Raw genomic sequence first — 72,089 nt, 5'->3', positions numbered from 1 at the left:
AGGACAGGGCTGGAGAAGTGACCCAAGCCCTTGGAGGATCCAGAAGATCGTGAGTTGGATCCCAGACATTGGACAGTTGGAGATTGATTTTTGCTTTTGATTGTGACTGTGCCCTGATATTTTTCCCTCTTGAAGGAAGAAAGTATTTTAGTGGATCCCACAGTTAAGAGACTTTGAATTTTAAAAGATATTGGACATTTTAAAGGTACTGGACTGTAATATACAAGACTGTGGGACTTTTAAAATTATTTACATCTTGGGGTTGAATAAGAAACTAAGGGTTGAGGTTTACTAGTGATGTGTTTGTGTGTCAAGTTGACAAGAGGTCAATTGTACTGGCTAGTTTTCTGTCAACTTGACACAGCTGGAGTTATCACAGAGAAAGGAGTTTCAGTTGGGGAAATGCCTCTATGAGATCCAGCTGTAAGGCATTTTCTCAATTAGTGATCAAGTGGGGAGGTCCCCTTGTGGGTGGTGCCATCTCTGGGCTGGTAGTCTTGGTTCTATAAGAGAGCAGGCTGAGCAAGCCAGGGGAAGCAAGCCAGTATCATCTATAAGATGGAACAAAGGGCCCCCAATGGAGAAGCTAGAGAAAGCACCCAAGGAGCTGAAGGGGTCTGCAAGCCTATAGGTGGAACAACAATATGAACCAATCAGTACCCCCCAGAGCATGTGTCTCTAGCTGCATATGTGGCAGAAGATGGCCTAGTTGGCCATCACTGGGAAGAGAGACCCCTTGGTATTGCAAACATTATATGCCCCAATACAGGGCCAGGGCCAAGAAGCAGGAGTGGGTGGTTTGGGGATCAGGGTAGGGGGAGGGTATAGGGAACTTTTGGGATAGCATTTGAAATGTATATAAAGAAAATATCTAATAAATAAAACAAAACAAAACAAAATAAAATAAAATAAATAACATCCCTCCATGGCCTCTGCATCAGTTCCTGCTCTCTGACCTGCTTGAGTTCCAGTCTTCAGTGATGAACAGCAATCTGGAAATGTAAGCTGAATAAACCCTTCCCCCCCCCAAAAAAAAAGAAAGATACTATAACACTATAACATTTTTATGTAAGTGGATAGAGCCAAAACATCCATCGTGAATGAGGTAACCCAGAAATAGAAAATAACATACATTTTCTCTCATTTCTTGACATTAGCTTTAAGCCTTCAGATATGAATACCATTTGGACTACCCATAGACATAAGGGATATACTAAGGGGATATTGTGAGGGAACGGTTTTCAAAGGGTGTAAAATAAAGCAGGAATAAAGGGGAAATTTTCTAGAACTAATAAACAGTTTCAGCAAAGTGGCAGGATACAAAATCAACATACAAAATCAATAGTCTTTTACAAACCGATAATAGCAAACGGTGAGTGTCAGAGTAAAGTCAACCAAGTTTGTGTTTGTCTCAGTGCTAAGCTTTATATATCTCATTAGGCATGGGAACCTTCATTTCCTAAGATCTTAAGTTCTGTTCCTTCCTTCAGCGTGTCAATGATCTTCTCATTTTCACTACAAAGTCCTTCACCTTGGCTTCTTAAAAAATATCTTCAAGGGTGCCTCATTTCTAATTAGGAAAAAAAAAAGATTTGTGCTACATCTGAGACACATTTCTCTGTCCTGGCTGAAGTATTATGTAACTTAGTAATATGAATTCTTCGCTTCCTCATTTCCATATGTCCTTACTGCTTGGTTGAGGTAATCCCTCCTTGCATGTTTTGTTGTTGTTGTTGTTTTGTTTTTTGTTTGTTTGATTTTTGCTTAACCATATTTGTTTTTATCCCCCACTTCCTCTCCCTTAATCTTCTCTCCCCTCTCTCAGTTCCTCCTTCCACCCTCTGTCCTCCTCTCACCTACCTCCCATTCTTTGCTCCAGCAAGTAATTAACTCAAAATGTGCACATGTGTTTTATTCATGACTCTGGAACCTTTAAAACCCTCAGTGCTCATAAAGTATTCATGGAATCAGAATATGGGAGGTTATAGAAATCACCTTATCATAATTTAAATCTTTCCTCTCTGTCTTATCTTTGTCGTTATGGACACCTAGATTCTATAAGATCTTTACTTAACGTTTTAAAATATTGGTACATCTAAGAAAGAATACAAACTTCTGCTTTTCTTTAGCTATAAAAAGTAGACAGGATCTGAAAAACATAATCAAAGATGAATGTTTTCTGATTTTTCCCACCTACATATCATCACTTGCCTTACTTTCTGCAAATATCCAATTGTATAATTCTTTACTAAGGGAATTTTGATAAGCCATGAACAATAGAAGAATCAAAGTTCCTTCTAGTCCCCAGTAAAAATGACTCTAAAGACTTTTTTTTTCAAAACTCACATTTTAAAATAGTAAAATATAGTGAATATAATTCTTCCAGTTGACTTACTAAATATGAAGCCCAGGTTTCTCTCTAATTTGGATCATAGCAAGGAAAATATCACCAAAGGAAAGGAGTGCACACTTCAGGGTGCTAGAACACCATTTGTACGGACACTAAAATTGCCCAATGTATTCATGTGGGTTCTTAGAGAGACAGAACCACATGAAATCTTAATTCAAACCCCCACTATTCCCTAACCTAAATTTCCCAAGAAACACATTATTATAATGTGTTTTTTTGAATATGCTTGGCCCAGGGTGTGGCACTATTAGGATGTATGGCCTTGTTGGAGGAAGTGTGTCACAGTTGGGGTGAGCTTTGAAATCCTTCTCCCAGCTGCCTGGAAACCAGTCTTCTCCTGTATGGCTTTGAATCCAGATGTAGTACTTTCTGCTCCTCCAGTCCCATGTCTACCTTGATGCTGCCATGATGATAATGGACTGAACCTCTGAACCTGTAAGCCAGCCTCAATTAAATATTGTCCTTTATAAGAGTTGCCTTGGTCATGGTGTCTGTTCACAGCAGTAAAACCCTAATACAGATAATAATCTGTTTGTTAGGAGCTGACATAATCTAACAGCAGCAACAAAAGCTGCATTACCATCTGTTCCATTACAATAGTGTGTTCCATCAGAATTTCACTACTCATACTATTACCCGTATCAGCAAATCCCTTATTTGACTACCCATCTTTGCAAATTGTAACATGAATTCATGATTAGAAGACAGAGAAGCAATGCCATGTGCATTGTTGTCTGTGCATGATCTGAGCACCAGGTCCAGGGTAATCAGTCACCTGTTGACTTGGAAACAACCCCTATGATTGGTCATTCATCATGAGTACCATGTTATTTATGCAGTGACTTGTAGCCTGTAGAACTAACAGTGAACTTTGTATTCAATAATTCACAACTAATATATTGTGATAATAGCTTGAACTGTATTGTTTGGTCTTTCTTTAAAAATTTAAATGTGGTGACTAAAATCAGTGATTAAATGGATTATAAAATTCTAATTAAACATAACATCGTATATGTAACAATAATAGAAAATAGGGAATCATGAATATGAAAGGTAATATATAAGTCATAGGAAGCAGATGATGCATATAACTACTTAAGATAGAAACTGGAGTCTGAATTTAATCATTGCTTGGTTTTGGTCACTGACCTTGTTGAGGAATTCAGGCGATTTTGGACCCACTTTCTTTCACTAAATTCTCTGGGTTTCTGAACCCAAGCTAATTGTTGCCTGAGTTACCAATGTGGTGCTTAGCTTAGCGCCATTCCCTTTCCACTATGCCTGTGCATCAGATGAAGAGAGCACAACACTGTGTGAATAACTGGGAAAACACAGAGTTGGAAGGGAGAAAGGGGAAGAAATTCTGAAAATAGAGTATGAAAGTCTCAAACCATTTGAAAGAAAGAGAATACATTCTGTAGAGATCCAGATTCTAATGCTAATGTAAGCATTCCAATGTGGCCGCTAAAATGATTGACTCTTCTGGGCATCAGAAGTAATGTGCACTTGGGCAGAAAGGAAGGATCTAAAAGAAGATTTCTGTTTTGTTTTGACTGTGTTATCTTTTCCTTATTTAAGTTTCCTTTTCACATGCCATCTAAAACTTCCCACTATTAACTTTGAATACTTGCATTTATCTCTAAAATGCTTTTTTTCTATGACCATACACAGACTATTTATGTTCCTCTGAAACTCACATATTGCTATTGTAATACCCATTATCATGGTATTAACAAGAAAAGAATCCCTACATTGTTGTCAATAAATGTCCCTATAAGAAGAGGAAAATGTCAATACCCTCCATTTTCACTTCCCAACCTCTATTGTTGTAACAGACAAATAATTGTTTTTTGATCCACAAGCTATAGTACTTTGTCCCAGCCATGTTGTATACAGGAATCTATTGTAAAGGATGCAATTTCCTTTAATAACAAATTTAAGTAAATATGACAACTTTTGAGACTTGCCGTAATAACCTAAATTATTATTTGCAAAGGCTACTATCTAAATCTAGTCTACCACAATCTATTTTATTTCCAGACAAATCAAATATATAAGTTAGTAAATGACAATACTCATATGACTAGACAGTGGTACATAGTAAAGTTTCACATGCTGCCATTGAGCTCAGTGACCGGCACTCTACTCTGGCTATTTTAACAGGTAAACCTGTATTGTAAATCAGAATGAGTCTTCCAGATTTATCTGTCAAAAGTCTTCTCTCATAAGGCATAGTTGAAATTATGGTGGAGACTTAGAATCACTGGCTTCTTTCTTAGCCATGAACTGGATTTTTATTTTTCTGCTTTTCCTCTATGCTGAATGTAGCTAATTCTCATAGGAGGTGATTCTCTAGCCTTCCATGCTGTGTTCTCTCCAGCTGATGTACAGGCAGAGTGGAGGGAGAGTCAGAGAGCATGGGAAGCTTGGCCAGTAATTAGCTTCTGTCCAGAAACCCAGAGATATTAGTGAAAGATATTAGTGAAAGAAACGGCCTGAATTCCTAAACAACTTCAGTAACCAAAACCAAGCAATGACTAAATTCTGATTCCAGCTTCTGTCTTAAGTAGTTATATGTATCACCAACTCCCCCATGACTTACGTTTACATCATATCTTAGTATTGTTTAGTATTCTTTGACATAGATCATCCCATCTAACTTTATAGTGTCACCTCAAATCACTGAGCAGTCACACAGCCTTGGCTCCAGAGTGGATGCTATTCCTCCTGAGGGGCCTTTACTCACCCCCCCCCCCCGCCCCGCGCTCTGTCCCATCCACCCACTGATCTGTAGAAGAACTTGCTGAGAGTGGCAGCTCTCTGTACACTGCCTAGGAACCTAGCACACTAGAGATACATGCAGGGAGCTGTGAGACACAGAGAATTATGCCAATTTTCTTTGGGAGCAATGTTGATATGAAGGGCAAGAAGTGTTGGTACCAACTCAAGAAGTCCATTTAACTCCTTTAAGTCCTTTCTACGCTGACTACAACTCCTATTGGTGATATTAATTAATGTGTCGTTTAGCTTGAGTTCCTTAGTATTAATACTGCTTTGCTTCATTGTTTAATGATCTTGTATGCAGTTGTGACATTTTTGTAGAATTCTAGAAGGAAAAAATTAAGGGCAATGTACAAAATTCTACAAACAGAGTTTTCAACCACCAAGATCAAACAGTCTAAGTATAAAGGATGCCCCCCAAAGAGAAGATGAAGTGGTGAGTGATTTGCTTCCAGAAGTGTTTCCATAGAAGTAGGGAGATGACCCATATCAGGAACATTATAGACATTGCAGAGAGTGGAAACAACTCACATCAGGGACATTAAAGACCATTGCATACATGAGCAAGATTTTGCTGAAAGGACCCTGATATAGCTGTCTCTTGTGAGACTATGCCGGGGCCTAGCAAACACAGAAGTGGATGCTCACAGTCAGCTATTGGATGGTTCACAGGGCCCCCAATGGAGAAGCTAGAGAAAGTACCCAAGGAGCTAAAGGGAACTGCAACCCTATAGGTGGAACAACATTATGAACTAACCAGTACCCCAGAGCTCTTGACTTTAGCTGCATATGTATCAAAAGATGGCCTAGTCGGCCATCACTGGAAAGAGAGGCCCATTGGACTTGCAAACTTTATATGCCCCAGTACAGGGGAACGCCAGGGCCAAAAAGTGGGAGTGAGTGGGTAGGGGAGTGGGGGGGAGGGTATGGGGGACTTTTGGGATAGCATTGGAAATGTAAATGAGGAAAATATCTAATAAAAATATTAAATAAAAAGACAATGCAGGGAGTTCAAGGCTGGGCTTGCTAAACCCTCTGACTATGTTAGACACAAATTACAAAAACGTGTAAAATATGACAACATAGTGTATATGAGGTTTTTGTCTTTTCATATTCAAAATACATAAAAGTAAAAAATGTTAGGGTTTTGGTTGTTTAGTGATGATGTGTCGCTCTCTTTATCAAATCTTATATCGCCTTGTGAGAATTATGAAAGCATTGGCAGTGCTTACATTTTATGAAATCTCTAACATGTTCCAGGATCGATGCTAAAAGTGCCTGGCAAATGAGATCTTTAACCTCAACAAAAGTGCTGCAAGGTAGTAGGCACTTTGGAAAGTGTAACAATTAAAATGCCTCGGTAATTTATCCAATGTCACACAGTGAATGAAAGGGGTAACTTCTACCCTGATCTGACTATGAATTCTGAACCATTTCACAATATTGTATAAGTCTTACCTTTAGATATTAACTTAAGAAAATGAGTCATCAAATATTTATTTCATTCTTGTTTCTAGAATAATGGTTAAAAAGTACAACAAGAAGTTGAAAGCCATCTATTAATAAAATTGCAGTTCCCACCTTCGAGGACTGAACCATTTTATGAGGGAAAAAAGCACATATTGAAATGCTAACTTTATAATGAAGGACCAATAATGAACATGCAAGGTAAAACTTACTGTGACCTCAGAAACAGAGTACAAATTTTACATTTTAGTTCCGTTAAACAATTAAAATCTTTATTTTTAAGTGTGTTTGTAAGTGAATTCACAAGTCCGTCTAAAATATTACCTTATGGCTATAGGGCTGTATAGACAGTTTTTATTGAAAGGATCAATAACCATGCCGCCAACTCAGGAACTACTGATTACAAAATTCGCCCTTTGTTTCTACAAGTCCAGCTACTATTTACCCAACATGAAATTATCCACACTGCCTTACTGTAGACTGGTAACCTGCTTGAATTCTTTGTTCAAGAATAACCCCGCCATACAGCCTGCTGTTCACCCAGCTGCTTTACTGTCTGCTGCCGCTATTGTTACAGTCTCTCCAGGGCTGGATTGCTTCAAGTGGTCTCTCCACTTTTTATATAGATAATGAAATTTAGATCCAAGTTCTTTCACCATACACAGATGCCATATGGACTCTATTATCTAAACTGTGTGAGCAACTGAAGCAATGTTTTATCTGATCAGTAATAAAAGTGGAATGCCTAAGATATGAAGTGCATTGATTTCCAAAGGATGGGTACTATGATTATTAGGATAAAGAATTATTACTACTAGCTCCCTCACTCATATTTAAGATTAGGTTAAATAGGTCATATGTAATAAAATACATGCACTGCTATTCCATGTGTGTATGACTAAAAAAATACAAGTGTATTTGGATCATTATTGAATATGGATAGCTACTTATCATATAACATTTGTTATATTAATAATTGTTTGAAATCTCATAGAGGATTGTATGCATTGTTATCAAATCCATCCCTATTCTTGGCCTTCCAAGTCCTCACCTCCCTCTCCCACCACTGTTCCCTCCCAAATTCTTGCATTCATCATAAAAAAACAACCAAGTCCACTTGGTTTTGCTAAGATGGCCAGGTTGTGAGCATGTGGCACAGCCACTGAGATTGGGGAGCAGGGGGAGGGGGGAAAGGGATAGGGGATTTTCAGAGGGGAAACTAGGAAAGGGGATAACATTTGAAATGGAAATAAAGAAAATATATTATAAAAATTAAAACAAAATTAAGACAAAAAACAAAACAAAACAAAACGAAAGAAAGCTCTGACCCTCTTGGCTTCTGTCAGGGGTTTAGCCATTGCACTTTAACTGATTTCATTCCTTTGGATATGACTGGCCAAGAACTCATTCACCAACACCCAATAGCTGCATGCTGTTGTACAAAATTTACTTTTTAGTTCCGTTAACCAATTAGAATCTTTATTTTTCTCAACACAAGAGAAACAAGCCTTACCACATACAGGATGATGTCAGGATCACTCCAGCGACAAAGTGGCTGTGCATTACATCTTACATGGGAAAGTTTCCTTAAACCATGAAGAGTACAGCTCTTCACGCTGTTGTACAAAATTTACTTTTTTTTTTTACAGGTGCAGCTGCATGCTGTGTACCTGGTATCAAAATGGATGCAAGGGAATATGTCCTGGCGATTGTGGGAATAAAGTCTGAGGTGGAGTATGAGCTTTCAGGAAAGTGTTTAATCTTAAAGAACAAGAGTATAAGTAAATGAGGTCAACATTGCTGTGGGGAAACTCAGGCTGCACCCTGCAGACAAAAGAGTAGGCAGGAATGCTGGGCCTTTGCAAAGACATAGGCTCTACTAGTCTTTTTTTTTTTTAATTAGGTATTTTTTTTCATTTAGATTTCCAATGCTACCCCAAAAGTCCCCCAAACCTTCAACCCCCCCACTCCCCTACCTCCCCACTCCCACTTCTTGGCCCTGGCGATCCCCAGTACAGAGGCATATAAAGTTTGCAAGACCAATGGGCCTCTCTTTCCACTGATGGCCAACTAGGCCATCTTCTGATACATATGCAGCTAGAGACACAAGCTCCGGGGGGTACTGGTTAGTTCATATTGTTGTTCCACCTATAGGGTTGCAGACCCCTTCAGCTCTTTGGGTACTTTCTCTAGCTCCTCCATTGGGGGCTCTGTGATCCATCCAATACCTGACTGTGAGCATCCACTTATGTGTTTGCTAGGCCCCGGCATAGTCTCACAAGAGACAGCTATATCAGTGTCCATTTAGCAAAATCTTGCTGGTGTATGCAATGGTGTCTGCGTTTGGAGGCTGATTATTGGATGGATCCCCGGGTATGGCAGTCTCTAGATGGTCCATCCTTTCATCTCAGCTCCAAACTTTGTCTCTGTAACTCCTTCCATGGGTGTTTTGTTTCCAATTCTAAGAAGGAACAAAGTGTCCACACTTTGGTCTTCATTCTTCTTGAGTTTCATGTGTTTTGCAAATTGTATCTTGTATCTTGGGTATCCTAAGTTTCTGGGCTAATATCCACTTATCAGTGAGTACATATCATGTGAGTTCTTTTGTGATTACAGCAGCTGGTTGGTCTAGGGGTATGATTCTCACTTAGGGTCTACTAGTCTTAATGATCTCTCCCTCTCCTTCCCCCTCTTTCTTTCTTTCTTTCTTTCTTTCTTTCTTTCTTTCTTTCTTTCTTTCTTTCTTTCTGTCTGTCTGTCTGTCTGTCTTTCTTTCTCTCTTTCTTTCTTCCTTCCTTCCTTCCTTCCTTCCTTCCTTCCTTCCTTCCTTCCTTCCTTCCTTCCTTCCTTCCTTCCTTCCTTTCTTTCTTTCTTTCTTTCTTTCTTTCTTTCTTTCTTTCTTTCTTTCTTTCTTTCTTTCTCTTCTGTGTTTTTTTTTGTCTTTTTAAAAAATATTTTATTTGTTTATAGCCTAAATGTTTCCCCCTCCTGGTCCCTGCTTCCTTAGTTCTTTACCCTATCACCCCTCTTCTTCACGTCTGAGGTGGTGAACCTCCCAGACATCCCTCTTTTCTGGGGCATCAAATCTCTACAGGATTAGGCACACCCTCTCCTCACTGGGGCCAGACATCCCTGACTCAAGCTGTACTCTTCATGGTTTAAGGAAACTTTCCCATGTAAGATGTAATACACAGCCACTTTGTCGCTGGAGTGATCCTGACATCATCCTGTATGGTGAGGCTTGTTTCTCTTGTGTTGAAGGGCACATTTTGTACATTGTTAATTATGGAAAGAACCAGGTTGCTGGCAGATTTCACAAACTCAAGGGCTTTAAGGACAATTTCTTGTCAATGTGAGTGTTCCTGTTATGATTTTAAAACCAAGGCCATATTAACCTCTTCTGGAAGAATTAGAGCACATTCTGTTGAGGAGATACAATAGGGGTGTCTATTTTGTTAATTGGTGGTTGTCATTTTTGTAGATCCTTCATTTTGTAGTTTTGAAGAATAAACTGAAAAATTAAATGGAAGTATGATAGAATCCACCACCTTTGAACTCCTTAGCTATGTAAGAGTTTGTCTTCCTTATGAGTAAAATGCTAGTCTTCATTTTATCATCTATATAGAGACAGATTCTAGAGTTTTTTTGAGAGCTTTTTTAAATGTGGTAAAATGTAACACACACACACACACACACACACCATAATGTTAGTGTTTTTCTAAGTACCAATTATTTATTTTCTAAGTGTATCTTACAGAATCTTGAATAATCTTTGTATAAGTTCACATACCTCATGGAACTATTATTACTGGATCTTGATGATGACCATACTTCAAACCTACAATACATGGACCACTGTGATCAGGGACCCTTGCTTATGCTTTGGGCACTGGGTATGAGTGATAACTCAAGTGTTTTTTGTTTGTTTGTTTGTCTGCTTTTTTTTTTTTACTACTAGATCTTAAAATATCTGTGTTCACCTTTTTTTTAGTGAAAAATTATACTTAAAATATCCACAGTTCTTGGAGATAAATAGGATTTTCTCTATGGATAGGTGGAATTTTCTGTTTAACTAAGTATGCTTGCCATGTCACTTTTCAGAGGTTTCACACTTCATGAATCATTATACAGAAGAGATCTAGGCTAAAAAACAAAACAAAACAAAACAAAACAACCAAACAAACAAACCGAACATGCTGAAATATAGTAATTGCGGCAAAGAAGATAATTTTGGAGAAATTACTATCAAACTCAAAATCATCTCCAAATAGTTTTTCTTGATCCTGAAAATTGAGTAGGATCTTTGCCATTCAATATAAAAATTGATCCAAGTATGTAACTGAACACTGACGGCTAACCCCACTAAGTAGCCTCTATTACTTCAGGATCCTCCATCTTTATCTCTACGAGTGCACACAATCCCCTTATATTTGCTCACATTGTCATCCATGTTACATAGAAAGAGTCAGTGGCTCTAATAATAGTAATTTGAGTGCCAGCAGTACATTTCATAGGCTTCATAAATGCTGTATGTTATCTGTCTTCATACAGCTCATAATTATCTGGCACACCTCTAGTCTTATATGCATGTCTCCTTCAGCACACTCAGTTCTGTGCACCTTTAATACGTTTATCTTATGACATCAGCATCTGCTACTTCAGCCTCAATTAGCTTAAGCCATTCGTTAGTTCTCACTTCTAGATATCACCCTAATGGGAAATGTGCACTGTCTTCTAGGGCCCTTTGCAAGAGTATTAAACCTAGTATTCTGGAAGTGTGATCTCAAGATAGGAATCTTTACGTTATTCAACATATACCCCTTGAATGCCAATTTTTAAAGATCCATCTCACACATGCATACTTCTGTGACTTCTGTTAGCTCCTGCTGACATAGTATAGAATTGTTTGAGGATGATTGCCACATTCATAATTGAAATTTTCTTTCATTTTACTGTGCACATATGCCTAGGCATTTAATGAGAAATAGGAAAGATCTTTAAAAAAATGCATGGACTATCTTGCTTTTTTTGGGGGGGGGTGTATTTATTTCATTTACATTTCCAATGCTATCCCAAAAGTCCCCCACACACTCCCCCACCCACTCCCCCACACACCCACTCCCACTTCTTGGCCCTGGCGATCCCCTGTACTGAGGCATATAAAGTTTGCATGACCAATGGGCCTCTCTTTCCACTGATGGCCTACTAGGCCATCTTCTGATTCATATGTAGCTAGAGACACGAGCTCAGGGGGTGAGGGAGAACTGGTTAGTTGTTCCACGTATAGGATTGCAGATCCCTTTAGCTCCTTGGGTACTTTCTCTAGCTCCTCCATTGGGGGCCCTGTGAACCATCCAATAGCTGACTGTGAGCATCCACTTCTGTGTTTGCTAGGCCCCGGCATAGTCTCACAAGAGACAGCTCTATCTGGGTCTTTTCAGAAAAATCTTGCTAGTGTATGTAATGGTGTCAGCATTTGGAAGCTGATTATGGGATGGATCCCCGGATATGGCAGTCTCTAGATGGTCCATCCTTTCATCTCAGATCCAAACTTTGTCTCTGTAACTCCTTCCATGGGTGTTTTGTTCCCAGTTCTAAGAAGGGGCAAAGTGTCCACACTTTGGTCTTCATTCTTCTTGAGTTTCATGCATTTAGCAAATTGTATCTTATATCTTGGGTATCCTAAGTTCACACAATATGTACTCACTGATAAGTGGATATTAGACTATCTTGCTTTTTAAAAGCATTTTTGTTCATACTAGGAAAAGGAAATTTCAAAAGAAAGAACTGGGCTATTTTTACACAGTTTAACTTAGATTACTCTTCCCTTCATTTTCTCAGATTTATAAATCACAACAAGAATAACATCACAGCTTCCCATTAATATATTTTACCAGAATTAGAAGGGTGTTGATACTGGAAACTGGAGAAGAATGAAACATACATGAGCTCTCATTCTTTTAGCAATATTTTAACAAATATTTATTGATATAAGATCTAGCAATAGCAGGTTATACTATGTGCTAAATCACATTTTGAATACAATGAACAATACAGGAAAATATCCGTACAGGAAATTAAGAAAACAATATCATAAGGAACATGCCATGAATACTAAAATGGTGAACAAGAAACAAACAAAAACATTTCTTGCAGGGGATCCAGATTCAGTACCCAGTACCCATAGAGAAGCACCTATTCATCTGGTGATTTATTGCCCTCTTCTGGCCTCCATGGACTCTGCACTACTTGTGTGTAGATTCACATGCAGTGAGACACTCATACTTCTAAACTAAAAATGAATGAATGAATGAATGAATGAATGAATGAATGAATGAATAAATAAATAAATATTTTAAAACTGAACAAAATTTGGAGATGGCACTGTAAACATTTGAGAATTTTAAATTTGAGTAAAAGTGTGATGGAGAAATTAGCCAGGAGAAGAGGTAATGATAGAATGTGTAAGGGCGTATTTGGTTGACAATAGCATTTGATTTGGTAGACCAAAGAAATCAGTACCAGGACCAATTTGAGTGGACTTCTTCCAATTCATTGAAGGCGTGAATCTAAAAAAACTAAAAACAAAAACAAACAAACAAAAAAATTGGATAAGGAGAAAACGAGCTATCTGTCCACTAGCTAAGAGGATATCAGTCTTTTCCTGTTTGTTTGTTTTCTTTTTTTACCAAACTACTTAGGCTTTTTGCTCTCCTGAGTTTCTTTCAAGCTTGCCAACTGCTGTGCTCAGAACTTTTCAGCCTTCATACATGTGTAAGCTAATTTCACATATACATACATTTTACATAAGGAAGTGTGGCCTAAGGCAGACAGGCATGCTGCTGAAGCAGTAGCTCAGAGATTACATTCTTATCCTCAGGCAGGAGACAAAATGAGACAGACCTGGTTTAGGCTTTAAACCTCAAAGTCCATCCCCATCGACACATCTCCTCCAACAAGGTCACACCTCCTAATCCTTCCTAAAGATGATACCAATTGAGAACTAAACATCCAAATATATGAGCCTGTGGGGTCTATTCTAATTCAAACCACTACAGACAAGGAGTGTGTGCAACAAAGTAAGTTATTGTGGTTTCCTTTATTCCTAATCTTAGCATGAAATAGAATAAATAAATTTGAAAATGCAAGGCGCTAACAGCCAGAGAAGCACATAGGCAGATCTTCACATACGACTCTTCAGTTAAGTAACAGGTGACCTGTTGAGGACTCCCTTCTCTCCTGGCCCCATTTCCAGTGGATCACACAGATCTTTCCTCCAAACTTCCCAGTACCCAACTCCAGCAGGCGTTCCCTGAGAACACACAGACCACTACAACCAGGGAAGCAGGTAGGCTAACTGCTGATCTTCATCTGTCCATTTTCTCATTCAAATCCAAGCCCCCAAGTCTGGAGCCTATCACATGCTGCAGTCTCCCCCTCCTCTCTGCTCTCATCCAATCAATCAGGCAAATATGCTCCAAACTTCCTGCCATCTCACCCTGTTATCCTAGCTCCTAACTGCAACAGACATTCCCTGGGAACCCATTAGCCAAGCCTGCCAGAGTGACAAGTAGTTCAGTAGATGATGTAGGTGAACTTCAGATCTTAACTCTCCTTTCTTTCCTTCATATCCAATTCCCAGGTCTCACACCCAGTTCTGTAGCAGATCTTGTGCTGTGAACTCTTACCTTCTGCTCTCATTCCCAGGGGAGAGTCTAAGCGGATTCTGTTGGAATACCTGCTTTCCTTATTCTTTTGGACTACCCCAACTTCAGCCTATCTTCTTTCCTAAGGGTCAGATCCCCGAAACTAGAAATATATTTTACTCAGAACCACAAGTCACAGAACTTTGTCAGCATCTTGGAAATTTCTACTAGGCAATACACAGCTACTATATTCTGTTAAGAACCAGACTGGGCAATAGAAACCAAGAACAGAACACCCACACAACAAAGACAAGAGCAGATATTAGCACCTAAAATTACAAATTTTCCAAACCTAGATACCTAGACACCAGTGTAAAAATATAATTAATGTTAACCAGAATATGTTTCTACTAGAGCCCAACAACCCTATCATAGTAGGCACTGAGATTTGTAGCATAGCTGAAATACAAGACAAAAACCATAAAATGACCTTTATGAATTGAATATAGGTCCTTAAAGAGGAAATGAATAAATCTCTCAAAGAAGCCCATGAAAACACAAACAATGAAAGGAAATGAGTAAAACAGTTCAAGATATGAAAGTGGAAATAGAATCAGTAAGTACATCTGGAAATGCAAAATTTAGGAACTTAAGCCATAACCAAGACAACATTCAGCAGCAGAACACAGAATATGTAAGAGAGTATCAGTGTTGAAAACACAGTAGAAGGTCAGGATAACTTGGCCAAAGACAATGTTAAATCTTTAAAAAGTCCTGGTATTAAATATCCAGGAAATCTGGGACACTATGAAAAGATTAAATCTAACAATAATAGGAACGGAGGAAGAAGAAAACACCCAGATCAAATGCACAGGATATGTTTTCAATAAAGTCATAGAAGAAAAATTCTCTAAGTTAAAAAAGGAAATACTTATCAAGGAACTAGAAGCTTACAGAACACCAACTATATTGGCTCAGAAAAGAAAATCACCTTGGCACATAATCAAAACAGTAAAGGTTCTGAACAAAGAAAGAATATTAAAAGCTTCAGGGGAAAAGATCAAGTAACATATAAAGGCAGACTTATTAAAATAAAACTCAACTTCCCAATGGAGACCTTAAAAACTTGACCCGAAGAGATAGATGTTCTACAGACCCTAAGAAACCACATATACCAGCATAGATTACTATATATATAGCAAACTTTGAATCACAATAGGTGTAGGAAATAAGACATTCCATAATAAAACCAAATTTCAGCAATATTTATCTGCAAATCCAGCCCTACAGATAGTGTTAAAAGGAAATCTCCAACCTGAAGTTTAACTACCCCCAAGAAAATACAAGGAATAAATAATCCAGTCAAGGAGACACACACACACACACTCACACACACACACACACACACACACACACACACACACACACACACACACACACACACACACACAAACACACACACCACCACCAGCAGCAGCAACAGTAGTGACAACAAGAACAACAACAAAAACAACAAAATAACAGGAATCAACAAATACTACTTATTGATATTTCACTTCAATGATCTCAATTCCCCAATAAGAATATACAAACAAGCATATTGAGTCAAAAACCAATATTTATTGTATCTGAGAAACACACGTTGACATCAAGGATAGACCACATTTCTTGGTAAACGGAAGAAAAATATTTCGAGCAAACAGACACAAGAAGAAAGCTGGTATAGCCATTTTAGTATCTGATGAAATGGCTTCAAACCAAAACAAATCACAAGAGATGGGGGAAAACATCAGAAGACAATATGGAAAAAGGCTCCATATCATTAAAGAAAACATCCATCAAAAGGACATTCCAGTTCTTAACATCTGTTCCTCAAGTACGAGGTTCATAAAAGAAAGACTATTGCAGCGTAAATCACAGACTGATCCTCACACACTGATAGTGGCAGATTTCAGTACCAAACTCTCACCAGTAGAAAGATCATCCAGACAAAACATTGAAATGCTGGGGCTAACCAACACTATAAACAAAATGGATCTAACAGATATTTATAGAACGTTTCTCCTAAACACATACCTTCTACTCTATGTCTCATGGAACCCACATCCTGAAGAACAGTATTAAGGGTAGATGTGGTAATTTATTACAAATTCACCAGAGTTCTTAGAAGAGGAGGAAATACATCTACACAGAGACACCAGGGGTGCCACTCAGAGGGTGGTAGTCACCAGTAAACAAGGGGGAAATGCTGTTTGAATCACCCAGTTGTCAAAGTCTGATAGGACTATTTTAAAAGACTATGACAATTCAAGTGTAGCATCTATTCTTAAAACTTTGTCAGGGTTGTTTACTGATCTCTGCAGCATTATGGACTGTAATTGCAAATGAGAACAGAAAGAAGGCACTTAAGGGAGAGAAAAAAATACAATAACACAAGGAAGTAATTTAACATCATTCATCTAAAATTACTTGATGGTTTATAGGAAATCAACATATCTGTATGCACAGAGATTTCTCACTATATTTAAGCTTACATAGTATTAATGTTAAAAGTAGGGTTCATTTTTCAAGCTAGTTATTTTTTAAGGGATATTTTATTTATTTACATTTTAAATGTTATCCACTTCCCCAGTTTCCCTTCTGAAAACCTCTTATCCTATTCCCCCTTTCCTGCTTCTTTGAGGGTGCTCCCCTACCCACCCACCCACCCACCCACCCACTCAATTGCAAGGAATATGTATAGCATTAAAATATGTTTACAGGGAGAGTTTGGTATTACGTTACAAGTAGGGTTTCTTTATCATCGAAACGTTTTTAAAAGGGAGAAAGAGTGACAATAATCTCATAGACCACTGGATTAAGATGTTTGTAGTTTTTGATCAATGGAACTGAAAATTCTAAGTATGGAGCACATATAGAATAAAATTCTTTATAACTAACATTTTTAAAATATAAGTGTACTTGCCAAACCCTCTATATCTTGGAAAGACTAGCAATGTAGATACCATGTTCCTTAGAAAATGTTTTTCTCATGAATTAAAAATAGCATGTTATAGTCAGCAAACAAATCCACTGAACTATACAAAAATTTAAGGCTTACTAGAGCACAGAGTAATGAGAGATGGTGTACCTGATGAGTGATTGCATTTATTTTGTGGGAACTATTGTGTTTGCTTTATTCCAGTCACTATTCACACTGAATTAGACATTACTGCTTTTTAAAGAATCTTTAAATGGAACATTTTCTTAAGATCTTGAAACCTACTCGAATAATACAATTATATAAGCCATCCCTTGGGTACAGCCAGCACTTTGTTGTGTTAAAAAAAAATCAAAACAAAACACTTTATTCAGAGTGAGATTTCTAAGCAGGAGAAAACAAGTATGTAGGAATAATTTTATAGATATCTTTGAACACCTGATATACAGAAAGCCCCCCCCCCCCAAATCTCATTATGTTGTTAAAATTCTGGATGTCATATTCTGTTCAGCTCTAAATGCACATCATTCTGAGTTATCCTTGTTAGAACAATCCAATTAGAAAGGAGTATATTCCGAATCACTTAACTCTATCCCGAGATGAGAATTAATGCAACTGTGTCAACCAGACTATCAGAGTTCATACATTCCATTAATGCTAATTGCATTTATAAAATGCAAATTAGCTACTTCCCTTTAGTCTGTGTATTTATGTTAATGTGCACAATTTAAAATAAAATGAAAACATGAGCCAATAATCTACATATAAAATGAAAATGATCAGTTTTGTTAATTGCTACTGTAATGGTATAGGGCCCCCAATACTCTAAAGCCCCAATTTTCTAGTGTCTTTATTTATATATTTTTTTCTTTTAACTCTATAAAAATGGATTTATCTATGCAGGGTTAAACAGCTTCAGATCTCAACGTTTATCTAAGGGAATTTAAAAGAAAAATCTCATTTTGGAATTGTGGCTAAGAGACTGAGAGATAAACAGAAAACCGACAGATGGAAAGAATAATGTTGTTGCTAATTAAGCGAAGCAAGAGATGACTCTACTTAAAAACATTCTCAGATGCTGCCTTCAGTGTGGAAGCCACATACAGAGGGTGCAGGGAAATAGAAAAATGTCAACACTCTCCCTGGGGCAGGCTGATTCTCATGTCAGTTTAGCCATTTGCTGGTTCAATAACTTCAGGCAACCTGCTCAAATCTAGGTTCATCTGAGAAGTGGTTAATAGTGATGTGTGCCTCCTAAGAAGGCTGTAACATGGGGTCATTTAAACCTTCAGCCCAGTACATAGTAAAAATAGTAATTGTTCAATAAAATTAGTGATTATTGTGTCTATGGTTTGAATGTGTTTTCTCTCCACCTACATCAGCGTTGAGGCCCAGGACTCCGTCTGGCTATTTTGGTAGCTTAGAATTTGAGGGAAGAGTTTAGATCATGCAGGCAGAGGAGCCCTCAGAAATAGATGCATGCTGTATCTTTGATAATGAGTTCTTCCTCTGGTTGGATTGCATCAGTTACATATGCACACAGTGCTGTAAAATAGAGCGGTGCAAACTAAAAGTTTGGCTAGCACCTTGTTCTGACACTTCTTAGTCTCAGGGAACATAAGCTAAAATAAATCTCCCTTTAAAAGTTTAAAAATCCAATCCTTGAGGATTACATAATAGCAACAGAAAATAGGAGATTAAAAAAATGTGCAATACAGTCACACTGCTCAGCCAAATTAGCAATTGCTGTCAATATAGTATCAGATAAATTAGAGCAAGTGATAATTATCAAAACATTGTTAATAAATTAAAGCAATGTAAGTTGATAGAACTGAACCTGGGTCACAGAGGGAACATGTCTGCAAGACGGATGGAAATTTCTCTTGCCAGCAGAATGATCTCAACACCATAATAAAAGGTGATTAGGTAACATGAAGTTTTTATCCTATGACAAAAATACAGAGTTAAATGTTAAAATTATCATCTCAAAGCTCTCGGTTATAAAATGAAACACTATATTCCATGGATTTTCTCCACAATGAAGCATGAAGAGCTTCCTACACCTGTTTGGCACTCCTGGTGAGAGTCAGTTAATGCATTAATATAACTAGGTCATGTCACTGAGCAAAACTGGATTTTTACATTTATTTTATGAACCTTCAATTTCAAGGCAGTGCTGAGCCTACAGGCCAACAAGACTTCAAATGGACACACAAGTTTAGGCAAAGCCATCTTTTCTCAGTGGTAATTTCATGTGAAAATGGCATTTACTCTTAGGTGAGATGAAGTATTGGATCAGACATCTATTTTCAGCTGAACTCAACAGAAATCACTTTTGCACTTGCAATACAAACACAAGGACCTGAGTTCAAATTCCTAACCCCCACCCAAAAAGCTGGGCACAGGGCATGCATTTGTAGTTGTAGTACGGGAGAAGTAGAGAAAGGGCAGTCTCTGGAGTGCTACAAAATGACCATCTACTCTAATCCACGAGCAAGCACCAGGTTAAATGAAAGACTGCCTCAAAAACAAATGTGGAGAGTGACCAACTATTTTTGTCCTCTGGCCTCCGCACACCTGTTCACATAAACACAAGCACCTACACAGAAATATACCATACATCGACATCTAAAAGTGAAATTGCTTTTGTAATGATACCATAAACAACCAAGGATGTACATTTTATGGTCTTCATCAAATGTTTTAGTCAAACATTTAGAAGATAACTTAGAACAGTACAAAAATACCATGTGTCCTAAATTTAAAATTAGCAACCTTAACCTATGTTGAAAATGAATGATAACTCAGGGAAGAGTCAGCTTGCATTTACTGAGATTCTATGGAATGAAGTTTTATTTGATGTAAAGTAAGAAGGCTGAGAAGGAGGAGAAGGAGTTCAGGGCCAGAGTTGTCTCTTCCAATGCCATGGGATACATGCACCCCAAAACTCCCAAGTCTGGCCTTTGGTTTAAAGCCAAGGATTTAGGGTAAGTAATCATGGGCTTAAATCTCATTTTGTTTATTTTTCTGGTCAGATAACACTAAACTGGGACATGATCTAACAGAAATTCTATTTAGTAATCTGTAAAATGACAAAAATAACCCTATACTTATATAGATCTGCTGAGATAATTTTATGAAAAGTCCCATGTGGGAAGCCTTGTATACAAGAGTCCCCTACCTATAAAGATCACGCCAGGCATTGTCCCTTCATGTGAGGGCTTCTTTATGACTCCAGTCGCAGAGATCACAATCTCCATTTCCATTTTCATCAGGATTCCTAATCTGCACAACTCAGTTTATCTCTCATGATGGTGTTGGGAGTGATTTTTCTTCTTTTGATTCTCTGAAAGGAGGTATGAGGTCTTCATTGTTGCACTTCCATTTTCTCCAATAGGGGAAAAAATTAAAGAAAGAAACAAAATACCATCCAACTCTCACTACTGTTTTTCTTCAAGAATAATTAAATCCATGCAAGGATAAAGATTCTAAGTTTCAACCTTGTGTAAAGAAAAAAATCTGTAAACTACATATGTGACGAAGATACCTTGAAATACTTAAAATGTGGAATTTTTAAGTATATGTGATTTAAAGTCATTGCAGAACTGAAATTCAATAAGGCAAGGGCTGGACTACCTTTATACTTTCTATGTCTATGTTTAAATAAACAATTACTGTACTTATTTTTGCATTTGACTAATTCCCTCTCCTCTCTGTTGCCCTCTACTCTTAAAAGATATAGAGAATTAATTAAAACATAAGTAAAAACTTGTAATTCAGATCTTTAATAGTATTACTTAGGTAATAGAAAATGTTGGCGTGAGTGAAAGGAAGGCAATTTTTGTTATTATTCTGCTACCCAAGGGGAATTTTAATTTTGACAATTTCTTTTAAAAAAAATCTCAATGTTCTAAAAAGGAACAAGTATAATTTGACTTGTATGAGTTTGTGTGTATATACACATGCATATATAAAGACATGTATAGATATGTAATATGTGAATCATATATGTTTACTGTCTCTGGATTTTTAAAAATAATTTAAAAAATTGTATTTTATGTGCATTGGTGTGAGGATGTCAGATCCCCTATAAGTGAAGTTACAGACCTTTGTGAGCCAACATGCCGGTGCTGGGGATTGAACCTGGGTCCTCTGGAAGAGCATTCAGTGCTTTTAACCACTGAGTCATCTCTATAGCCCTATTCTCTGTGTATTTTAAATGACCCAAAATAAAATAAGTTACCCAAAAGAATAGTATATTTCTAATAATAATATATTTAAATAAATAATAGTATATTCATTTTTTATTTTGTTAGAAAGCATCAAAGCCTAGTAATATTTCACTCTCTGAAGAGTGATGTTTTTGATAAAAATACTTGATTATTTCTTTCAGTCACCAGTAATCCGAACATGAAAATATAAAGACAAAGGGGAGACAGGCAAATTGTAGCTTCTATCCTGTTTCTTGACTTATAATTTGTTTTGGCTGTGCCCATAAATGTTTTATTTTTTTTTGTACTTGAGTCTGTCAAAACAAATAGTTTTAGCCTTAAAAACTGGCTACTGAGAATAACATTTTGATTATAACTTTTGACTGCATAAGTTGAGTAATTGAGTGCACATTTGTGCTCAATGTTTGGGACTCTCTAAGTGCTCTTCTCGTGTCTGAGAAAACTTCCAACCTGTGAACCTTATTTTTTAACAAATGGCTGAATTCTCCTCAATAAAACCTCAGTCTCTTTGAAGGTTGGAATTTGTGTATGAGCTAAGTAATGTTCCTCATGTGTACTTAGCCTAGACTTTTACGCACAGATTCTGAGGCAATAGACAATCCATTAGAAGGTTCATATGGGAGGGAGGGACCTGAGTGGGAAGGGGAATAGGGATTGGAAGAGGGGAACATGATCAGGTATTTTGTTGGGGGGTGGTGCAGGGAGGGGGGATAGGACTGAAGCCCTGAGGTCCAGCAGAAAGAATGGAAACAGGCAACCTCGGGAGGTAGGAGTTGGGGGGACCCTCTAGAATGTACCAGAGACCTGGGAGGGAGAGACTCTCAGGTCTCAAATAGAGGGACCTTAGATAAAATTTCCTACAATGGGGAGAGGGAACTTGTAGAGTCCACCTCTAGTAGAAAGACAGGGTATCACCTGGAGGGATGGGGTTGCCATCCCACAGTCAAAAACTCTGACCGAGAATTGTTCCTGTCTGAAAGAACTGCAGGCTCAAAAATGGAAAAGAGCCTGAGGGAAAGGAGGTCTAGTTACAGGCCCAAATTGGGATCCTGACAAACAGAAGCCTAGCATGACTGCCCTCTGAAAGGCCTAACAAGCAGCTGAAAGAGTCAGATACAGATATTTACACCCAACTAATGGATAGAAGCTGGTGACCCTTGTGGTTGAATTAGAGAAAGTATGGAAGACCCTGAAGAGGAAGGTGACCCTAGAAGAATATCAGCAGTGTCATCTAACCTGGACTCCCTAGACTGCTCAAACACTGAGCTACCAACCAGGCAGCAAACACCAGCTGATATGAGGGCCCCAACACATATACATTAGAGGACTGCCGGGTCTAGACTCAGTCAGAAAGATTTACCTAACCCTCAAGAGACTGGAGGCCCCAGGAAGTGGGGAAGTCTCTTGGGGGTGGGGTTGGGGGTTGGGGTGGGGACATCCTCTTGGATATAAGGGGGAGGAAGTATAGGATGTGGAATAGTCAGAGGACAGACTGGGAGGGGGATAAAGAATAGATTATAAAAAATTTAATAATAATAACAATAACAATAATAATAATAATAATAATAATAATAATAATAATAATAATAATAATAGAAGGCTCATGAGTCAGATCTGGCAGTTAAGCTAAATTCCAAAAACAGACAATGCATGGTTGATTACCACATAGCTTAATACCAATGATGTTTAGAATGGTCTATAATCATGATATAAACTCCAGGTTTATTGCTAGTGATTTCTGTATCCTCACAGTAGTTGTGATATTTTTATTTCTATCAATCTATTATCTACCTACTTATCTATCTAATATATAATTCCTGTGTGTTTTTTTTATAATTTGTTCCTTTCTCTAGTAGTTACTTTTAAAACAACAAAACAAAACAAAACAAAACAAAACAACAACAACAACAACAACAACAACAACAAAACCACCGTGACCAGAAAAAACTTATAGAAGGAAGGGTTCATTTGGGTTTATAGAACAGAGGGATGAGTTTATCAAGTTAGGAAGATATGGCAGACTGAGTGTCAGGAAGCAGAGAGCAAACCTCCTCAGCTGAAAGCAAGAAATAGGGAACGCAAACAGAAAATTGGTGAAGCTTCTTCCTCTCAAAGCCCACTCCCAGTGATAAGTTTCCTCCACTGCTATCTACCCCTCATCAGTGCCAACAACTGGAGACCAGATGTTCTAATGCCTGAGCATTGGGGATATTTCTTATTAAAGTAACCAAATATTCTCCCTACTCTCCCTCCCTCCTGCCCTCCCATCTTTATGTCTTTCCTTCCTTTTCGCCTTCCTTCCTTCCGTCTCTTCTTCCCTCCACTTTTCCTTCTATTTCTCATTTTCTGATAACCAAAAGATGATTGACTTTTAGAAATATCAAAAAGTGTTTAAGTCTGACGTAGAAGCTCTTGTTTTTATATAGTTTTTTAATAAGATATTTGAAATATATTAATTCCAGTATGGAAATTGCTCTTAAATATTTTCTTTAAATATATATCTATATATCTATATCTATATCTATCTATCTATCTATCTATCTATCTATCTATCTATCTATCTATATATATATATATATATATACACACACACACATATATTTTTGGTCAAAGATATGTAGTAATTTATGTATGTGTGTTGATTCATTTCATGTCAAATTGACACATGTTTGGGAAGAGGGACTCACAATTAAGACTCACCATACAATTGGCAAGTTTTTTGGACATTTTCTTGATCAATGATTGGTCCGGGAGGACTCAGTCCACTGAGGGTGGTACCCTAGTCTGGTGGTCCTGGGTGCTATAAAAAAAGCAGCTTGAACAAGCCATGAGAAGCAAGCCAGTAATCAGAGTTCTTCTGTAGCCTCTTCTTCAGTTCTTTCCTTCATGCTCCTACCTACCCTGGCCTTTTTCAGTGATGAGTGTAACCTAAAGTTTATATGCTGAAATAAGCTTTTTCTTCCCCATGGCTAAGGTGTTTACCATAGGAACATATATTCTGAATAAGAAAGTGTATCACATAAATTACTAAAAAATAAGATTTTACTATGATTCTTGCCTGTTCATAGATCCAGAAAATGAACTGAGGTTTACAAATTATGCTATTCAATTCTGAGATCAGTGAAAATGAAATAGATTTCATTAATAGAAATTGCTATGTACAAGTTTACACTCCTACCAGTTATGGGGGAGTGTTCCTCTTGATCCACATCCTCATCAGCATGTGCTTGAGTTTTTGATCTTAGCCATTCTGGTGAGTGTAAGGTGGAATCTCAGAATGGTTTTGATGTGCATTATCCTGATGACTAAGGATGCTGAATATTTCTTTAAGTGTTTCTCAGCCATTAGATTTTCCTCTGTTGAGAATGTTCTGTTTAGTTCTACCCCATTTTTTTTTAATTGGGTTATTTGGGTTGTTGGTGGTTAACTTTTGAGTTCTTTATATATTTTCAATATTAACCCTGTGTCAGATATAGGATCTTATGTAAGTCTTCTTCCTTTCTGTTAGCTGTGGATTTGTCCTATTGATGTTGCCCTTTGCCTTACAGAAGCTTTTCAAGTCCATGAGGTCCCTTTCACTAAGTGTTGACTTTAGTGCCTGAGCTATGGTTGTTCTGTTCCTGTACCAATGAGTTCAGGGCTATTTCCTACTTTTTCTCCTATTAGATTTAGTGTATCTGGGTTTCCATTGAGGTCTTTGATCCACTTGGACTTGAGTTTTGTATAGGATAATAAATATGGGTCTATTTGCATTCTTCTACATGCAGACATCCAGTTAGACCAGCATAATTTGTTGAAGATGCTATTTTAAAACCACTGTATGTTTTTGGCTTCTTTGTCAAAAATCAAGTGTCTATAGGTATGTGCATTTATTTCTGGGTCTTCAATTTGATTCCACTGACCCATCTGCTTCTATACCAATACTATGCAATTTTTATTACTATTGCTCTGTACTACAGCTCAAAGTCAGGAATGATGATACTTCCAGAAGTTCTTTTATATTACAAGATTGTTTTAGTTATGCTGGGTTTTTTGTTTTTGTTTTCTTTTCTGTTTTTTATTTTCATATGAAGTTGAGAATTGTTCTTCCAAGGTATATAAAGAATTGTATTGGAATTTTGATGGGGATTGCATTGACTCTATAGATTGCTTTTGGTAAGATGGCCATTTTCCTTGTGTTAATCCTATTGATCCATGAGCATGGGAGCTCTTTCTATCTTCTGATGTCTTCTTCAATTTCTTTTCTTCCGTGGTTTTGTCATACAAGCCTTTCACATGTTTGGTGAGAGTTACAGAATGATATTTTATATTATTTGTGGCTATGAAAGGTGTTGTTCCCCTAACTGGGAGTGACAACTTGTACAACCACTTTGAAAATGAATTTGGCAGGTTCTCAGAAAACTGGAAATAGTTCTACCTCAAGACCCACCTATATCACTTCTGTGGATATGCCCAAAAGATGTTCCATCATCTCACACGAACACTTGCTCAACTAATATCCATAGCAGCTATATTCATAATAGCCAGATACTGGAAACAACTCAGATGTCCCTCAAGTGAATAATGGATAAAGAAAATGTAGCTCACTCATACAATGGAATATTATTCAACTATTGAAAACAAGGACATCATGAATTTTTCATGAAATGAATAGAACTAGAAAATATCCTGAATGATGAAAGGATGGACCATGTAGAGACTGCCATATCCAGGGAACCACCCCATAATCAGCATCTAAACGCTGACACCATTGCATACACTAGCAAGATTTTATCGAAAGGACCCAGATGTAGCTGTCTCTTGTGAGACTATGCCGGGGCCTAGCAAACACAGAAGTGGATGCTCACAGTCAGCTAATGGATGGATCACAGGGCTCCCAATGGAGGAGCTAGAGAAAGAACCCAAGGAGCTAAAGGGATCTGCAACCCTATAGGTGGAACAACATTATGAACTAACCAGTACCCCGGAGCTCTTGACTCTAGCTGCATATGTATCAAAAGATGGCCTAGTCAGCCATCACTGGAAAGAGAGGCCCATTGGACACTCAAACTTTATATGCCCCAGTACAGGGGAACGCCAGGGCCAAAAAGGGGGAGTGGGTGGGTAGGGGAGCGGGGGTGGGTGGGTATGGGGGACTTTTGGTATAGCATTGGAAATGTAAATGAGCTAAATACCTAATAAAAAATGGAAAAAAAAGAAACTATCCTGAATGAGCTAGCCAGATCCAAAAGGACATTCATGGTATGTATTCACTTATAAATGGATATTAGCCATAAAGTACAGGATAACCATGCTACAATCCACAGATACAAAGAATCCCAAACACTGAGGGAACAAGGCAGGATGCTTGCATTTTACTCAGAAGGGAAAATAAAATAGATTTTGGAGGTTGATGGAGGAAGAGAACTGGGCAGGCAAGGGGGTGAGAAGGGAATGGAGTATGGGGATTAAGTGCAGGGAGATCTGAAGAGAGAGAATGGAAATCACTTGTAGGGAGTATCTCTAGGATATTGCAGAGTCCTGAGATAGAGTAGAGGCTCTGAGACCCCTAGAAGTGGGGTATATGGAGCCTGAAATGGACAACTCCTATAGCCAAGCAAAACTCCCAATGGAAGAAGGATACCAACCAGGCCACAAAATCTTTGACTCAAAATATGTCCTGTCTACAAGATGCGCAGAAACAAAAATGGAACAGAGACTGAGGGAATAGCCTAGCAATGACTGGCCCAACTTGAGACCCATGAGATCTCATGGGGAAGAAGCAATCCATGACACTATTAATGATATTCTGTAATGCTTGCAGACAAGGGCCTAGCATAAATGTCCTTTGAGAGATCCAACCAGGAGCAAAGGGTAAAAGATGCAGAGGCCCATAGCCAACCATCAGATGGCACTCAGGGAGTCTTGCGGAAGAGTTGGGGAAGGATTGAGGGACCTGCAAAGAATAGGAAAGCCATTAAATTGTTAATGTAAGATCTCTCCAGTTTCTTACCAGGACACTTAAGTGCTATGAACTTTTCTCTTAGCCCTGCTTTCATAGTGTCCCATAAGTTTGGGTATGATGTGTCGACATTTTTATTAAATTCCAGTAAGTCTTTAATTTCTTTCTTTATTTCTTCCCTGACCAAGTTATCACTGAGTAAAGAGTTGTTCAGTTTCCATGTATATGTGGGCTTTCTGTAGCTTTTGCTGTTATTGAAGACCAGCCTTAGGCCATGGTGATCTGATAGGATGCATAGTATTATATCAATCTTCTTTTATCTGTTGAGGGTTGTTTTATGATCAATTATATGGTCGATTTTGGAGAAGGTATCATGAGGTGCTGAGAAGAAGTTATACTCTTTTATTTTAGGATGAAATGTTCTGTAGATAACTGTTAAGACAATTTGGTTCATAACCTCTCTTAGTTTCACTGTGTCTCTGTTTAGTTTCTGTTTCAATTACCTATCCATTGGTGAGAGTGGGCTGTTGAAATCTCTCACTATTATTGTGAGGGGTTCAATGTGTATTTTGAGTTTTAGTAAAGTTTCTTTTATGAATTTGGGTGCTCTTGCATTTGGGGCATAGATGTTCAGAATTGAGATTTTCTCTTGGTGGATTTTCCCCTTGACAAATATGAAGTGTCCTTCTTCATCATGCTTGATAACTTTTGGCTGAAAGTCTATTTTTTTGGATATTAGGATGCCAATTCCTGCTTGTTTCCTGGGACCATTTGCTTGGAAGAGCTTTTTTCATCCTTTAACTCTGAGATAGTGCCTGTCTTTGCTGTTGGGGTATGTTTCTTGTATGCAGCAAAATGCTGGATCTCATTAGTGTACCCAGTCTGTTAGCTTATGTCTTTTATAGGTGAGTTGAGTCCATTAACACTGAGAGATTTTATAGACAGATGACTGTTGGTTCCTGATATGTTTGTTTTTGTATGTGGCTTTATGTGCTTGTGGCTCTTTGCTTCTAACTTTGTTGTGAGGTGCTTAATATATTGTCTTTTCTTTGGTGCAGGTATCTTCCTTGTGTTGGAGATTTCCTTCCAGGATCTTCTGTAGGGCTGGGTTGGTAGATAGATACTGTTTGAACTTGGTTTTGTCCTAGAAAATTTTGTTTTCTCCATCTATGTTGATTGAGAGTTTTGTTGGGTCTAGTAGTCTGGGCTAGCATTTGTGTTCTCTTAGAGGCTGCATGACCTATGACCAGGCTATTCTTGCTTTCATAGTCTCTGTTGAGAAGTCTTGTGTAATTCTGATAGGTCTACCTTTGTATGTTACTTGGATTTTTTCCCTTGAAGCTTTTAATATTCTTTCTTTGCTATGTGCATTTAGTGTTTTGATAGTTATGTGACAAGAAGATTTTCTATTCTGGTCCCATTTATTTGGTGTTCTATAGGCTTCTTATATCTTATGTACATCTCTTTCTTTATGTTGGGGAAGTTTTCTTCTATGATTTTGTTGAAGACATTTTCAGGTCCTTTTAGCTGGGAATCTTCGTTCTCTTCTGTTCTGATTATCCTTAGATTTGGTCTTTTTATTGTGTCCTGAATTTCCTGGATGCTTTGGGTTAGGAATATTTTATGTTTTGAATTTTCTTTGACAGTTGTGTCAATCTCTTCTACACCTGAGATCTTCTCTTCTATCTCTTGTATTCTGTTGGTAATATTTACATCTGTAATTCCTGACCTCTTTCCTAGATTTTCCATTTCCAGGTTTGCCCTTTGAGTTTTCTTTGTTTCTACTTCCACTTTTAGGTCTTGGATCATTTTATTCAATTCCTTCACCTGTTTACCTATGTTTTCCTGTATTTCTTTCAGTGAGTTATTGATATCCTCCTTAAATGACTCTATTATGTTCATGAGATAGGATTTTAGGACAGATTCCTGATTTTCAGGTGTGTTGGTATATTTAGGTCTTGCTGTGGTGGGAGAACTGGGTTCTGATGATGCCCATGTATTTTGGCTTCTGTTGCTTATGGTCTTGCTTATGTTGCTTATGGGCTCAGGGTGGGGATCTTACCAACTGCTCTGAGTGCAGCAGGTCTTCTAGGATGTATCAGGATATGGAGTCTTCAGGGTAGCAGACCAATTAGGATTCTGTACCAGTAGCAAGAACCAGGCAGTAGAGGTGGAAGGGATGGAAGGAAGGGACAGTGAATTATATACTTGTTCCACATCCTGACCAAAAGTTGGTGTTAATTTTGGATATTTACCATTCTAATGGCTGCATAGTGGCTCCTGAGACTGCCCCCTAACGTTACAATAAGCTCTTGCCATTGCTCTTGCTTACATTCTAGAACTTGATGGCAAGGCTCTGTTGCTGAAGACACTGTATGCTTGGGCCATAGAACATGTAGAGATAAAGCTGGTGTTGGTTGGAAGCTTCATCATGACTAGCTAGTTTTCATGATGATAGAAGATATGATGTCTGGCCTGATAAGATATGAACAATGAGGGATCCAGTAATGGCATGAACATCACAGTAGTAACCAACCACTTTTTGATTAGATTTAAGTCCATGTCAATGGTAAATCTATACCTGGGACCATTATTAGGGCAAGAATCTTTGACTAGACAGGTCATAGGCCTTTCATGATAAACGTTTACTATTATTCTCCGAAATTGATTCCTTATAACATTTTTATACCTATAGTCCAAGACAACTCTCAACCCTCATCTAAGAAACTGCTTTTTACTGTTTGTAGATGGTGAGTAACACAGAGATCCAGATTTGTCCAAGGTACAGAAAATAGCCATAAATATATATATATATATATATATATATATATATTCATATGTGTGTGTGTGTGTATGAGTGTGTATTTGCTCAACATTTTTATATGTATATATCAACATTTCCATTTTAGAATAGGTAATATCTATCTATCTATCTATCTATCTATCTATCTATCTATCTATCTATCATCCTCTTTTCACCTGGCTTAGGGAACATTGCAGAAGGGGATCAGAAAGAGGATAATAGCCAGAGGTGGTATGAGCCAAACCAGACAGAATCTCAGCATGGACAGGAGATTGGGCATGCAATCAATCCCATGTGTAGCCATAGAGCTATTGGCAATTGCTATCTACTAATAGATGGAGAGGCAGTTTTTTCTAAGATTGTAACCTCTCCTAAGTTGATTACACTGTAGTGAAAGAACACAGGTCTAAGAATATTTGGGCAGCACAAATAGGCCTTAAAGTTTTTTGATTTTTTTTTAATCTTTTTTTTTTTTTTTTTTTTTTTTTGGTTTTTTGAGACAGGGTTTCTCTGTATAGCTCTGGCTGTCCTGGAGCTCACTTTGTAGACCAGGCTGGCCTTGAACTCAGAAATCCACCTGCCTCTGCCTCCTGAGTGCTGGGATTAAAGGCGTGCACCACCACGCTCGGCTTTTCTTTTAATCTTTACATATTGAGTGTAAAGGGAAGATGGATCAAAATAGGTTGTAAGAAACTTTCAAAGAACTAATAAAAATAAAAATATTTGTAATATTTTAAAAGGATTGTATTGATGTATTATAGATAAACAGATTCATGATTTCTAGATAAATAGGTAAAAATATGTGTGACCATTAATAAGAAAATTTAGGTAGATTATAACATAATAATCACTAAATAAAAATATATGTAAAGTACTGATTTGATATTAAATCACATATTCAGAAGGGACAAATTCCCCAATTCTCTAGAAAATAACTTTTATGATAATATAATGGATTTTTAAAATACTTAGTCAATTTTTCTTCTTTATCATCTTTTCTAGACATTTTATCTGCTGGGTTAGGGTTGATATATGGTCTTTCAAGTTGTGAATGAATCATCACCAAGATGAACAATATTCAAAACAAATATTTCTTACAGGTACTGTCTGAAATCAATACTTGGAGGGACATGTGACTGTATATTACTAATTTGAAAAGGTGGGGAGGACTGAGATGTAATCATTAACTGTGAGTCATATGATTGTTCAGTCTTTAGGACACAGCCATGATGGTGCTAGGCTTCTTGATTGAGACTGTTTGCTCTTAAAACCCAGTCTTTAGAAGTGAAACCTAAATACTGACACGGTCCCTTACGCTCTGTGAGTCTCAACTTTGAAGGAATCACATTGTTCTTCTTTTAATGATGTATAGTTGGGATGCTGCCAAGGTGTTTGTTCTCTTCTTTCAAAGAGAAAAGTAAAATAAATAAATTTTGTTTTTCCTGGAAGATAATTATATAATAGTCTGTAATTTCTTACAGGTACTGTCTGAAATCAATACTTGGAGGGACATTTCTAAAATGACCGCCACCATGAACATACTTAGCAGAATTTTAATTTGTATGTGGCATTCATTCTCTTAATTATACATGTGTTTCTTACTGATTCAAAAGTTACACTTACAGTTTGTACTTTACTGACTCCTCCATCTTGACAGCAAATGTAGAGTTTTTTTTTTTTTTTTTTTTAGATTTTTCTATATTTGTTATAGGATAAAATTACAGGCTTACTCTACAGAAAAGAAAGAGAGTTATACTGTTGAACTCTAAGTAAGAATGTTACAGAATGGTAGTTTAAACAATAAATGCTAAGATGGGAGGAGATTAGTCCAATATACGATATCACAATCATCTATAAGATGGAACACAGGGCCCCCAATGGAGAAGCTAGAGAAAGTACCCAAGGAGCTGAAGGGGTCTGCAACCCTATAGGTGGAACAACAATATGAACTAATCACTACCCCCAGAGCTTGTGTCTCTAGCTGCATATATATCAGAAGATGGCCTAGTCGGCCATCACTGGGAAGAGAGGCCCCTTGGTCTTGCAAACTTTATATGCCCCAGTACAGGGGAACGCCAGGACCAAGAAGTGGGAGTGGGTGGGTAGGGGAGCAGGGCAGAGGGAGGGTATAGGGAACTTTCGGGATAGAATTTGAAATGTATATAAAGACAATATCTAATAAAAAGAAAGTACTACATGCTGTAAATTGCATTATTTTTACTGTACTCACAAAATGTTCTGCCCTTATAGGGACATATCAGTTTAATTATGGAAAACAAAGTCTTTAAATATTTAATATGACTTAATTTTAATATGATACATTTCTTACTGTGTAGGTGTCAAATTAGCATGTATTTATATTGTACTATGTTAGATTATTTAATTTCATTTATTATATTTTTATTATTGTTTATTTGTGACAGGGTCTCACTGCATAGGTCTGGCTGGCCTGGAACTGTGTAGACCTAGTCTCATTATGTAGACATAGCTGGCCTTGAGGCCATAGAAATCCACCTGCCTCTGCCTCCTGAATACTGGGACTAAAGCCATGCCTGGCTACAATGTTTAGTTTTAAACATTGCTGTTTGGATTCAAAACTTAATAAAGAAAAGTTGCTTTTAAACTCAAAAAAAAAAAAGGCAGACAGAGAAAGTGAGGTGGGTAGGAAGGGAGCTGCATCCTACCTTTGCTCTCCATCCTGACAGACAAGTCCTCCCATAAAAGCAAATCAGAAAATGAAAACAGCATTCAAAAGAATCAACTCATTAAGAAAAAGGATACCAGAGACTGCCCCACCTGGTGATCCATCAGCTACCAAACCCAGACACTTTTGCATATGCCAGCAAGATTTTGCAGAAGGGAGCCTGATATAGTTGTCTTGTATGAGGCTATGCCAGTGCGTGGCAAACACAGAAGTGGATGCTCACAGTCAGCTATTGGATGGATCACAGGGCCCCCAGTGGAGGAGCTGGAGAAAGCACCCAAGGAGCTTAATGGGTCTGCAACCCTATAGGTGGAACAACAATATGAACTAACCAGTACCCCCAGAGCTCATGTCTCTAGCTGCATATGTAGCAGAAGATGGCCTAGTCAGCCATCACTGGGATGAGAGCCCCCTTGGTCTTTGCAAACTTTATATGCCCCAGTACAGGGAAATACCAGGGCCAAGAAGTGGGAGTGGGTGGGTAGGGGAGCAGGGCGCAGGGAGTGTATAGGGAACTTTCAGGATAGTGAAATGTAAATGAAGAAAATATCTAGTAAAAAAAAGAAAAACCTGAAAAAAAAGAGAAAAGAAAAAGAAAAAGGATACTGAGAAGCAGTAAGCGACGGCTCAGGACAGAGCTCAGGGTTTGAGTGCTTGCCTGAATGTTATCCTAAAATCCTGGGTTTCATTCTCAGCCCTGAAAAGAAAATGAGACTGTAACATACACTGTTCACAAAGCCCAAACATTTGTTTTCACCCTCCAATTTAGACAAATGCACTAGAATGTTGGAGGAATGTCCTGGCTACCTTGCATAGGTGGCCTGTATGCTAAGAATCATTTTGAAAGTCTTTTGACTCTAATGTTATAGATAAAATCTGTTTGAAGATTCATGCTGGCTTAATTATAAAGTCAATATTATTGAATTTGCTTTAAAATAAATGCTAAGAGTGATTTTTGAATTCTATGTAAGTATTTTTTATACACCAGACATAACTTTTATTCTAATGTCAGTATTTTGAAATTTCAAAGTATCAAATTAAACTTTATAAATTCGTAAGACAAATAAATGTGAAATTATTGATTGAAATATTAGTGTTTATGTAAAAACTAAAGAAAACATTTTCAGTTCCAAAAAATTTTAAGGAAAAATTTTAAATGGTCTCCATTTGTTGTACAAGTTCTTTGTATCAATCGAATTGTTTCAGGGGACTGCATGCACTCTGACAGAAAAGATAAAACTGTTGAAAAATATAACCTCAGAAAAATACATCTTTCAAAATGACAGTAATTTTATTAGTTTGTTTCTGTAATAATAATATGATACATCTTACTATTTTTAATCTGAAACATTGTTTTCAGTAAGAAAAAAAAAATACCTGAATTGATAGTGACAAATAGCTTTCCCCAGACAAGAAAATTCAAACTTTTATCAATTGTTTGAATTGTGACTTCTTTTTACAGTAGAATGTCATAAACCAAGATTTATGAGACACTTAGATTAAAATAATTTTATATTTATTGTGTGTCCCTGAATATTTATCAAACTAGAGGCCAGCATGTGGATTTTGGCAATAAATGAGGACACTCCCATTAGCTCTGAAGGTATCTAAAACTTAAAGGACACCCACAGAAAAGCAACCACATCCACAGAAAGAAACAGTCTGATATTCCCTAAAGAGAAGTAAGCAATTCACATTACGATACCCTTGTCTTGGGTCTTTACCTCCAGAATGGTATGGTCTATTTTATGCCATGACTTGATCAAAAAGTTTACAGATAAATATTCTCTACTAAATTGACTATTTTTACAATCTTATTTATTTTATGTGTATAAGTGTTTCACCTCCATGTGTGTATGTATGGCATGTGTCTGGTGTCTATGGAGATCAGAGAAGTCAAGTGAAACTGCAGTTATGTAGATGGTTGAGAGTTGACCACCATGTGGGACCTGGGAGCCAAAACTGGACCTCGGTGGTAAGATAGCCAGTACTTCCAATCTCTAAAATATCTTTTCAGATCCCAATCTCACTTCTTGTACCAAAACAGAAGCTTTCTATAATCCAATATTATGAATGCTAGGTATGGACTTTATTATGGAACAAAACCTTGTATGTGCTATTAAATTTATTGTGCATAAAAGTATTTTAACATCTCTTGAATCAGTTTTCAATTTTACAATTAATATTTTTAAATAATTGCTTCTATCAGCTCAGATCACTTAAAAATCTTTAAATCTACATGACCTTTTAGACCACATTGTGCTTTGTGAGTCTTCAAGAGTTCTTCTTATAGGATATCAATCACTGCTATAGTAAAAGACACATGTGCCCCATGACTTCTGATATATGTTGTATCAGATACTAGCTAGAAATAAAGTGTTTTGCAAGGAACGTTTCCAACTATTATATACCTTGTTTATATGGAAAAGTCAAGACTGGGCATGGTGCCACATCCTTTTAATCCCAGAGCACATAGTAGAGAGCTACAGGCAAAGCTACATAATAGAGAAACCCTGCCTCAAAAAAAAAAAAAAAACAAACAAACAAAAAAGAACAAAAAACAAAAAAAACAAAAAACAAAAAAACAAAACAATAACAAAGGCAAAAACAAAACAAACAAAAACAACAACAACACAAGCTGGAAAGTCTCATATGTTTCATGGAAAACTGATAAACTGGAGCAAAATAAGCTCTGAATTGTATTAGCTTCCAAAGAGTCCTATACTAACAACTTGACAGCAATATATTGCAATACTAAATACAATTTTAATAAATACACTTGTTTAATATGTATAAATTTTTATTTATTATTTTGTGTATGGCATTTGCCTACATGTATATCTGTGCATCAAGCTGGAATACAGCATCAGATCCTTTGAAAGTGAAATTATTAACATTTGTTAGCTGTTGTTCCGGGTCTAGTGATTGCAACTTGATCCTCTAGAAGAGCAGCTGGTACTCATAACCTTTAAGGCACCACTACAGCCCCTATTTGTTTATTATTTGGTTAATGTTTCAAGTAGATCCCTAGACAAAGAAGATCAAAAAAATTTTTTTTTGATTGCTGCTGGGTCTAGATTTCGGACAGTGCTTGTCACAAAATAGACTTAAATAATATTTGTTGAGTGGATGGGTGAAGTTCTGCTGATACAAAGCTGGTTCTATAATTGAGTTCTATGCTTGCTTCTACATTATTAAGTTCTATGACCTCTCACCCATTCTTGCCTCAATCATGGAGCAATTTAATCAGACTGCATCTTGGTCATTAGAAGCATCTACCTGGCAGACATTGGTCACACTATGCTTGCAGGACTCCATTGCTTATCCAGAAGAATCTGTAATGATGATACACCAATGAATTTTCCACCCTACAGCTACCCAGATACACATAGATAGATTAACTATGAAGTGTTTAAAAGCTCATCAGATAACATATTATAGTGATTTGAAGAATATTTTTCACAAATCCCAAACGTTCTTTCATCTGTTAAGCTATATGTAAGGGATGCTATTAATGAAGCATGCAAGTGCTTTACTGATCTTAAAAAGAAGACAATAATAGGGGTGTACAGGAGTGGTTATAAAGATATGATTTCATAGAGGTGCTTCAGGGGAGAAATGAGGATGAACTACAACATAGTAGTATCACAAACTGAGGCTACCTCGGTGCCCTAGAGTACAAAGACTCTGTATCAGGGGAGAAACTTTACACTGAGAAGTGACTCTGATGCCAGACGCTAAGCCACATTTAAGAGTATTCCCTTAGTGGGATCTTTAAAGGAGGTGCATGAAAAAGCTACCTTCATGGTGCTTCATAGCACTAATTATTTGGTAATGATCAAAAGGCCTCATGACCTGAAGAAGTTGTTTCAGTACAGCCCATTAAACACTATGAAGAGCTGTCATTCCACTTCCAACTTTCTGCCACTCAGGTGCTCACTTCCAGGTGCTTCCTAATTAAGACCATATAAAATGAGGCTAACAGGAATAGCACAACCAGCGAGCTTATCAAGTCTAAATTATGGTGCCAATAATAAAAATATTTTATATTAGGACCAAGATGTAATTACTTCTCGGTGTTTCTGCTGAAACTATAATATGCGATTAGAAAAAAAAATGCCTGACTCTAAGTTATGATGTGGATCAGAGAGGGAAATGACTCCTCTAACATTAGGTCAGCTAAAATAAGAACATACATTTTAATTCTTACCAACATGCACACAACAATTTAAAACTCACGCTAAGTAATTTGTTTTAAGTCATTCTCTTGATGAAAATTTTTAATTCATAACATAATTGTATTTTTGAATCAAGACAAAAGCCTAAATTTCTCTGATGGGAAAGAAGAAGGGGAGAGAAGCAAGAGGAGAAGGAGGAAGACAAAGTAAAACTGAAAAGCAGAAGGAAAAAACCCAAAGCCATTGCCCACAGACACTCTTTCTATTTTCTTCTTTTACAACTGACAAATCAGTTTTGAATTGTTCCCCATGTCCCAGGGAAAAGCACATTTTCTTTTCATTGCCCTTTGTGACCAGGGAAGGTGATGATTCGAAAAGCTTTCAGAGAGAAGTGTTCTTTCTGCTCCGTGTCTGAATGGGTTTCTGAAGCCATAGGCTAACAGATTTGTGCAGGTGAAAGGTAAGACATCAAGCAGAAAAATGAGGCTGGTGTTGCCATGTGCTCGCTAATGATTTTAAGAACCAAGTACCTGTAACCTAATATTTGACCATCTCTATAGACAACTGTTGTTTGGGGTTAAGCATAACGTTGTTACTTCTAAAACTATACAGTTTATTAAAGTGGTGATAGTTAAGATATTTCCAGAGAAGTGCGTTCCCACATTCTGTAAATTAATTTTCTGTGATGAGGTAACTTGAGGTAATTAGCAAGGTAGGATCTAATCTGCATGGGTACAAGATGCAACGACCACTAACCTCCCTTTGATCTTGTGTTCAGTTCCTTCTCCACCCCTTAAAGTAGTTTTGGTTTCCATTTCCCTATCATTAAAAATGTTAAATATTTCTTTAAGTTTCTCAGCCATTTGTGTTCTTCTCTTGAGAAATTTTTGTTTAGCATTTGTTCCCTTTTTAAAAAATTTGGTTATTTGTTTTATTGCTGCCTAGGTTTTTTTTTTGAGTTCTTTATATATTCTCTATATTAGCCCCGTATCAGCTATGTAGTTGATAATTTTTTTCCCATTGTGTAGACTGCTGCTTTGTACAGCGGCAGATGATGGTATGATACAGAAGCTTTCCCGTTTAAAGAGGTCTAACTTATGAACTGTTGATCTTAGTGCCTTGTGCTACTGGTGTTTTGTTCAGAAAGTCTTTTCCTGTGACAATGAGTTCTAGGCTACTCCCTACTTTTCTCTTCCATCAGATTCAATGCATGTGATTTTATGTTCAGGTCTTCGATCCTTTAGAGTTAGTTGAGTTTAGTACAGAGAGATAATTATGGATCTATTTTGATTCTGCTACATCCACTTTGACCAGTACTATTTGTCAAAGATACACTTTTCTCTGAGTGTGCATTTTTGAATTCTTTATTAAAAATCAGGTGTCTGTAGGTGTGTAGATTTATGTTTGGCTCTTCAGTTTTATTCCATTGATCAATGTGTTCATTTTTGTGCCAAACCATGCTGTTTTTATTCCCATTGCTTTATTTTACACATTAAATACTGTTTTTATTCTTTGTTTGTGTGTTTGTGTGTGTTTTCATGTGAAGCTGAAAGTTTTCCCCTCAATATCTTTGGAATTTTGTGTAGGGATGTTGATGGGGATTGCTTTGTATCTATAGATTGCTTTTAATGGGATGACAATGTTTGCTATTTTTAATTTGACTCATTGAGCTTTTCATTTGCAAGGTTTTAATTCTTTAATCAAAGCCTCAATTTACTTGCTGAGTTTTTGAAGGTCATAAAACTTTTTGACATATATTGTTGAGTTCTCAACATTTTTTGTTCTAATATTTTCTTTGTGTTGGTGATTTTCCCTCCAGATGCTGGAATGAATTCATTGACTTGTTTGTATCCTCTTTCAATCTGCCATGTTCTCAAATTTCAATATGTGAATTTAGGTATTGGAAGGATTACAATACTTTGAAGATCAAAGTAAAGTTCATATTAAGTAGTTTGTGTTAAAAAAAAAGTGCGTGTGTGTGTTTACAAATAGCATGGGTGCCCTTCAAAGCTTAAAATATAATTTCGGCCCCTTTATACAATATATTGCCGACTTGTATATTAAATGATTTTTAAATCTGTATTCACTACACAAGTATGCTTTTCAAATTTGTGTTTTCAGATATTTTCTCCATATATATGCATGCATATATATATAGCAATATATATACTTAATACACACACATACACACACACATATTTAAAAGTTATATATATATATAAAACTTTAAAAAAATCATGGAAGCATGGTTTTTGTTCTAAATTTCCCAGGTTGTGTGATGGTTTTGCTCCATATATTTTTTATTTTTTTTCCAGAAAACTGTCCTTCTTTCTGCTTTTGGCCTTGTCTCTTATTTTCTTATCTACAGAGTGGTTATTACTCTCCTCCTCATTTTAATAACTTTTCAAACAAATTACATATTCCTGGACTCTCTTTTGTATATTATTTGTGCTATTAATGGCAAGCTCTAGTAAGCCTCTTCCATTTTACATAGCTATGCTCCTCAGTTATAATAGCATTTGCTCCCTTGGGTCCTTCGATGGAACATCCAGGGAATCCATTAGCTTGTCAGTGTGTCAAAGAGTTCTACTCTTTAGTTTTAGAGTCTCTCAAAGAGAAATCACATCAGAAGTTTCCCAGCCTATGCTTCACCAGCCCTGGAGCATCAGAAGAGGATAGATTGGAAATCAAATACGAGAGATCAATTGGTGTGTACCACCCATCTCTGGATTTTCAAACAGATTTCTATTCAGAATGAAAAGTTGAAATAAGCAAGGGCTCCAACACATAGCTCCTTTCTTCCTATAGGACTCTTTGAAGCTGTCTTCAGCCACAGGTCAAACTCATCCCATTTCCTCACCAAATGCCTATCCTTTCCACCTGTGTCTGCCCTTGGGCTCCTACCACAATTTTTCTTCTCTCTTTTGAACTCACCTAGATTTTGAAAAGAGGGAGCCAGTAAGGTTACCGGGAACATTTTCAAAAAACTTAAACTGATTCATGAGCTTTGAATTAACTTATAAATTAGTTATAAAATTTTCGATCTTGTGTAAAAATATACACAAGATGAATGATGGGCTTCTATGAGTCACTGATTGAGTCATATCCTTATAGCTTAAAGATACAGGATTCTAACTAATTCTGTCTTGTTTAATTTCAGAAATCGGGCAAGGGTAGAAAATAACTTCCTATTAAAATATTTCAGTTATATAATGCATACACCAAGAGAAGTTCATCTGAAGCAGGGTAACATTTGATTGATTTTGGAAAGAAGAATCCTAAAAGTAGACAATGAACATTTCGCTACAGAAGATCCTTTTCTGATTGGGGACAGAATAGAAATAAATTGCTCTCAGGGAACGAGTTTGAACATTGACATCTAAGAGAAAGTCTGGCATGAAAAATAGAGGCTGTTTGCTGAATATAATCTATGTATAACCTATAGGGTCACCTCTATAGGATTCTATAGTATATAATCTGTAGAACCCACAGGTCTCCATAATAGTTATCCTATTCTGGAGAAGTAGTATTGTGTGATTTGTCTGAAGTCCGAAGTGATTGCCTTAATGAGGAAGTTCTATGAATATTTTCAGTCATGTTTGTCTATTTCTTGGTGATTCAAGAACTTCTTGCACGTATGCATGTGTGGGAGATGGAATGGTCACAGCTAAGGATGAGAGAGGAAAGGTATTTGTGGAGTGTTTCCTAGCTGTGGCATCAAAGTTGATTTTGGTGACCTGACAAGTGTCAAGCACCCGATGGAGAATTACAGCTTCCTCTTGAAAGATGTTCACAGGAACAGAGCCAGGAACCATGTTAGTGCTGTAATAAGAGCAAAGATACAAGTAGTGTTGATTAAGTGCACATCGGATGGGACTTGAAAATTCTATTGGTTTCATAGTCTGAGGACATTAGTCTATATAGAAATAAGTATTATAACTGATAATCATCATAACAACATGAAGTCACCTGGATTTTCTTTTAAAAAACGTCCCAACTGGAAGATTTTGCACAATGTTTTAATTTTTGTTTTTTGTCTTTTGTTTTGTTTTTACTTTTACAAAAATTTAAATGAATAAATAAATAAATGGAGGCTTGCTCCTCCGTGTCTAGACACCAATATCACTGACATAGCTTCATTTTACACCTTGTCCGAGGCATTGATGAATGTACATAGTTCACTGGATTTCCACAGTACTCGAAAAGAATAGAACTAATCTCTCTTTCTCTTAAAAACTTGTGAAGTTTAAGAAGATATAATCTACAATAGATCTACTATTATTATAGAAGAAATAGGTAATTTCTATATACAGTTATTTGAAATGTTGACTGTCCCTTGGTCTTTCTTCCATTAATTGACTTTCTTTGACGTTTGTTTGGCTGATACATGTGTCTAAATTTCAATTCTGAGCTTGAGAAATTTTGTATTTAAACTTAAAGTTTAAAACATTAAGTTGGTTTGAAGACGAAAGTCAGCAAAGGGACATTCCCTTTGCCAGTCATGTATTCTCCCAGGGAAAACAAAACTGACAGTTTAGGTGCATATTATTGACTCTTAGCAAAGAAACATGTCCAAATCAAAAGAAAATATTTCTAGGTCCACTTGTCTAAGGCAGGACAGTGAGAGCAAGCTGATGAAACCGTTCTCCGGCATTTTTATTGCTGGTGTGAAAGGATATTTTAGGACATGTAGCTCAGAAAAAAAAAACACCATTATCCCCTCTACCACTACTAGGAGTTATTTTGGGAGGTCACAGTAGGAGCTCTGGAGTCAGATTTCTTGAATTAAAATCCTATCGTGTTCTTTGATGAGATCACATTTGTAAGTACACTGTTGCTGAGTTTATGAGGATACTAATAACTAGCTGACACGATACTTTCTGGAAATTCATTGTGGTATTTAGTTAAAATCTTGAAAGGATGTATGCTTACATAAAATACAGTAATTCCACAGTTCCTAGGAAATGTTGCTGTTGATGGCTTTCTGGAGCAGGTGCTACACTGGCAGAGAAAGATATAGATGTTGTGGGAAGATAGGAAAGGGGCCTGACTTATTTTATGGTTTTTATTACTCTTATTTGTAATTCTTTTTTACATTTATGTCATTTTCATTTGGCTTCCTAGAAGTGGCTAAAGCTAAGATATATCCAAAGGGCTGGAGGGATAGCCCTTCCATTAGGAGCCTCTACTCCTCTTGCAGAAGTTCTGAGTTTGGTTCTGAGCACACATGCCATGCAACTTAGATCTGTCTGTAACTCTCTTCAGACACCTATATTCACATGCACATATTCTTACCCACACACTCCCCACATAATACAAAAGAATCTTAAAGATAAATGAGAATTAGATAAATGATATAAGTGACTATATTTTCAAAACATAATGTCTGCTCCATATTTCTGAAACGTAATAGCTTCTCTGAAGAGTGAACAATGCTTGCCATGGAGGGACATGCCTATATTTGTGTTTGCCTGTGAAGCAGAAGCAACATGCAAATTTGAAGCCAGCCCAGGGAACATAGGAATGTCCTGTCTCTGAAAAAACAAAAAACAAACAAACAACAACAACAACAACAAAACCCAAGAAACTTATTTATAGCATCCTATTTATAACATCTAGTTCATTCTATCGGTTCTTTTATTATTCCTTAGTGGCCAGCAGGACTTTCAGATCTCTCCCTAGAAATACTTTACTACATTAAAAATTCTCAGAAACTTTTAACGTTCATTTGTAAGTTTATAGTGATGAAGAACAGGAATCTAAGCTTGTGTCTTTAATCACTATTAATGTGCTATCGCCTCATTCTTGTGCCTTCATTTATTTTTAATTTTTGTCTTTGTTTTTCTGACAGGCCATGGTACTTTTCTGAATATAAATTTACTGAGTTATATATTTTCTCTTCAAAGTGCCTTAGATCTTTCTCTGCCGTCTTCTGGATTTTAAGGTTATGTCCTTGAAATGTGATAGTCCCTGTTTTGGGGGCATTCTTATGAAACTTCTTTTTTTCCCCTTGCATTGATTCCTTTGTGATTTTTCTTCTATCATCCATGTTTCATCAATCTGTCTGTCTATCAATTATCTATCTATCTATCTATCTATCTATCTATCTATCTATCTATCTATCTATCTATCTATCTATCTATCTATCTATTTTCTATCATCCCTCTTTCACTCTCTGTCTCACTCTATTGTCTATCTATAATATTGCATCTATCTTCTATCACTTATTTGTATTGAAAATAGATTCTTCTGCCATGCAATACAGCCCAGCCACTGTTTACCCTTCCTCCACTCTTCCTAGTTGTCTCCTACATCCCCTCTTCATCAAATTCATCTCCCACCCTGGGTTTCCTCTTCAGAAAACAACAGGCAATAGACAACATCCAAACAGGAAAAAAAAATACAATAACACAAGGCAAAAGCCCTCATATTGAGGCTTCAGTAAAACGTCAAATAGGAGGAAAAGTATCTCAAAGGCAGGCAAAAGAGTAAAAGATATACCAACCCCGTTGTTATGAGTCTCACAAAAACACCAAACTAACGGCCAAAACAGATTCACAGAGAGTCTGGGGCAGAAACATGAAGACCCAGTGTTTGCTTGCCTTTAGTATCTGTGAGCCATGTGAATTCTACATAGTTGATTCAGTGGGCCATGTTCTCTTGGTATCTGCCATCCATTCCCTCTCACTGCTACAGTCTTTCCTCCCTTTCCTGAGGCTCCGTCATCTCTAAGTGAATCTGCTCCCTCCACTTGGTTACTTTTCTTTATACTCTTCCTTGTAATAGATTCAGAAAATGTTTTCTACATGGGAGTCCTCTGTTGTGTGGTCTCTTGGCTTCCCTTGTGTATTTTCCTCTGCATCTGGGGAGCAGTGTTGAAGTTGTCCTGCTGACACTGAACTATTCTTCTGGAGTCTCAGTCTTACTGGCAGCATAACTCTCTACTTATTTTTATTTGAAATCTCATTGACTTTGTTTCTTTTAATCTGATTTTGTGACCAAATAATGTTTTTGTACAACTTCGGGCTTTTTTCAGCCCTAAATGTGAACTTTTGTTTTTCTTTCATATATTTTATTTTATATAGTATTTAAAAACTTTTCTTATATTTAAAAAATTCTTAAAGAAATGGATTGATTTTAGAGTTTGTTCTTCCATAGTTTGAAATTATTTGGAAGTGTCTAAACTTATTTTGTTTTTTGTTTGTTTGTTTGTTTTTTGGTCTGGGTCAGCTATGGTTCCCAAACCTACCCAGACACAGGGTCATTTGGTTGTCCTTCTTGGTCATTGCTAGAGTCCATCAAAGCATGTGTAAATGATTCTCAGGTCATCACTAAGAAGACATTTGATGCTCTTAACTAACTTCCGACAATGTTGCTTGTTTCAAAGAAGTTTTGCATTAATCTACTTTTTGGCCTATATTACACATTTTTTTGGTACTCAAACCAACATAGCAAAGAAAAATTTATTTTCGAATTCATTCCTCTTCTTCTGAAGTTCCCAGGCGATGTGTGATCTGCTGTATTAGTAACTTTTCTCATCCATCTGACAAACTCTCTGACACAGCAGTTTAAGGAGAAATGGTTCACTGCGGGTCACACTTGGAGGGAATACAGTTGATTGTGATGGATGGGGAAGTCATGGTGGCAGGAGGTTGAGTTGATGGCCACAGAGACATCTCAGTCATGGATCATAGAATGATGACTACCACTGCTCAGCTTTCTTTTCCTTCCAATTCACATTGGTACTCCAACTCAAGGAACGCTACTAACTATATTTAAAGTGGGTTACCCATTTCAATTAATCTAATCTAAAACATACCCATACATATGCCCAGAAATGTATTTCCACAGTGATTCTAAAACTGTCAAATGTACCATCAATATTAACCACCATAGATACTAGCATTTGACTCTAGTTTCTTCCCAGTATTTCCCAGAGTGCCTTGCATTACTGTTTATATTTTGTTTCCATTCTAGCCATCTCCTGTGATTTGTGTATTTTTCTCCCAAAATAAAGGAAACTAACAAACTTTAAGATTAGGGGAAGTTAAATATTATCTATTTTCTTCATTGGGAATCAATTTAAATGGCAGGGTATCATGTATTGTCCTCTTTACATACAACACAAGTGTTAAATTTTTGAGTCAAGATATATGTTTGGAAGTTTAATAAAGATTATTTTTAATAGTACTTTAGTCAGGCTGTTTTGAACTCTTCCCAATGAGGTGTTTTCTTCTGAGCTTCTTTGCTCGTTACTGTATTATACAGTTTTAGCAGTGATCACACAGTGTTTAGCCAAGATTCCCACGCTTTGAATGATAACTGGTTTCTTGTCTTCCACCTTAGCCTTTACCAGCAGATGATTCTGTCCTGTTTATAACTAAAATGTTCTCCCATTGTTTTATCCATCATATTTCCTTAACCCCGGTATTTGTTATTAGTAACATTCTGTTCGTTCATGTCCTGTCCTGTTTCCCTTCCAAACCACTTCTCTGTAAAATCTCACTCTTCTCCTGCGTTTTTTCTCTCAAACTTTTTTCAGGTTTTATATAAAAGTCAATTAATATAACAGAGCTATAAATAAATTAAATAAAACACACCTTAAATGAATGAATAGCAAAAAATATAAATGTACAGATATAACTGACAGAAACTTTCATAGATTGATCACTTGATCAACATGTAGACTGACAGGCATATGGTAAACACCATAGCAGAGCAGAACTTAAATCCATGAAAGAATTAAACAACAATTACACCTGAATAGTTGAGATCAGTTTATGAAACTCACTTTTTTTCTAGAAGATACTGCACATAAGAGGGAAACAGGGTCAATTATAAAATTCACATACCCATACCCAGAAGATAAAACAAGATAACTTCTTAGAAAAAGATGACTATTTGAGAAAATAAGACCAGACAGATTTTTTTTTCTCCCAGGAATCACTTTCAGGCCATTAAAACAAATATAAGATCCATCTACACAGTCAGTGTCCACTTCATTCACTCACTTGGTCTACACCTGCCGTCAAGAAACATGGGAAGCTCTGAGTTGCAAGGTGAACCTTCATTGGCAAGCAGAGCATTTCATGGATGTTTTTGTCCCTAGTCTGGTCTATCCTTTGTGCTTTCTGGATTAGTATTTAAATGATTTAGCCATACATAAACAGTTGCCCTGATCCCCATCTAGATAATTTCTGCTGTAAAGATAAGCTTAGGACCTAAACATTCCAAATACAATATTTTAAAGAGAATCTGTCTCACATTTGTTTTTTTCTTCATTTTGGCATAAAGCTTGTGATTGCTATAATTGTTCAAAGCCAATTTATTTTCTTTATATTTTAAGGATAAAACTAATATTTAGAGTAAATATTTTTGACAGGCCTTTTGTTTTCTTTACAAATTTTTACTATAAGTTTTTGACATCATAATATATTTACATCATTTGCCACTCCCTCTCTCCCTCCAAACTCTCCCATGAACCCCACCTTCTTCTTTTTCAAAATTATGTGATCTTTTTTTGAAATTGGTGTATATGCACACACACACACATACACACACAGCCTGTTTACTGTACAATAATGTTGTATAAATATGCTTTCAGGACTGATCATTTGATATTGGATAACCAATTGATGTGCTCTACATTGAGGGAAGACTATTTCTCTCACTCTCAGCATTCCTTAATAACCTATAGTTCTTTGTCAAGGGCTGAAGGCCTCCTGAAAACTCCTGATTCCTCATTAGAATATATTGTCCTTTTTCAGGTCATATTAGAGGTTAAACCCATGAAGTTTCACCAACAAGACTGCCAAAATTGACAGTATTTTTGGGAGGAACATAATAACAGACCTCAATTATTTGAGTTTTGATCTCTTATTTTTTAGAACATTTGCAGTGCAATTGAGAGGAAAGAAAGTCAACTTGGCTTAAACAAAACTAGGAAATATATTATATTTTACAATTCTAGAAGTAGTAATTATTTCAAGTGATTCTCAGTGATGACTCTAAAGAAATTATTCGACATTAGTCTAGTTTCCTATCTTGGAATTGCTTTCCTGTCTGTTGGACACACTCTTAAGCAAACTCACCACTAAGGGCTCAATTCTCAACAACTCCAGCTTAAACCTGGCATTTCTCAACTTCCCCAACAAAGCATTTTCTTTCTTTTTTTTCCAAATAAGATAACTGAAATGAGAATGACTACTTTTCTTGGCCAAACTGAAGTTTACCATACATCATTTTCCCTCAACCATGCAAATTTAGAGAGAAGAACAATGTTTTTCTAGAAAAACTTAAGGTGACATTTATAGAGAAGTGCACAGTTGCATGAACAAATAAGGCACATATAAATACTTTCTTAGTATCAAACTATCAATTAAAGATTATTGAAATAAACTAGATTTTATATGACACTATACTTTAGCTTCTACAACAGACTTCTTATTGGTCTCTTTGTATGATCTCTAATAGTAGAGATACATGTTAATTTTTAAAACTTTAATATTGCTTACCCTGTTTGCTATACTGTGTTGTATGTGTGAGGTGTACTTGTATGAGGTGTGTGCACATAAGTAGGTTCTTGTGCCCATGAGAACACATTCATGGACATGCCAAAGGAAGATACCAGGGGTCTTTTTTTGTGTTTCTCACCTCATTACCTTGAAATAGACTTTTTCACTGTTTGGGCAAGACTGGCTATCGGGCAAGCTCCTTCACCTTAAATTATGTCCACTCACCAATGTTGGAGTTACAGAAGTGAGTGCCGTAATCAGTTTTTTAAGGGGTACTTGAGATTTGAACCCAGGTTCCCAGGCTTGCAGAACAGGTAGTCTTACCAAGTCACATCTCCAGTCAACATCCTTATTAAAATGAAAATTGATCATATCACTTCTTGCTTTAAAATTTCCATTGCTTCCTGTTGCTCTTGGGAGAAACACTAAGATCCTCTACAGATCCTACAAGCATTGTCTAGTCTTTGCTTTGCATGTCTTGCTTTGTCTACTCTTTTTTCTCTTCCCCCATATGGCAGTTTTAATTCAGCAGATATGCCTTGTTTTCTATGACCACAGTGACTTTGCATGACAACACTCTCCACTGTGCATCAAGTTCTTCAGTTTATCTCCTTTTCTGTTTTTCTTTTTTGGGGGTGGTGGTGGTCTTGGTTATATTTGCTTAGCTTTCAAGTGTCAAGCATAACTTCCTAAGCAAATAGTCCCTAAAATCTCTACCTCAAAAGGTAAATGGTCTTTTTTTTTCATATCATTTACTTTAACAGTAAGGTATACATGTACTGCTAGATGAAAGCCTATCTCATAGTCCTATGAGAGCAAGGAGCAGGAGTACATTTACTTGTTTGTGCATGTGATACACTGTAGGTACTCAATAGATTATCATTACCCATTCAACAACTATAAATGAATAAATGATGACTGAATGAAGCTAATATCCATTACATTATTTCTAATCAGAAAACTGGTATGATTCAAAGCATAACTTTTTGCTGGTAATCAACTAAGTGACTGCAAGCATTTGGAGCCAACAGATATTTATAAGTGGCAATGATAATGCAAGGCAGACATGAGTAAAGACTAGATAGTAGGAGCAAGCCCAGGAGGAATGCATTTACATATTTACTACAACTATTAGAGATAATGTATTTTCCTTCAAAGATATAAAGAAAAAGCTTTTATTAGATGACCAGAGTCTACTGTTTACTTACAGTTTTGTATAATCTCAGCCGAAAATCTGCTCTTCAACAGTATAAGGAATAACTCCTGAGTTATTTGGGGTCTTGTTGTTTCTTTATCTTAGTCTTTAATTAGCAGATTATTATGGATTGCATTATTGGAATTCCTTGGCTAACAGAATTTGGCTTATAGCAGTGATAGTAACAGGTCAAAGAGACAGGAGGTTAGTTAGATATTTGTATCTTTGGTCTTCATCTCTGCTAATTCTGAATGAATGCTGCATTCCTGAATGATCACAGTTTTCCAGGTTCCTCTGCAACTCTGGCTTTGGGCACTTTGTCCTGGTTCTTTCAGACCAGAGGATGCACATTGTTTCTGGGCAACAGTGATTGGGCACTGCAGTGTCTTTCACAGTTTCTTTCTACAGTGAACACACCATTGTCAACAGTGTTGTTGTTAAACACTCTCCACCTTACTTAAATGGATGGACCATGTGTTCTTGCCAAAAGTCTGACTGCCATAGTCACTTTCATTATCCTTGGAAAAGAGAAAAATGTTAGCTCTGTCTAATCCCTGCAATTGTCCAGAGACATGCACATAACATAATATTTCAGTCCATTTAAAACTGTCATAAATACAACCCCGTATAAAATCAGTAGTTGCTATTAGGTAAAATATCATAGGTGACACTTGGCTTGCCATTTGCAATGCAAAGTACTTAATTTATTGAATGCTTATGGAAGAAAATTGTCTTTGGTTAGCCAAGGTAGTCTCATGAATAGCACGAATCAATTGGCCTTTTCAGGAGCACTAAAAATACCTCCCTGACTAGGTTGCCTCAAGTTCCTGAAACGCTCAGCAGAAACAATTACCTGCAATTATTAAGTTCCCAGGACAATGCCAGACAATAAATGTGGCAGACACTTTGCAATCAGTGTCTCCTAGATACACAGTCTTATTTCACCACTAAAGGAACACTGGAAAATTCAACAACTTGCTGGAAGGAAGAAGTAAAGATTAAAACAATGGCCTATTCACTTCCAAAGCTAATGTGCTCACATCAAATTTGGTATAACTTTTAAATTTGAATTTATGTGTTCTACAAAGAGAGTACAATTTATTTTCTTCATGAACAGAGGCGAATCTGACAGAAATAGGTATAGGTAAAGGTATAGGGACAGGGATAGGGAAATAGAGAGATAGAGATAAAGAGATAGAGAAATAGTGAGAGAGAAAGGGAGAGAGAGAATTTTAATGTGGGTGTTCTCTTCTGAGACCCACAATTGGTAGAATGAAATGTGAAATGCAAGGTATGGAACCCACTTTGCATGAAAACCAGGTGTCAGATTTCTAGAACTATCCAATGAGACACAGATACACACCAGCTTTGGTCTCCTTGTGCTATCTCAATATATGCTTATTTTATCTACTTATTATCTTTAATGCTGAGGTAGGTTGAGATTCTGATTAAAGAAGACTGTCCTGGTATATTTACCTCGAATTACTTTAAAAAAAAAAAACGAAACAAACATACTTTGGAATTTATGAAGACAAGGCTGGCCTTACACTGCTGACCTGCCTCACCCTTCTAAGTACCAGGAGTATGAAAGTGACAGTATACCACCATTCCCCATGGGAACCATTTTTAAAACATGTCCTATCTCCTATGTTCTTACTTTATTGTAATTTTCAAATTATTTGCTATTACTAAACTTGCTACAAAACAACATTTGCACCACATAAATGTTCTTAATTTGCAGAATGGTACAAATTGGCATAAGAAAATATATAACATATTAAACATAAAAAAATCTGGGCTCTTCTTCCATGTGTATGTCTTCCTAAACATGAGGATGTCTGGAATCTCATTCTGTTTTTTAAGCTGTAAGACATTTGCTTTGACTGTTGTGAATGAATTGAGTTGTCTGAAAAACTGCAAAAGATAACATAAAATCAAATTTCTATTTCCTATAAACGATGGACACATTCCAATGTTGCAGCTAATTACCAATTCTATTTTCACTGCTGTAGTCATTAACTAGCAGAGTCAGAAGTGCACCTATGCATAACCCCAAAATTGTGTTCTATGCTTTATATTTCTATATGGAAGAACTCAGAAAAAAATTGCTCTTAGTCTATTTCTACTCTGTGAAAGGAGAAATGAATATTTAGCTTATGTGATTATTTTAGAGATCAATGGAGCCTAAGTAAAAACAGGAAGCTGAGTTCTGGACCATGATGGATGTTCAATGTTGGGTGAATCTAAAATGTAGAACTGTGGCAGACTGTAGACTGAATCAATAAATAATCCATCCAAATACTCTTATTAAAATGTGGCATCGACAAAACCTTACTCGTCAGCTGTCCAAGCCCCTTTCCTTTGTAAATTTCTTAACCAACAGCAAGCAGAAACTATGTCTCTCTGTTGTTTCTATGGGTGGGTTTTTAATGGCAACCTGGCTTTGGCCAAGTTCATTTTTTCAGAGCTTTTACTGTTGAGGAGTCGACATCAAAGCAATGAGGAAACACCATGAGAAGGGCTGAAGCTCTCAGTTCACAGTCAATTTCCAGCTATTAAGCATGCGGGTGAGATGCTTGAGAGCAGAAGTCGCCATTTCCCTCAAACCTTTAGTGAACCAGAACCCCAGATGACACATCTATTAGTTGACGAAAATATCTGCCAAACTAAAGCTTACCTATACTCCCAGGTAAAGAGATTGCTAAAAACACTGCTAAACCATTCATGGTGTTAGACTTTGAGAAAGTCTGGTAGTCCATTTACTATAATAGTGAGTAGATAACAGTGCATGTTTTGTTGTAAGTTGTCAGTTGAGATCGGTGTGAAAACAGAAGTTATGCCAATCCAGATTCCAAGAAAAACACAGGGCATGTCACCATTCATAGAACCTAATTCCCATATTATATGGTCAAAAGGAAGGTGATGTGTACTGTTATCTTCCTAGGTATACCTAGTAATAAGGCATCAGAATATGGTGCTTCACACTTGCATTTGATATGTTAAAATTTTTTGAATACAATTGTCTCCTGGCATTGGAAGATGAGAAAAGATCTATTACTTCTTGTAGTACCTATTACATGTAGTATGTTATTCAAATATGTAGAAATCAATGTTAATGAAACAAGTATATAGAGATGGATAACCAATTAATTGGTATAACTTCAGTCCATATATTAAAGTTGTCAAAAATGTTAGAGTTTTTGCATTAAGATATAAAAAATGATTGGGTAAATTGAGCATAAATCAGTATATAAGCCCATGAAGAAATATTTAATATTTAAAAGTTATTATGAGAAAATAAAAGGAAGTCATAACCTAGAAAATTTTGATACAATATTATTTATAATTGGAAAAAATATTCACAATTGATATATTTGATAGGCAATTTGTATGTAAAATATATCTATTATATAGCTAAAGTAATGAAAATATAATAGCTAACTCTTAGTGGTCAAAATGTAATAGTTTCTTTATAACAAAACCAAACAAAATGGTTTCCAACTAACTAAACACGCAAGAAAATATGCTTACCATTCATAGTAATCTAGATAATGCACATTGAAACTACAAGGGGAGTTTAACATTACAGACCTAGCAGGGTGACTAAATTGGAAGCTTGATCATATCAGGAGTTGACAATGAAATGAAACTACTGGAACTCTCACACGTCACTATTGAGACCATGAGATGGAATGGCCACTTGGGAAATTTGTTTGGCAGTGCTGCATAATGTTAAATAAATAGCGTATGATATAGCAATTTCACATGTAGTTGTTTACACAGGAGAAATAAAATATAGGTTTTCACAAATACCAATCTAGGAAATATTCATGAGAGCTCTATTTCTAATAACCTTCGGGATGGTGTAGGGAAAGTCTCATATAACATCGATGAATAAATTGTAATTGCCTATGGTGAATTCTATGATTCCGGAATGAAAAGCAACAAGTTACTGAAGCCCTCAAGAGGAATAAATGTCAGAAACATTTTACTAAGCAAACACAGTAGCCATACACAATACAAGATTATGAAGTTCTGAAGGTGCCAAAATGAATCTGGTGTGACGGTGCAGATTGGAAAACTGTCTAAGCCCTGGGATGCTGTGTGGTGTATGTGGGGGCTGGGTGAGTGAGGTCCTAGGCTCTTTTGCCTGAGAGAAGGAATAAAGTGTTTTCTATGGGGTGATAGAAACATTCTGTTTTCATTGTCCTTGTGGCTTTTCTATGACATACATTTGTCAAAATTCAAACTCTCTAGTAAGTATACCATGTTCTGGTCTGTGCAATTTATACCTCAATAAAACTTTTTAAAAAAGAAAACAAATGTCCCTTCCTCAAAGCCAAGACTCTAACCTGAGTTCAAAGTCACAAGAAGACTTGCATTTGTGCAACACCTTGAGATTGCAGAAGAAGAAGCAGCTGGCCCCTGACCATAGACACCCAGTGGGTGACAAAAGCAGATGAGAGCCCCATCCCTTCTTCTGAAGTTAGTTCTCCTATTCTACCTTAATGAAACTCACCACTTCTCCCTTCTCTACCCTGAGCTATAAAAATGCCTGCTTAATCCTTGTGTAATCAGTGCTCTCATGTCACAGGGCTGTTGGGTCTTCAACGCAGCCATGGTGTAGTCAAAAGGTGAGGTTCTACCTCCTAAGAGAAATAATATCAACGCTTGCTGTCAATGTTGGTCTAAATTGCTATTTGAACTTAATTCTTGCATATGTTAACTGTCACTGGCATTGAGCTTGACTTTAATGATATAGCCTCGGTTTAACTATGTTCTAGGCTATACATATACTATGATATTTCTTGAAAAATGTATGTGGGAAAATTTCCACGATAGAATAAATGTTATGTACAATCAAAGAAATTACCTCAATATTATGTTTTATTAAAAGTGATTTAACTTGTATATGGAATCAATCTTCACTTTATAATCACCTTGTTGAAGTTTATGGACATATCAAGATTGATAAGAAAATCCCCCTTGCTTATGGCAGAGGACGCATGGAATAAAGCAAATTTTGAAATATACCAGAGAACCCTGTTCCTTTAGTAAGCATTACCCTTAGGGTTGGTTTCATTAGAGGCAACCTGACCTGTGAGGAAGGACTCAAAGTAGCAGTTAGCTTTATCCTATTACACAGAGAGAATGAAAAAGACAAGTTCAGATCACTTTTCATCCTGTTTCATCTAAGCGCATGTGTGTAACAAGGTATGGGGACCAAGACATATATATTAGCCTTATCATTTGTCTACAGAATCCCCACCCCACTTTACCAACACAACATCAAAAGCATATCGATAGTCTTTTCCAGCATTGGATATAAACTATTCAATTATTAAGTACTAAGATATATCAAAGGGCAGAACAACAATATCACCATCACTTATAGGTACAAGTTAAATACCAATAGAGCAGGATTAATGTCTCACTGACATGGCTTTCTAAATATGAGCTGACAGAGAATGACACCAGTAGATATGTCAAAGAAGATGAGTAAAACCCATGAGATCTCAACCCTACACAAAGAACTGCAAGTAATTAAGGAAAACTGAGAAAGGAAGAAGTAGTCTTCTCCAGGGAAGAGCACACCAACTGGTTATCCAAGACCAAATGGTCATCCCTGAAAACATACAGACAAGGAACACAATAAAGGCTTGGCAGGCTACATGTGTGTGTGTGTGTTTATGTGTGTGTGTGTGTGTATACATACGTACATATGTATATAAGCCCACAAATTTGAAATAGAGCAAGGAGAAGCATATGCGAGAGTTTGGAGGAGGGGAGGAAAAAGGGAGGGAGAAATTTTATAATTATAATCTCAAAAGCAAAAATTTAAAAATCTATTAAAATTGATAAATTCAGTAAAGTTGTAGGATTTTTAAAAAATCAATATTGGGACCACAGGGATGGTACATTAGTACTCAGGGGCAATTATTACATACTCATGAAGTACAGAGTTCAGATCCTCACATCCAAATCAGGAGGCTCATAAACAGCTGTATCTCGAGAGCATTTGAAGATCCAATAACTTCTTGTGGACTCCTCTGTCACCAGAAAACACACATACATAAACTCAGAAACAAACAAACACACACACACACGGGTATGCATGTACATGAACACACAAAAATAAAAACATTAACATAAAATTAACACACAAACATCTGCTATTGGTGATGGAGAGATGGCTTAGATGTTAAGAGCATTGGATGTTCTTCCAGAGGACCCGGTCTAGCACCCACATAGTATCTCATGATTGTTCATAACTCTGGTTCCAGGGTATCCAATTCCCTCTTCTGTCTTTTGCCAGAAAAATATTTAAATTGTAATTTAAAATATTTAAAAAGACAGGTGTTTTTCTATATATAATTAAGGGATACTTTGAAGAGATATATTATGAAAATAATCTCATTTACAGTAGCATCAAAATAACAAAATATTTAGCAATAAATTTAACCAAGGAAGTGAAAGATCTATTTACTGAAAACTAGAGATCATTGATAAAGGAAATTGAATATATGTGTGTATATATATATATATGTATATAAATATATATTCTATGCTTATGATTTGTAAAAATTGATATTTTAAAAAAGTCTATACTTTGTGAAGTGTTTCACTGCTAATCCCTTCAAAGTAACAGATGCACATTTTGTTGCAGGAATAAGTCTTAAAAATGTATTTAGGACAACAAAAGACATCAGAAAAAGCTTAGGGAAAACAAGAACAACTCTTGAACATATTAATAACAGTAAAATGTAAGTATAATACTGAATAACAGATAGACACACAGAACAATGGATATCATAGAGTCTAGAAATAAGCCCAGGTATTTGTAGTAATCTTCAGTTGGCAAAGGATCTAAGGATACAAAGTACAGTAAAACTAATGTCTCCAAGGGTTGGTATTGGAGAAACTGAATAATCAAATGTGAAAAGAATGAGGTTAGTCACTTTTTTACACAACACGCAAAAATCAAGTCATTTTGGATTGAAGAGATTAATGTAAGGGCTAAAAGTATTGGAAAACAATATAGTAGAAAATATTGGCATTCACTTGGGCTTTGAAATCAAAGCACAACTAAAAAAGCATAATAGGTGAGTAAAGTTCAAGCAAACCACAAAGTTTCACAGGACGACAATATTTGAGGATAAATAAAGCAACAACCAGACCCAGCATGATGGTGCATATAGATCCCAGTAAATTAGGAAGCAGAGGCAGGAAGGTTTTGTGAGTTCAAGTACAGTCTGGTCTACATAGAGAGCTCCAGGACAGTCAGAGCTATATATTGAGACCTTCTCAAAGAGAAAAGAAAACAAAACAAAAGAAAAGAGAGGACAAAAAAAAAAAAACAGCAACAACCCATGAAATTGTAGAAAAGATTTGCTAATAAAGGGTTACTATCCTACGCATGTGAAACTTGATATCATACAATAACATGAGATGAAAACAAAGAAATAGAGTTGACAATAAACTCATTAAAATGGGCACCTGAACACCCATTCCTCCCTAAAGGAGAGATGCAAATGTCAGTTATAGGATAGGTGTTGAATATCCTTTATTTTCCATCAGATAAAATCAAAATGGCAATGATCTATTACATTTGTAAGGGTGGTTTTAGGAAGCCGGAAGTCTTGTTCTTAGTTGGGAGGACAGTAAAATGGTAAGTAGATTATTTATAAGAGCCAGAAGCTGGAAAGAACCCAGATGTCCCTCAACAGAGGAATGGATACAGAAAATGTGATACATTTACACAATGGAGTACTACGCAGCGACTAAAAACAATGAATTTATGAAACTCTTAGACAAATGGATGGATCTGGAGGATATTATCCTGAGTGAGGAAACCCAATCACAAAAGAACATACATGGTATGCACTCACTGATAAGTGGATATTAGCCCAGAAACTTAGAATACCCAAGATACTATTCGAAAAACACATGAAACTCAATAAGAAAGAAGACCAAAATGTGAATACTTTATTCCTTCTTAGAAGAGGGAACAAAACACCCATGGAAGGAGTTACAGAGACAAAGTTCTGAGCAGAGCCTGAAGGAATGACCATCCAGAGACAGCCCCACCTGGGGATCCATCCCATATACAACCACCAAACCCATAAACTATTGTGGATGCCAACAAGATCTTGCTGACAGGAGCCTGATTTAGCTGTCTCCTGAGAGGCTCTGCCTGACTAATACTGAAGTGGATGCTCCCAGCCATCCATTGGACAGAGCACAGGGTCCCCAATGGAGGAGCTAGAGGAAGGACCTAAGGAGATGAAGGGATTTGCAGCCCCACAGGAGGAACAACAATATGAACTAACCAGTACCCCCAGAGCTCCCTGAGACTAAACCACCAACCAAAGAAAACACATGGTGGGGCTCATGGCTCTAGCTGCATATGTAGCTGAGGATGGCCTAGTCAGTCTTCATTAGGAAGAGAGAACCTTGGTCCGGTGAAGGTTCTATGCCCTAATATAGGGGAATGCCAGGGTCAGGAAGCGGGAGTGGGTAGGTTATTGAGCAGGGGGAGGGAGAAGGTAGTGGGGGTTTTCAGAGGGAAAACCAGGAAAGGGGATAACATTTGAAATTTAAATAAAGAAAATATCTAATAAAAATAAAGTTAACAAGGTAGAATTTATTTATTTTTCTTTCTCTAAGCAATCCCACTCTAAAGTATACCTTCCAAAGAGGTACAGTCAGGATTTCAAGTAGCTATGTGAATCCAAGCATATTGTGGCATTATTCATAAAGCTAAGATGTAAAAATAGTGTCCATCAATAGTTGAATGGATTAAAAAATGGTGTATACACATGCAATGTGTTCTTACTCAATCCAGAACAGAAAGCAATCATGTACTATTTATGAAAAGGAAGAGAAACATGGAACACATTCCGCTAAATGAAGTAAACCAGTCACAGGGGATGACTGAGAAATCTATGTATGAAGTTTCTGAAACAGTTAAACTTGTGGAAGTGAAGAATGTCATAGTGGAAGGTTGGTAGAAATGAAGAGTTTTGTTTATCAGGCACCACTTCTCTGTTAGGCTGGAGAATGTCCTGCATCCCATAAAGCATGATGTCCACAGCTGGGAATATGATACAGCGCCCTTCACAATCTGTTATCAAGATCCAGTTCATGTAAAATACTAATATAACAAACAAGTGCAGTAAGAATTTCAAACAGCCTCCAAACACTGACACCATTGCATACACTAGCAAGCGTTTGCTGAAAGGACCCTGATATAGCTGTCTCTTGTGAGACTAGGCCGGGGCCTAGCAAACACAGAAGTGGATGCTCACAGTCAGCTATTGGATGGATCACAAGGCCCCCAGTGGAGGAGCTAGAGAAAGTACCCAAGGAGCTAAAGGGGTCTGCAACCCTATAGGTGGAACAACATTATGAACTAACCAGTACCCCAGAGCTCTTGACTCTAGCTGCATATGTATCAGAAGATGACCTAGGTGGCCATCAGTGGAAAGAGAGGCCCATTGGTCTTTCAAACTTTATATGCCTCAGTACAGGGGAATGCCAGGGCCAAGAAGTGGGAGTGGGTGGGTAGGGGAGTGTGTGTGGGGGAGGGTATGGGGGACTTTTGGGGTAGCATTGAAAATGTAAATGAAGGAAATACCTAATTAAAATGTAAAAAAAAAGAATTTCAAACGGACAAAGGGAAACTTTGAGAACAGCTTTTACCGTGACTGCGTTAATAATGTCAGGGTATGCTTGTGTATGTCCAAACTCATCAAATGTGCACTTGAAATAAATACAGTTCTTTGTATTTCATTTTCACACCAACAAACCACTGAAACACGAATGCACTTTCATATTTTAAATGAATTGTGACTAGGAGTGAATTAATATGTGTGCGGTAGGTTTTAGTCGTCAGCCTAAAATATCCAGTGTCCTTGGACACATACGGATGAGTAGTACAGAGACTTTTAGCAGTAAGAGCAGGCCATCATATGTTTGTCTGAGTAAAAGGTAGAGAATAGTGTGATCTGTGGTTTCAGTTCCCAGGTCCTCAGCATGGCGGCTCTTGAACTTTATGTCCTAGGGCTCAGGCTGAGCTTCACTTTGAAGTTACACAGAATCATCTATTGCTGTAAGGCTTCCCCACTGTGCCTGAGTGGTGGGGAATGAGCACACTCTGTTGGAAAAACATCTGCTTTCTACATCTTCTACTAACACAAAAAGACATCACTTCTGTAGACCAAAGTCTCCCTTTAATTTTTACCATGAGATCATGGTACTTCTTTGGGGAAAGAATTTCAAATATGGGTCTGTCCTTATCAATCTTTAAAGAAGTATAACAAAACATTTTTTTAGAAATGTAAGAAAAGGTTTACTTTATTTGTGTGTGTGTGTGTGTGTGTGTATTTGTGAGTGGGTGTCCACAGAGGCACTAGAGCTGCCTGACACAGGTGCACAAAACTAAACTCTGGTCCCCTGCTAGAGTACCAAGCACTCTCAGCCATTGGGGCGGCATGGATTTCAATATATGTAAATTTAGCTATTTCCTCCTACCTTTAAGAAAAAATGATTTATTATTTTATGTGTCTGAAAATATGTACATGAACCATCTCCCTGCCTCCTATCTGCAGAGGCCAGAAGAGGGCACTGGCTCTTTGTAGCTGTTGTTACTTTACTTTTTTTTGGGGGGGGGGTGGAGGTGAGATACTATGTGGGAGAATCAAACCCTGGATCACCTCTAGAGCCATTAAGTGCTCTTAACTACTGACCCATCTCTTCAGCTCACCCTTCACCATTCTTAATGGGGTGGGGGTGGGGGAATAAAAATATCACACAACCAATGGCTGTTGCCACAATAAAGTTCCAACCTGAACTGGGTCTTGACTATTACCTATTATGCCTCTCACACTGATTTGCTTCTAACAGTTCTCATTGCACATAAAACACGACTGCCTTTTTGTTATCCTAAGTCCCTTTACCAGTGGGAAATGGCCTTTCATTTTAATCATTTAATGCCTTTCCTTTCCATATCTATGCAGAGTCTACTGACTCTTAAAACCAAACCAAACCAAACAAACCCTATACCTCTGTCCCTCAAGATTCTTCTTGATGACCACAAGTGGATTTGATCACTTACATCTCTTGCTGATAACATTTTTAAAATTTAAAAGCCTTTTTCTCACACCATAATTAATACCATTGTATTCTACCTGTTCATGCACTTGCAGAAGCTAACAACTGAGGAGGCTACCAACTATACGTCATTCAGGTTAGCATCCCAAAACTGAAACAATGCACTGCTTGGTGTATAAAGAAGGATGTAGTAGGCAAGATGTCCTTCTTGTTAGCTGAGAAACTTTTTCAATACGGAAACCGCATTTAATCCATTTCTTATTGGCTTTATCGGTTGTTATTTTGAGGTATGCCCTATGTTGTGGGTTATCATTTAGAGTTATGTCCTATTTTTCTTTCCATGCTTTGAACAGTTCAGTCTTCATTAGTTATGTCGTTTTTTAGAATTCTAGAACTGAGATGGGAAGAGGTCCTACTCTTCTGCAGTTGGTAAGGCAGGGTGATGTTATTCAGAAGCAGTCCTGGTTTTCTTTTCTTTTCTCTTTTCTTTTCTTTTCTTTTCTTTTCTTTTCTTTTCTTTTCTTTTCTTTTCTTTTCTTTTCTTTTCCTTTCCTTTCCTTTCCTTTCCTTTCTTTTATTTTCCTTTCCTTTCCTTTCCTTTTCTTTTCATTTTTCTTTTTATTTTTCTTTTCTTTTCTCTTCTATAAATGTATGGATATAATAGAAAAAAATAATGGATTTCAAGAAATGAGAAATATCTGAGATTGATAACAAGATCCAAAACATGTGTGTAATTCCATCTTCTCCTAATGGACAAAAACCCCAACCCTCATGAACAAAACACTCTATTCTCAGAGTTATCATAAGACAAGTGGAGTCTGGTTTTCTAGATGAACCTCTGTGTTGTCTTCCCACTTGGAGCCAGCCTCCCCTTTGTCCTTAGGAGCACAAAGAGTGAGTGAATCTAATTTGTAGATACATAACCTTCCATAGTCCAACATTTTATGGGTGAAAAGAATTAAAAGATACTATTTAATAATTAATAATTCCATACATTATCAACAACAGTAATCATATTAGACAATAGAGCTCTTGAACTTTTTCCCCTGTATAATTAAAAATTTGTACCCTTTTAGCAAGTAAGAAACATTGAAAAGAAGAGTAGTCACTCTAGGGGAGAATAGCTGTTACAATGTGATAGAAACTGAGACTTCAGTTTGGAGTCAAAGAGAATTAAAAGAACAACGTAATAGAACAAAACAGAATAGACTAAGACAAAATGAACTAGACCATAAGACTTAGTGAGGCATGTGGGAAGATGGCTCAATAGTTAACTGGTTTTTTGTTCTTTTGTTTTTTTGTTTCGTGCAAGAAAAAGGGCAAGGGTTTGTATTTCTAGGACCTTTGTGAGAAAATGCTGCTGCTGGTTTGTGTATGTGTGTGTGTGTGTGTGTGTGTGTGTGTGTGTATGTGTAGATATTATTGACCTTGGCCATCTGACTGAGGTGAAATGAAATCTCAAAGATGTGTTAATTTGCATTTTCCTGATGGCTAAGGATGTTAAACATTTAAAGTCTGTTTCTCAGCCATTTGTGTTTTATCTTTTGATCACTCTTTGCTTATTTCTGTATGCCATTTTAATTGGCTTATTTTCTTAATACTTATGTCTATGTTTTTAGTTCCTTTATCTATTTTAGATTATCTCTATCAAACATATACTTAGTAACAATCTTTTCCCATTCTGTAAAGTGTTGCTTTTCCCACACGATCGTGTCCTTTGCTGTAAAGAAGCCTTTAGGCTTCATGAGGTCCCATTTAGTTAGCTGTGGATCTCAGTGGATCTGCTATCAGTGGTTGTCTGCTTCAAAAAAACAAAACAAAAGAAAACAAAACAAAAGAAAACAAAAGAAAACAAAACAAAACAAAACTTTCCTGTGACAATGAGTTTGAGCCTATTTCCAAGCTGATTTTCCATAATATTCAGGACACATGGCCTTATGCTAAAGTTCTTGATCCATTTGGAGTTGTGCAGGGTGATAAATATCAAAAGAAGGTAGACATTCAGTTTGACCAGCACCATTTGCTGAAGATGCTGATTTTTCTTCAATATGTGTTCAGGTTTATTTGTCAAAAATCAGTATAATGCTGCTTTTATTAATATAGCCTTATTTATTCAACTTGAAATCTAGGATGGGGACACCCCCAGCATTTATTATTATTATTATTATTATTATTATTATTACTATTATTATTACTATTATTATTATTATTATTTGGGATTGTGTTAGCTATCATGGAATTTTTGTGTTTCTATATGAAGTTGAAGATTAGATTTCAATTTCTACAAAGAATTGTTTTGGAATTTTGGTGGGTATGACTTTGAATCTGTAGATTGCTATTGCAGGATGGCCATTTTTACTATGTTAATTATGCTGAATCATGAACATAGAAGACATTTCCACTTTCGGGTGCATAAGTGACAAGTCACAGCACATGCTGGTGGGAAATCAAAGGAAGGAGAGCACTTATTCATTGCTGGTAGGACTGAAACAGGTACAGACACTAGGAAAATCATTATGGATATTACTCACAATCTGAAAAAATCTATCTCCCACAAGATCCAGCTGTTCTGCTCTTGGGCATATACCCAAAGGACCTTACATCTTACCATAAAGACACATGCTCATCCATGCTTATTGCTTCTGTATTTATCATACCCGGAGAATGGTAACAGCTTAGATGTTCATCAACTGTGAATGGATAATGAAAAAGTGGTATGCTTATACAACAAAATATTATGCAGAAGTTAAGAAAATTGAAATTATTAAATTTCAGGTAAATGGATAGAATTAAAATGTCTAACATATATATATATATATATATATATATATATATATAGTGTGTGTGTGTGTGTGTGTCCAAATAGTCACAGAGGTTATGTAGCTTATAAGGGGGAATGGGAAGGATAGGATCTTCCATGTGATGGGAAATAGGTTATAGTATTTACTTAAGGGGAAACTATAACAACAGGATTAATGAGGCGGGGTATGGAGGGCATGGTAACAGAGGGAATATGAAGATGGACAATTAACACTAAATGTTTCTTGTAAAGATTTAAGAACATATACTACTGTAGAAGAATATATATATATATATATATATATATATATATATATATATATATATATTCACACACACACATGAATGAAGGTACTTTAAATGGACTTGCCATACAATTGAGGGTAAAATGCCCTAACTACACATCTCATGCCACCAAGTAAAACCTCCATTTCCAGGAATGGATTACATCTTGTCCAATTATTGACCAAAAGAGTCACATGGATCTTTCTCCCAAACATCACACTAGAGCCCAGGCTGTATGTTAACCTCCAAGGCCTCATACTGACGCTTAAGTGCTGAAGAAAAGATTGGTTATGTTGGTGAACACGGAGAAATCAAGCTGTTGCTCAACTAACAGTTTCATTCTACCGGCTAGCATACACGGTACTGGAGTGTACGCTGCTCATTTCTGGAGGAAAGAAAGTAATCATTAATATCAACCAACTACAAACTGTCCTAAAATAGTGACCTACCTGCAACATATATTAGCGCCAGAGTGGTATAAATGTCATGGGAATATATAGCCACTTTCTAATTGAATTTTCAGTTTACTCCGAGAGATGTAACCCATACCCAAAACTGCCCAAACCAGAGCTTAGCTAGGCCATTGGCATACGGGAAAACCTAATACTGTTATTAGGCTAAAAGAATATTGAAATAAATGTCTCCTAATGGTAATGGTACCCAGATAAAAACATTACTCAGGATTCTTCTTGCAGTGTATGGTAATGAAAGAAAGCATCTGCAATTGAACATTCTGCAGAGAATGAGGAAGAGTTCAGGAAAGGGATCTAGAAACCTTACTTTGGCTTTACTTGCACTCATTCACACACAGAAATGCTATGACATGCATAATGTTAAGGAGACAGTCGATTATACAAGTCTGAGGTTCAAGAAAGAAGTCATTGAAAGATAGAACAATTAATGCCATTCTTTAATTTAATGCAGAGGGGTAAATAAGGCATGAGAAAACAGTCACTGTGTTGGTTTTATGTTACTTGGTCATGGTTGAATGTTATAAACTTTATTACATTAAGTTGCTTCTGGAAAACTTCTTTTTTCATATATTTATCTCCAGTACCCGTATTAACTGCGATTATACTAGATGGGTTTCTTCACATGAATCAAAGATATTGCTTCAAGAAAAGGAAATGTATTATATCTGTCCTATATGCCCATGTAGAATTTAGTTGCAACATACTTTCTTCTTCTTTTTTCATTAGACATTTTCTTCATTTACATTTCAAATGCTATCCTAAATGTTCCCTATACCCTCCCCCTGCCCTGCTCCCCTACCCACTCACTCCCACTTCTTAGCCCTGGCATTCACCTGTACTGGGGCATATAAAGTTTGCAAGACCAACGGGCCTCTCTTCCCAGTGGTGGCCAACTAGGCCATCTTCTGCTACATATGCAGCTAGAGACACGAGCTCTGGGGGTACTGGTTAGTTCATATTATTGTTCCACCTATAGGGTTGCAGACCCCTTCAGCTCCTTGGGTGCTTTCTCTAGCTCCTACATTGGGGGCCCTGTATTCCATCCCATAGATGACTGTGAGCATCCACTTCTGTATTTTCCAGGCACTGGCAAAGCCTCACAGGAGACATCTATATCAGGATCCTTTCAGCAAAATCTTGCTGGCGTATGCAATAGTGTCTGCATTTGGTGGCTGATTACGGGTGGGGCAGTCTCTGAATGGTCCATCCATCTTTTCGTCTTTGCAACATACTTTTAACCTTTTCCCTTAACTTTAACTCTTAGATATGGTAAAAATAGTGGTGATTCTTTTCCTTCACCTCTGTTGACTTCATACTCACAATGCCAACTGTTCCTTTGTTGCATTTTCTTCATTGTTTTTTTGTTTTTTATATTCTGAAATCAAATCTTCTAAATCTTAATTTCCCCCCTTCATATCTATTTGTAGTGTTTCTTTTTTTTTTTTTCATTTGACAAAGTTTTTTTTTTCCATTTTTATTAGGTATTTAGCTCATTTACATTTCCAATGCTATACCAAAAGTCCCCCATACCCACCCACCCCCACTCCCCTACCTGCCCACTCCCCCTTTTTGGCCCTGGCGTTCCCCTGTTCTGGGGCATATAAAGTTTGTGTGTCCAATGGGCCTCTCTTTCCAGTGATGGCCGACTAGGCCATCTTTGATACATATGCAGCTAGAGTCAAGAGCTCCGGGGTACTGGTTAGTTCATAATGTTGATCCACCTATAGGGTTGCAGATCCCTTTAGCTCCTTGGGTACTTTCTCTAGCTCCTCCATTGGGAGCCCTGTGATCCATCCATTAGCTGACTGTGGGCATCCACTTCTGTGTTTGCTAGGCCCCGGCATAGTCTCACAAGAGACAGCTACATCTGGGTCCTTTCGATAAAATCTTGCTAGTGTATGCAATGGTGTCAGCTTTTGGATGCTGATTATGGGGTGGATCCCTGGATAAGGCAGTCTCTACATGGTCCACCCTTTAATCTCAGCTCCAAACTTTGTCTCTGTAACTCCTTCCAAGGGTGTTTTGTTCCCACTTCTAAGGAGGGGCATAGTGTCCACACTTCAGTCTTCATTTTTCTTGAGTTTCATGTGTTTAGGAAATTGTAACTTATATCTTGGGTATCCTAGGTTTTGGGCTAATATCCACTTATCAGTGAGTACATATTGTGTGAGTTCCTTTGTGAATGTGTTACCTCACTCAGGATGATGCCCTCCAGGTCCATCCATTTGGCTAGGAATTTCATAAATTCATTCTTTTTAATAGCTGAGTAGTACTCCATTGTGTAGATGTACCACATTTTCTGTATCCATTCCTCTGTTGAGGGGCATCTGGGTTCTTTCCAGCTTCTGGCTATTATAAATAAGGCTGCTATGAACATAGTGGAGCATGTGTCCTTCTTACCAGTTGGGGCATCTTCTGGATATATGCCCAGGAGAGGTATTGCTGGATCCTCCGGTAGTACTATGTCCAATTTTCTGAGGAACCGCCAGACGGATTTCCAGAGTGGTTGTACAAGCCTGCAATCCCACCAACAATGGAGGAGTGTTCCTCTTTCTCCACATCCTTGCCAGCATCTGCTGTCACCTGAATTTTTGATCTTAGACATTCTGACTGGTGTGAGGTGGAATCTTAGGGTTGTTTTGATTTGCATTTCCCTGATGATTAAGGATGTTGAACATTTTTTCAGGTGCTTCTCTGCCATTCGGTATTCCTCAGGTGAGAATTCTTTGTTCAGTTCTGAGCCCCATTTTTTAATGGGGTTGTTTGATTTTCTGAAGTCCACCTTCTTGAGTTCTTTATATATGTTGGATATTAGTCCCCTATCTGATTTAGGATAGGTAAAGATCCTTTCCCAATCTGTTGGTGGTCTCTTTGTCTTATTGACGGTGTCTTTTGCCTTGCAGAAACTTTGGAGTTTCATTAGGTCCCATTTGTCAATTCTCGATCTTACAGCACAAGCCATTGCTGTTCTGTTCAGGAATTTTTCCCCTGTGCCCATATCTTCAAGGCTTTTCCCCACTTTCTCCTCTATAAGTTTCAGTGTCTCTGGTTTTATGTGAAGTTCTTTGATCCATTTAGATTTGACCTTAGTACAAGGAGATAAGTATGGATCGATTCGCATTCTTCTACATGATAACAACCAGTTGTGCCAGCACCATTTGTTGAAAATGCTGTCTTTCTTCCACTGGATGGTTTTAGCTCCCTTGTCGAAGATCAAGTGACCATAGGTGTGTGGGTTCATTTCTGGGTCTTCAATTCTATTCCATTGGTCTACTTGTCTGTCTCTATACCAGTACCATGCAGTTTTTACCACAATTGCTCTGTAGTAAAGCTTTAGGTCCGGCATGGTGATTCCACCAGAGGTTCTTTTATCCTTGAGAAGAGTTTTTGCTATCCTAGGTTTTTTGTTATTCCAGATGAATTTGCAAATTGCTCCTTCTAATTCGTTGAAGAATTGAGTTGGAATTTTGATGGGGATTGCATTGAATCTGTAGATTGCTTTTGGCAAGATAGCCATTTTTACAATATTGATCCTGCCAATCCATGAGCATGGGAGATCTTTCCATCTTCTGAGATCTTCTTTAATTTCTTTCTTCAGAGACTTGAAGTTTTTATCATACAGATCTTTCACTTCCTTAGTTAGAGTCACGCCGAGATATTTTATATTATTTGTGACTATTGAGAAGGGTGTTGTTTCCCTAATTTCTTTCTCAGCCTGTTTATTCTTTGTGTAGAGAAAGGCCATTGACTTGTTTGAGTTAATTTTATATCCAGCTACTTCACTGAAGCTGTTTATCAGGTTTAAGAGTTCTCTGGTGGAATTTTTAGGGTCACTTATATATACTATCATATCATCTGCAAAAAGTGATATTTTGACTTCCTCCTTTCCAATTTGTATCCCCTTGATCTCCTTTTGTTGTCGAATTGCTCTGGCTAATACTTCAAGTACTATGTTGAAAAGGTAGGGAGAAAGTGGGCAGCCTTGTCTAGTCCCTGATTTTAGTGGGATTGCTTCCAGCTTCTCTCCATTTACTTTGATGTTGGCTACTGGTTTGCTGTAGATTGCTTTTATCATGTTTAGGTATGGGCCTTGAATTCCTGATCTTTCCAGAACTTTTATCATGAATGGGTGTTGGATCTTGTCAAATGCTTTTTCTGCATCCAACGAGATGATCATGTGGTTTTTGTCTTTGAGTTTGTTTATATAGTGGATTACATTGATGGATTTTCGTATATTAAACCATCCCTGCATTCCTGGAATAAAACATACTTGGTCAGGATGGATGATTGCTTTAATGTGTTCTTGGATTCGGTTAGCGAGAATTTTATTGAGGATTTTTGCATCGATATTCATAAGAGAAATTGGTCTGAAGTTCTCTATCTTTGTTGGATCTTTCTGTGGTTTAGGTATCAGAGTAATAGTGGCTTCATAAAATGAGTTGGGTAGAGTACTTTCTACTTCTATCTTGTGAAAAAGTTTGTGCAGAACTGGAATTAGATCTTCTTTGAAGGTCTGATAGAACTCTGCACTAAACCCGTCTGGTCCTGGGCTTTTTTTGGCTGGAAGACTATTTATAACTGCTTCTATTTCTTTAGGGGATATGGGACTGTTTAGAAGGTCAACTTGATCCTGATTCAACTTTGGTACCTGGTATCTGTCCAGAAATTTGTCCATTTCGTCCAGGTTTTCCAGTTTTGTTGAGTATAGCCTTTTGTAGAAGGATCTGATGGTGTTTTGGATTTCTTCAGGATCTGTTGTTATGTCTCCCTTTTCATTTCTGATTTTGTTAATTAGGATTTTGTCTCTGTGCCCTCTAGTGAGTCTAGCTAAGGGTTTATCTATCTTGTTGATTTTCTCAAAGAACCAACTCCTCGTTTGGTTAATTCTTTGAATAGTTCTTCTTGTTTCCACTTGGTTGATTTCACCCCTGAGTTTGATTATTTCCTGCCGTCTACTCCTCTTGGGTGAATTTGCTTCCTTTTTTTCTAGAGCTTTTAGATGTGTTGTCAAGCTGCTAGTATGTGCTCTCTCCCGTTTCTTCATGGAGGCACTCAGAGCTATGAGTTTCCCTCTTAGAAATGCTTTCATTGTGTCCCAAAGGTTTGGGTACGTTGTGGCTTCATTTTCATTAAACTCTAAAAAGTCTTTAATTTCTTTCTTTATTCCTTCCTTGACCAAGGTATCATTGAGAAGAGTGTTGTTCAGTTTCCACGTGAGTGTTGGCTTTCTGTTATTTTTTTTTTGTTATTGAAGATCAGCCTTAGTGCATGGTGATCTGATAGGATACATGGGACAATTTCAATATTTTTGAATCTGTTGAGGCCTGTTTTGTGACCTATTATGTGGTCAATTTTGGAGAAGGTACCATGAGGTGCTGAGAAGAAGGTATATCCTTTTGTTTTAGGATAAAATGTCCTGTAGATATCTGTCAGATCCATTTGTTTCATCACTTCTGTTAGTTTCACTGTGTCCCTGTTTAGTTTCTGTTTCCATGATCTGTCCATTAGTGAAAGTGGTGTGTTGAAGTCTCCCACTATTATTGTGTGAGGTGCAATGTGTGCTTTGAGCTTTATTAAAGTTTCTTTAATGAATGTGGCTGCCCTTGTATTTGGCGCATAGATATTCAGAATTGAGAGTTCCTCTTGGAGAATTTTACCTTTGATGAGAACAAAGTGCCCCTCCTTGTCTTTTTTGATGACTTTGGGTTGGAAGTCAATCTTATCAGATATTAGGATGGCTACTCCAGCTTGTTTCTTCAGTCCATTTGCTTGGAAAATTGTTTTCCAGCCTTTTATTCTGAGGTAGTGTCTATCTTTTTCTCTGAGATGTGTCTCCTGTAAACAGCAAAATGTTGGGTCTTGTTTGTGTAGCCAGTTTGTTAGTCTATATCTTTTTATTGGGGAGTTGAGACCATTGATGTTAAGAGATATTAAGGAAAAGTAATTGTTGCTTCCTGTTATTTTTGTTGTTAAAGTTGGCATTCTGTTCTTGTGGCTGTCTTCTTTTAGGTTTGTTGAGGGATTACCTTCTTGTTTTTTCTAGGGCATTGTTCCCGTTCTTGTATTGGTTTTTTTCTGTTATTACCCTTTGAAGGGCTGGATTCGTGGAGAGATAATGTGAGAATTTGGTTTTGTCGTGGAATACTTTGGTTTCTCCATCTATGGTAATTGAGAGTTTGGCTGGGTATAGTAGCCTGGGCTGGAATTTGTGTTCTTTTAGTGTCTGTATAACATCTGTCCAGGCTCTTCTGGCTTTCATAGTCTCTGGTGAAAAATCTGGTGTAATTCTGATAGGCTTGCCTTTGTATGTTACTTGACCTTTTTCCCTTACCGCTTTTAGTATTCTATCTTTATTTAGTGCATTTGTTGTTCTGATTATTATGTGTTGGGAGGAATTTCTTTTCTGGTCCAATCTATTTGGAGTTCTGTAGGCTTCTTGTATGTTCATAGGTATCTCTTTCTTTATATTTGGGAAGTTTTCTTCAATAATTTTGTTGAAGATGTTTGCTGGTCCTTTGAGTTGAAAATCTTCATTCTAATCCACTCCTATTATCCGTAGGTTTGGTCTTCTCATTGTGTCCTGGATTTCCTGGATATTTTGAGTTAGGATCTTTTTGCATTTTCCATTTTCTTTGATTGTTGTGCCGATGTTCTCTATGGAATCTTCTGCACCTGAGATTCTCTCTTCCATCTCTTGTATTCTGTTGCTGATGCTCAAATCTATGGTTCCAGATTTCTTTCCTAGGGTTTCTATCTCCAGTGTTGCCTCACTTTGAGTTTTCTTTATTGTGTCTACTTCCCTTTTTAGGTCTAGTATGGTTTTGTTCATTTCCATCACCTGTTTGTATGTTTTTTCCTCTTTTTCTGTAAGGACTTCTACCTGTTTGATTGTGTTTTCCTGTTTTTCTTTAAGGACTTGTAACTCTTTGGCAGTGTTCTCCTGTATTTCTTTAAGTGATTTATTAAAGTCCTTCTTGATGTCCTCTACCATCATCATGAGATATGCTTTTAAATCTAGGTCTAGGTTTTCGGGTGTGTTGGGGTGCCCTGGACTGGGCGAAGTGGGAGTACTGGGTTCTGATGATGGTGAGTGGTCTTGGTTCCTGTTAGTAGGATTCCTACGTTTACCTTTCGCCATCTGGTAATCTCTGGAGTTAGTAGTTATAGTTGACTCTGTTTAGAGATTGTTCTTCTGGTGATTCTGTTACAGTCTATCAGCAGACCTGGGAGACAGATTCTCTCCTCTGAGTTTCAGTGCTCAGAGCACTCTCTGCTGGCAAGCTCTCTTACAGGGAAGGTGCGCAGATATCTTGTTTTTGGACCTCCTCCTGGTCGAAGAAGAAGGCCCAAAACAGGGCCTCTCTCAGAAGCTGTGTTGCTTTGGCAGTTCCCAGAAGCTGTCAGCTTCTGTGGTGCAGACTCTCACCTGTGCAGACTAAAATCCTAAGTTCCAGGGAGTCCTGGAACCAAGATGGTGACCGCTGCTCCTGAGGCCAAGGCCGTCTCCCGAGCCAGGCGGACACCTGTCCTCTGGTCCGGATGGTGGCTGGTTATCTGCGGCCCGCCCAGGCTGCTGCCTCAGCGGCTCTGTGCTTCCGCCCGTCCCAGAAGCTGTCCGGTTCTCTGGCCTACCCTCTAACCTGTTCAGACTAATTTCCTAGGTCCCGCGGAGTCCCGGAACCCAGATGACGACCGCTGCTGCTGAGGCTGAGGTCGCCTCCCAAGCCAGGCGGACACCTGTCCTCTGGTCCGGATGGTGGCCGGTTGTCTGCGGCCCGCCCAGGCTGCTGCCTCAGCGGCTCTGTGCTTCTGCCTGTCCCAGAAGCTGTCCGGTTCTCTGGCGCACCCTCTAACCTGTTCAGACTAATTTCCTAAGTTCTGCTGAGTCTTGTAGTGTTTCTTGATAGCCCTCGGGGATTAATGACAACCTTGTAAAGTAAATGTTTCAAATGTAGCAGTAGTTTTTGAAACACTGCTTTCAGGGTGAATAGGTGTAAGAGATTAAAACTCTTAAGACTTTAAGTTGATGAAATGATTTTGTTTAAAAAGTCTACAGAATTAGGCAGTGAGATGGCTTAGAGGATAAATGTGCTTGCTGCCAAGTCTGATAACCTGACTGTGGTCCCTGGCACAAGTGTTATGGAAAAGAGTACCAAATCTCTATACACACGAGCGCACGCACACACACACACACACACACGGGGGGGGGGCATGGGGTGTGGCATAATAAATAAGTGGAATGAAAAGAAACTGCTAAGTAAATAAAATTAAATCTATTATCTGTACTGGAAAGAAATGTGTATTCAGAAAGTACTTTGGGCATCTAGTATCCTTTCAGGATATGATTCTTATCTTTCAAATGGAAGACCTGTCTTCCTTATTAGCAGGAACCTGTTTATGAGGTGTTTCATATTAAGTACTCTATCACCTTCGTAGAGTAGCCGACTTATTGTGCTTATTAGTTACTGATTCTCGATTTCATCTTTCTGAGCATAAAATAATTCATTGCCACCTTCTTCTCCTTCTTCTCCTTCTTCTCCTTCTTCTCCTTCTTCTCCTTCTTCTCCTT

Source organism: Mus musculus, chromosome 8 (assembly GCF_000001635.26).
Source record: "Mus musculus strain C57BL/6J chromosome 8, GRCm38.p6 C57BL/6J".
Classification (NCBI taxonomy): Eukaryota; Metazoa; Chordata; class Mammalia; order Rodentia; family Muridae; genus Mus; species Mus musculus.
Note: the sequence above shows the minus strand (reverse complement) of the source record.